Below are 62,646 nucleotides of genomic sequence, written 5' to 3'. Positions count from 1 at the left end.
TTATGAACCTCCATGATATTTACGTGATCAAAAGCAAAAAATCTATGGTTTAAATTTGGAGTTATCTCTAAGAAAACATAACCATTTATGGCAATATACTCTGGAGATATTTAATTTGCACCGTAAGTTGAGGTTTTATCAGTTGGCATATTTTTAGCTGAGAATATTATTCTAACTGATCCAGTTATGGCAATTTGGTTTATTCGGTTTAATTGTTTATGCAAGGTTACTATTGGGTTATTCCATTGCTACTATTGTAAATCTGGTTTACTCTTTTTCATTTTATGGTTTTGGATGTTTATTTTTTGGTTTGATTTGTAATAGACGTTTTGTACGACTACATTATTATCATTGGACAAACCCAAAAAATGTCTTCAGATATAACTAAATCACAGGCCCATTCGATATGGATTTATGTTTTTTATTTAGGCCCACGACGTAGAAGAGTTATAGTTACGATTTGTCCAAACTTTTTTATAAAACATAAGCTGATGATAGATGCTATTTTTGTGTCCAAACAATTTTTTTTTTTAACTTGCAATTGCCGAACAAAATGAAAAGGTATTTCTGCTTTAGTAACATAGATGGTTTGATCTGGTTATAATAATAGCCTAGTGATTTGACTACTTTATCATATTTGACTAATATGGTTTGTTGTCTAAGAAAATGGGTTAGATTTAGTAGTATTTTATTTATTTATTTTTAAATCAAAGCTTTGTTTAATAACATGTCATGTCAGCGAGGTTATAGAGGCTTAATGTCATGTTTCTATTGAGAATTAGCTGAGCCGCAATGGGAAATTAATGCAGTCAATCAAATTAAAAGGTTTTCACTTAAGCGTGTTATTAATTAATAGTATGACTAGATGATAATCTGCAAACATGCGCGGGATAAATTTTTTATATTAATATTTGTTCATTAAATGGTTTTAACATTTTACAACACCGCAATCTTTATCTATTGTAAAACGACGAATACAAATGTTGGTCTCTTAAATGTATCATCGTTTTGAAGAGTTAACGTATTATAGTTTATTTTAATTATTCTTAAGAGTTCATATGCACAAAAGAAATTAAGTTTTGGCAAGAGGTCAATGATTGCGTGAGTTACTGAAACAATCTCAATCAGCCCGTCTCACAGTGGACTTAATCGAGAAATATTGTTTTTTTAGGTAGGGGGTGTGATGTAACTCTGTCGTTAGTGACCAATTAAAATTGGATGACACAAATCACCAAAACCAAATAAGCAACATCGATTGTAAAATGACGAAAGGGGATTACTATTGACTCTACATAAGTGATTTCATTTTCTACCTCTATAAAATTATGCTTTCGTTCTCGTTTTTGTTTCACTGACATGAGTTTTGTTTCTTTTTTTAACTTCTTCTGTGAATTCAGTGAATTCATAAGTGTCAATTTAAAAAGATAGACATCTGTAAAAATTAGTTCCACTCCAGATATATATCCAAGAATCAAATTTTTGAAAAAAATCACCGGCAAATTCTATTCACAGGTTATTGTTCAAATCAATTATATCAAGCTGTTATAGAATATAAGTGAAGACTCGAAATATAAATGTTTGTCTTGTATATATTCACCATTTCGATCTAAAAATCATCTAATTCTAGAACAACAAAACAAATTACTTATTTTATTAACCTACACTTTTTAGTTACTTAAGAGTATACTGGTAAACAATATATATAATACTTACCATTCTAGTATATGTAAACTTTGTATAAACTAAAAATTGTTTGATTTATTAAATAATAAACAAGAAACCTTATAATAAATAGTTCAAATCTCTCATTTTTACAATTATAATAGTTATATAGAGTATTAGAAAAAAAAAATATTAGACGAATGACCAAATCTCTCATTCTTCGAACAAACTCAAAATGAGGTAATTGGAATCTTGTCATGATATTTCATTAAAAGCTTTTTAGGAATAAAAATTAATACTAAATGATTTATTCTGAATGAAATAATACATATATAGTGCTTCCAATATTAAAAATCACTTCGATCTGAAGAAATGTATTTCTGGAATTGTCAGGATCAAATAGCTTATTATAAACCATTTATTTTAAAAATAATTTGTATACATAAAAGTATATACATTAGAGTAAGCACATAAATCAACCAATACCTTTTCTTTATTTACAATCATATTTTTGGTACATAAATCAAAACCTTCATTTTATTTACTTTATATGGTATATAATTAAACTTTAGTGATATTAACATAGATATATATATATATAGTATATTTTAATATAAATATTTATTATTGACTATTCCTACTCATATGATTTTATTAACATTTGTAAATTTTTTGTAACAAAAATTTAAACCGTTAGTCATAAAAATTTAATGTGAATTTTTTCAATACAAATTTCAAAATTAAAATATTAAGATCTCAATAACTTTTCAGTGTAAATTTTGAAATTAACATATTTATATATTTTTTTTATAGTATATAATTTTATTTAAATGATATTAATATATATATATATATATATATAATATGAATATTTATTAATGAGACTTCATATTCATATGATTTATGATCATTTGTATCTTGTTTGAACAAAAAAAAAGTTAAACCACTGATCACAAAATTTTCAATGTGTGACTTTTACCAATTTTAGTAATTTATAGTCGTTTTAAAATATTCAAAATATAACATGTTAGAAAAATCTATGTTTTTATTATATGATTAATGTGATTGTTTAATTTTTTAATAATATAAAATTAAAAAAAAATAGGATACAAAAATTGTGATATAATTTGTATTATTCATAATCATTAATTGTCATATATATGTTAATCATATTAATTAATTATGTAGTTTTTATTTAAGGAAAAAATTGAGAATATTCTTTTGTACACTAATAATCAATTTAATATTTAATTTATTAAAATGTATAATATATATTTATATGAGCCAATTTATTTTTCTAAAGATTTTAAGAATCATCGTAGTGATACACGTAGCTACGAAAATTTGTTATAATGATTTATTATTAATACTAGTATACTACCCCGTACTACGTACGGAAAAATAATAATTAATTTATTATGTTAAAAATAGTATGATTCGTAGCAAAATTGATTGTTAGACGTTAATTCCCATGTATTGTAATATTTGTAGATAATACTTGAGTTCTATAATAATCAAATTTGAGAATTTTCTTCTCCATTTAAGAGCTAGTTTTATTTTATCTATAAATTAATAACAAAGCCCTTCATTTAGTTCAACTTAATTGCGTAACCATAAAAATAAAATTTGATTTTACATGAAATTTAATTTGAACAATTAATTCAAGGATTGTTTGGATGAAAATATGATATTTTAACTATGCTGTAAAATAAATACTAAGAAAAATATTAAATAATTTAGGTATTATAATTAATTGACCAATATCTAATATAATATTATAGATGTAAACAGAATAGCCTCAACCAATACATGCTTATATATATATATATTACCCATGATATTTGTCATTATATAAAATACTATTGAAAATTTGTCAATCTTAAGAGTTTTCAGTATTATTTGATAGTTAAAGAGCAAAGAAAGAAAAGAAGAAGAAAACATATTAATCAAGTTTTTGCATCTGACCTATTAATCAAATCACGAGCAGCACGTGGGTTGAGATCTCTTGGTAAATTGGAGTCCATCTTCTCATCCATTCTTCATGAACTCTTGTCAACTTTAATCAGAACATAACTCTAAAACAAAAAAGAGATGAAATGGTGTTGCCAGCTTCTTCACCTTCGGTTGTAGTGGAGCCATTTTGGTTTGAGGAAGAACCATTCCTCTCCGTGGAAAGTAAAAATATAGAAAAAATTAAAATTACACAACAAAAAATAATCTAATGTTGAGAATAAAAGAAAGATTCGGTACTGACTCATTTTCTAAACAAAAATAAAATGGTTGGCACCACCAACCAATGGATACCAAGGTATTTCTCAAAGCCATCTATAACTTTCACTTATTTTTTTTTAGATGATCGTTTCTACCGCTTCAAAACCTTTACATAAGATTGAAGATTCATCTTTCTCAGAGAAAACAAACATGAACATTTTTTCTCAGAGAAAACAAATATGAACATCAGCTGCTATGTTTTCGTTGAATAAATTAAACTATTTGTAGAAGTTGACGTAGTGTATGAGAAGAAGGTGGAGATAGTGGCTGAAACATTTGATAGTCTTGAGACAACTAAAACGATTTTTGCTTTCTTTTTGTTTTTATCATCACTTTATTTTTGATCTAACCGCAAATAAACTGCTTGTATCAGAATTCTTTTTTTTTTTAATTTAGTATTTTTTTTTAAAAGAAATTGAACAATAAACATGTGGCAGAATTTAATTGGCCATTCAACTTGCGCTTTAATATACAGGGGATTAGATTATTATTCAGATTATCGCAACACCACAATAGGAAACCAACATAATCACAACCGTATAATAAAATATAAAAAAAATGTTTCTTTCATAGTGGGGCGGAGAAAGTAATTTAAACAAGCAAATAAGCTTTGCAATTTATTTAATGGCACCACCACCACCACTGTGGAGCACCTTTTTTTTCTTAACACTTAAATTCTCCATTTCATCAGATGTTTGTTGTAATTTTATTTTTTTGTCAAATATATCTCCAATTCCAAACAAAGAAATGGTGGTACTTGATTTAGCTCCTAATCCATATTAGTACTTAGCCCTCCCATACTAATAGAATAAAATGGTAAGATAAATAAAGGAATACGACCCTTTATCATTGGCGTGGCACGGCATTAATTTAAATGCATGATAATAACATGACATCATAAAATACTCTCTTCTTTACATATTATAAAATAGCTTATCCATTATTTTCTTAGCATTGTTTAAACTTTAAAATAGTTATTAGTTGTCCTTTAATCATTTTTGATGTCACTAACCCTCAAATACAAACTGAATAGTCTAAATAATTGCCGGTTTGGGCGGCACCCAATGGTGACCAGCCTTGTAGAGCAAGACTAACAACTTCATTACCACTTTGCTATATAAACCTGATCGATCATAAGCCACAAATACACATAAAGAGCTTGTAATCATCAAACAAACTCAAAAGAATCGTATTAACTATTTCCAGGTCAAAATGGTGAAGATTGCAATTGGAAGCTTGGGTGATTCCTTCAGCGTTGCGTCTCTAAAGGCTTACTTATCTGAGTTTATCGCAACTCTTCTCTTCGTGTTTGCCGGCGTTGGCTCTGCTATTGCTTTTGGCAAACTAACATCCAATGCGGCCTTGGACCCAGCTGGTCTTGTCGCTGTGGCTGTGGCTCACGCCTTTGCCCTTTTCGTCGGTGTGTCCATAGCCGCCAACATCTCCGGCGGACACCTTAACCCCGCCGTGACTCTCGGCCTCGCAGTCGGTGGTAACATCACTGTCATCACCAGTTTCTTCTACTGGATAGCTCAGTGCCTTGGGTCAATCGTCGCTTGTCTCCTCCTAGTCTTTGTTACTATTGGCGAGGTACACAAATAAATTTGTTTAAACGACCGTGACTAAAAAATGTTGTGACGGTTTCAAAATCTGGTTTGATTTATAACCTATGGTTTATTAACCAAGTAACTTATTTTTGTCTTAACGGTTATGTAGAGCGTACCGACCCATGGAGTAGCAGCCGGTTTAGGAGCGGTTGAAGGAATAGTGATGGAGATTGTGGTGACTTTTGCTCTGGTCTACACAGTTTACGCCACCGCAGCTGATCCGAAGAAGGGATCGCTTGGAACCATTGCTCCTATTGCCATCGGTTTCATCGTTGGTGCCAACATCCTTGCCGCCGGTCCATTCAGCGGAGGCTCTATGAACCCGGCCAGGTCATTTGGACCAGCTGTTGTTAGTGGTGATTTCTCTCAGATATGGATATACTGGGTAGGCCCACTTGTAGGTGGTGCACTAGCTGGACTCATCTATGGTGACGTCTTCATCGGATCCTACGCACCGGCTCCGACCACAGAAAGCTACCCTTGATCCTCTACGGTTTTTATTTGTTTGGCTTCTTAAGCCACAGTATTGGCTTTTTTGTTGTTGTTGTTGTGCGGAATGGTCCAGTTTCTTTCCAATATCATATGAATGATTGAATGTGGTTGTCAGTTAATAACAAAATATGTATATTTTCAGTTTCTTTAAAAGTGATCACCAATCGTAAGTTATTGAAAAACTTTATTTGATATGCTCTATGTTAATCCCAAAAGTATTTTATTAAAAACATCTTCAATGTAAAATTCAATTTTCTTACGAAACAAAACAGAATAATGAACAAAAAATAATTATTTTATTTGTGGAGTAAATTCATGTTATGCCATTGTAAAGCAGAAAACAGAGTGACACTAGAGCATCTCTTACTTCAATTTTCATTTTGGAATATGAAATAGGGTTATGGCTGAAAAGTTCGTGAGTTTCCAAATATGCATCACTTCAAAGTTTAACCAATTATACGCATAGGACTTGATCATTTTAACCTACTTAACTAGTTAATTGTCAAACACATAAGTTTTTTGTCAAAACATTGAATGGGTTGAAAGTTAAACAAACTACAATAATGTATTGTGGAAGCTTTTGAAGAAATAAAGATTCAATATATTCAAATTCATCAAAAAGATGTTTATACAAAGACAAATATTTCTCTATATCCGGCATTTACTTTAGAGGCCAATTTGAAGCCCAGATACATCACCAGACTCAAACTAAAGGATTACTGATTACTCTAATTGGCTGAAGAAACTTTTGTTTAACTGATAGCCTGATAGGGTACTCAAATGATAAACAAATTAGTAATGCCTAGATACAAGGACATAAAAGATTGTTAATCCGTGAAACTACTCAGACGATAAGAGTACATTAATAGAAAAATAAAGTGGTCTCTTTTACGTATGATTATTATTCGATGGAGCTGGTCAGCGTAGAGAGCCGTCCGCTGAAAAGACAAAATGCTCTGAAACCGATGCATTTGTCGCCTCTTTCTGGTTTCACAAACCGTCCTACCAGATTAAGATATTACCTGAAAATCATGGACAATGTTCTCTTTTTTTTTTTGATCAAAAGGACAATGTTCTCTAAACCACAATAATATCCTCTCTTTATCCAGACATATATATACAAGAACATGGAGACGAGTTGCTAAATTTTCCAAGAACTCGATTCAGATATTATTGTAATCTCTATCTCAGTTGTTAGGCCCCACGTACTTTTAAAATTTGAGTGGTTTGAATAATTCTCTCGCTCATAAAAAAAGAAAAGATTCTATTATTTGTGTACTTTGTGTTTATGCTCTTCCTCTAATTCTCTTCCACCTAAGTCAACATCATCCTTTTTCATCTCCAAAAGTTGTTCCTTTTCAGTTTTATTATTATCATTCAAAGTTTTTTAAAAAGTTGACAGTTCATTTCCAAGTTTTATTTCTGAAACTGAAAGCTGGTTCTCTGTTTTGGTCACATGGTTTTTGATCAGAAACATAACTCTTTACTCCCAACATAATAAATTGTCCCACGTCAGTTTTTCATATTCAAGAAAGCTTCATTTTGGATCAGAGTTTTAAATCATAGGAAAAAGAAAATGGAACGTGGTGGGTTTTATCCAGATTGGAAGGATACTTCTTCTTCCTTGTTTGGATCAGAGAACATGGAGGAAGAGCTGGAAGAAGAGCTTTTCTCATCTATTCCACAGCCTCAGACACCAAAAGAGCCTATGGAGTTTCTGTCAAGATCTTGGAGTCTCTCTACCTCTGAAATCGCAAAAGCACTTGCACTGAAACATAGACAACAACAAGAACAGCGTTGTGTTGCACAAAACAACACTCATGTTCTGTTCCCTGATGCTGCTGCTGCTGCTGCACATCCACTCATGGTACGACACTTTTCTTATCTCTTTTCCACAATACCGATCAAACCCACTTTTCACATGATCATGGAGAGCCTTAAGTCAGAGACTTTTTTTTTTTATTAATTGTATTATGACATTTATTTCACTAAAGTTCTTGGGAACTGGAATGGATAAAGAAAACATTATCAACTCTTTTCATGTCTTTTGATTTCAGACTGGGAAGATTATGAACTCGTTTGGCACACGTAGAGCAGGGACACTATCCAAATGGTTTCACCACCACAGGGAACATAGCAGCAGTAGCAACACCACCAACTATCTCAAGAAGAAAGACAAGGCGCGTGTTGAGAACGCTCACGTGCACTCTGCAGTATCTATAGCAGCTCTAGCTGCAGGTGTAGCCTCGGTGACATCCGCAAGCAATTGCAAAGGGTCAAGCTCCAAGATGACTCTGGCTTTAGGCTCAGCCACAGAACTGTTGGCTTCACACTGTGTTGAGATGGCTGAGCGAGCCGGTGCTGACCATGCACGTGTTGCTTCCACGGTTAGGTCATCTGTTGACATCCACAGCCCCGGTGATCTCATGACTCTTACAGCCGCTGCTGCAACGGGTAAAGTCTCTTGTTTGGAAACTAGTTCACAAGCCTTTGGCTTCTTTGGTTCATACTTGGATCTGATTTTGTTTTGAATGAAAACTAGCTTTAAGAGGAGAAGCGGCTCTGAAGGCGAGACAGCCAAAGGAAGCAAGGAAAAACGCAGCTATTACACCTTTCGAGAGAAGCTTCTCCAACTCTCATTGGCCTGCAAACTTTCAGTTTAGATTGGAAGAACCAAATCTTCCACTTGAAGGCGAACTGATGCAATGCGCGCGAAATGGTAAGTATCTTCTGTCTTTGAGACTCTGATCAAATGAAGAGTTCACTGAGATAAGACAGAGAGCTTAACTCTTCTTTCTTGTACTTTTTAACTTTCAGGAGTGCAGAGAACTAAGCGTGTATGTGTCTATATCAACAAGAAGTCTCAGGTACAGCAGATTCAATTAGAATCCTCCTAAACACACAACACATCTCACTTCACTTCCGATCCAAATGCTTATTATGCTGCTACTCATGATTTTCTTTCCAGGTTATAATCAAGCTCAAAAGCAAACATGTTGGAGGTGCATTCTCAAAGAAGATCAAATGTAAGCATTTTCCTAATCTTTCAGTTAAGATGAATAACCTGAAAACACAGACACTCTGAACTTGCTGGTCCTTTTTTTGAAGGCATTGTCTATGGAGTCTGCGACGAGAAATCAGCTTGGCCTTACAGGAAAGAGAGGGAAAACTCAGAGGAAGTCTACTTTGGTCTGAAAACCGGACAAGGCCTTTTGGAGTTCAAGTGCAAGAGCAAAGTTCACAAGCAGAGATGGGTTGATGGGGTAGAGTCTCTTCTCCGCCAAGTAAACTGCTTTGAGGCTGCCAAGTGCTCGCTGGGATCTCTAAGTCTCACCAATCACAGATGATGCAGGATCCTGTATATATCTTATTATATATATATATATATCCACATTTTTGCTGTTGTGATGTATTTGCAAAAATACTGGCAATGTACAATCTCAGTCATAAGAATTTTGGATAAAGCACCAACATGTTATTCAGATGATCACATTAAGTGGTAGGAACCATTGCTATGTACAGAAAGACATTGATCTGAGTTAAAACCTTTTATTTCCAGTGAAATAGTTTCTGATATGCTAAGACAAGACAATGGACGTGTAATCTATGAAAAATCAGAAATCTTAAGAGTGGTATGGTATGTATGACCTTGCTTGTATGTGGTTCATATGAAGAAATCATGTGAGAGCTTTTGATGTTGAGCGTATCAGAATACTACAGTCTTATATGTACCATAAGGCAATATTCGCAGTTCGCAGTAAGATTTTATAGCTTTCATTAGGCACTTCTTCTCGAGGTCCTCTGATTTTTGGACAAAGCTCCTCAAGTTGTCTCTGTGGGAAACTCTCTCAACCTGCAAAAAAACTCAAATTGTGACGCTGCTGAAGAAACAATGCAACCCTCATAAAATAAATAAACAAGTTGGGGAGATTGAATCACCATTTGTTCAATGATAGGACCTGAATCAAGTTCCTCTGTAACAAAGTGAGTCGTTGCACCGATTAGCTTCACACCTGCATCAAATGCCTACCAACAGAATCTAAAATATGAATAACACAACTCATGCAAAGGTAAGAGCAATCAGGGAAATCAGAGAAACCTGTTTTGCGGGGCTTCTCCCCTTGAATGATGGTAAGAGGCCATGATGTATGTTGATAACATCTTTTCCATAACCTTTCAAGAAGTTACCAGACAGTACCTGTCAAAAGGAAAATGTTCCAATCAGTACAAAGCTGTTCCCGCAGAGAGACGCAAACAAACTGAAGGAGATACATTCATCAAACTGAGGTTACCTGCATGTATCTAGCGAGAACTATAAAATCAGTATCCTTGACCAACTCCAAAATCTCCTCCTCTATCTTGTTCTGATCGGTTGTTGGCAAATAATGATAAGAGATGCCATGCCTCTGGAGAAAGCGCATAATGTGTGTGTTTGGAGCTCTTTCATGATTACTGAAACACACACACAAAAGTATTGCTGAATCACTAATTGCGCATCTAATATTTACACATTCAAGATTCAATGAGAAAAGAGTTACAAGTAAAACCTAATGACACATGTTATATCGACGGGAAGTTTCCCGTCCTGCCATTTATGTAACATTTCAACCAGACAATGATCCTACAAAGACAGAGCAATCAATCACACAACTTCAGGAAAGGACAACAAGAAAGAAAAGGATGTTTGTGATATCAAATATTATTTACCTGTTTTGAGAGTAAAAGAGCAATCTTGTACTTGGGGTCTAAAGAGGGCACTCGTACAACCGAGCTCATAGCATTGAATTTTCTGGCAATAGTTTCGAAATCTTCACCCATCTGACTCCTTGGCCATTTAACTGGATCAAAAATAAACTCGCTGCCCAAAGAAATTACCTTTTCAATCCCAAAAATAGAAACCTTTCAATCTCTAAGAACACTCCAAACTTACTTGTATAGTTTTGAAAAATGTTCACTTTGAATACATCTGGGTCATGAAACTATATCAAAGGATAGGTTTTTGTACCTTCGAGAGTAGAAGACGTTCTTGTTCTCAGGAACAAACACATCGTAACCAAGAATGTTGCCTCCTTTTGCAGCAATACAATCTGATAGTTTCGCTACAATCCCGACCACATCCTAAAGAACAAAGAAGGAGTCACTAGCTGTGGTGTTAATTGGTCGTGGGACAAATCAAATGAATACGCGTACCGGACAATGGAAGACGTGGACGCCCGGGATGAGAAGGGGAGATACGGAGGAATCGAGGGACTCGCCGTGAAAATGAGAAGATTTGAAGGACCATTTCATAAATGATCCGAATGCTGTGGCCGAGGGAGATGAGGTTGTTGAGACCCTTCGTATCATCATCATCATCATCATCACCTTTATATTCAGTTATATCGGAGCTCCTTCGCACTAGCCACTGTTTTACTATATCTCATCACCTTTCCTTTTCATGGCGTTTGCTCTTCACATTTTCGCCAAAGATATAAATATTTTTATTTTTTAATATTAACGGATTTGTGTAAAGCACAAACAATAGTTCTGTCAGCATCTAAATAAATTCATTTGGATAATGTTTCTTGAATTTTTCGAAATTAATTTCTCTTCTCAAATTATCCATTGCCATTTCTCTCACATATTAGTAGCTTGTAATTCTTATGTAACAATTCTGTTAATGTATAGTATAATGAAAAAAGAAGACAAAGTGGGGGTTCTTGTGCTAGGCCAAAGGATACTAACGTTGTACGTTCTATATATAGAATTTGGTCGTTACAAATGGAAAATCTCAACAACCTAACATTGATTGTGAAGAACCTATTCAATACTTTTGTCGAAAAGGCAACCATTTCCTTGGTTTTTCATATGGCTCTCACTAGCTTCAAGTTAATAACTCTTTCCTCTATGATGATGTTTGCGACATAGTCTATATTCATCATCTTATGTATTTTGTTGATAAGACACCAAATTATAGATCCTTTGTTTCTGCTTAAATGTTTTCTCTATGATTTGAAGCAAGCTTTCCATGGGTGGAAGTTCCACATGTTTTGCTGCTGCCTATGCTCGACATCTTGGATTCAAGCAAATAATCTTTGACAACTCTTTGTTTGTTATCTCTAATGGATCTAACCTTGTTTATCCTATTCCTTGTTGATCAAAATCCTCTTCACCAATTTCTTGCGTCATGGTCAAGCGTGCAACTACTCTTCTCCTTTCATCAACAAAATAACGCAGTTGATATCTTTCATCAGGATTATATGTCAAATTCCAACTTGTGCCTTACACGGCCAACATATGTGTCTCTTTATGGGTGACTGTCAATTATGGCAAACTTCTACTTTGTGTTGGCCGGGTAAGGCACATAATGGAATTCGAAAGACTCTAGCTAGACACACGAGGAAGACTCAATTCGCCAATCCCTTCAGAATCTGAAGGCCAGATTCATTGAAGAAAGGCTCTAACCAGAAAAATATAAGGTACTAGCAATTCTCCATAATAACTAAAGCAAAATCACCATCAAAATTATCTAAGAAAATTAGCTTTATGGTCAGATGCAAAGTTTAAGGAAATTCAAAACTTGAAAAAGCAAAACAAAACATAAAGATGTACAACATAAACAAAAAATAAAGGTTGATCACCGGTAACGACGTAGGGAGATGGAGTTGTTTCTCCTCCAGGTAGACTGGCGGGAAGGTCTGTTCTTGTGGTTGTTGTGACCCTTTCCACGAAGACCACGATTCTTCTTTCCCTCTGAGGTGAGCCCTCTGAGTTCTCTGTGCTTGTGCACTGGGTTGCAGATCCAGATGATCCTTGGATCATTTCGGACGGCATTGTGTGCAGGGTCCACAAGTATAATCTCGTAGTACTTGTATGTAGAGTCCTAAGCAAATGAAAAACAAATCCATCATTAATCTATCATCATATCAGTAACACTATAAGCTACACATATAAACATTCCAATGTCGAAAAGGGTTTGATATCTTACCTCATTGAGCCGGTAGGAGTTGATGACCCTAAGGCCACCAAGTTTGCGACCAGCAAGTTCCTCACAACAGATCTCTTACTGCGCTGGAACTTGAGCTGAGTCACTCCCTGGTTAGTGGGTTTACCATAAGACAATATCCTTGGGAACAGGCCTCTTGCGACCTCCACGACTCACACGCACCCGGTAGACAACAAAGCCCTAGGCCCTAACAAAAAAAAGTATTAAGACACATCAGCAAACACAGTAGACTAAATGTATAAAAACATTACCCAAATTTTTAATTTGGGTCCATAAATGTAACAATCCTAGACAATAATAGAGTCCACAGTAGATAAAGAGCAGTTCGGTCAGAAGATTGAATCGATATCGCTGGTCTCAGGAAGTATTCTATCATGTTAACGCAGACATAGAATGGCTACGTGTCAAGACACCGCTTGACCAGCTTATTCACCTAAACCTACCTACAGACAAGAGAAGAATTAAGACCTGCTTGTGCACCAAAAAAAAAAAAAAAGACCTGCTTGGGCTTGTAGCCGAGACGACGGGCTTTGTCAGGACGAGTGGGACGAACAAGACGAACAATGGAAGGCTGCTGGCGATACTCCCAGCACCTTATCCTCTGCGTAAACCTCATCACATCCGATTGCTTCTTCCTCCATAGTTCCGACACGTACTTGTAGGCACCTATCGTTAACCAAAGAATCATATTTCATTCTTCATACACACATATATATCACCAAAACTCAATGAACATCACATAGCCATTGCTGATTCCCAGCGTCGCAGTCACTATTAGACCAACATTATCGGCGTCCTTAGCCTGATTTCTAAGGAATATTCGGCCGAGGTTGAGTTTGGATTCCCGAAGATATGCTACTGTGGTGGTTACCCTCTTGTAGCAACCTTTTACACCAGAAATGATCTAGGCCAAAGGTATTACACGTGTGAGAATGTTGACGGCGGAGAGTGCCATGTTTGGAAGTGGTGGGATGTGACGGTTATGGAGGAGATGAGAGCCATGGATAGACAGTATGGGCAGCTGTCTGAAAAAGTAGATTATCTTAACTTTATGAGTGATTATGAGACACACCTTAGGCAGGTTAAGAATCTCCATAATGACACTAAGCAAAAACTGGTTAGGCTTGAGAAGATAGTATGTGACTTAGCTAAGAAGAAATCAAGGGTTAGAAATGGCTTAGAATTCGTTGTTGGTGTAATGGTTTTCGTTGTAGTTGTTGCTGGAATGGTCCTCATGTTTAAGTAAAGGGTTACGAGTGGTGTACAACTCGTTGTTGCTGTCTAATGTTTTCAACGAATCGTTGTTGCTGTCTAATGTTTTCTAATGAATCGGATTGGTTTATGTGGGAATGTTTTTATTGTAATATGTGTGTAATGTATGGAACAGAACAAGTCCAATGTTTCGACCATGTAATATGTCCTTGTAATGTTTTCGATGTTTATTTTGCACTAAACTGAACAACCATGTAATATGTCTTTGTAATGTTTTCGATTGTCCAATGTTTGTAATCTGTATTCTGTTGTGGTAAAGTGACAAGAACGACTTTTTGTGGTAATGAACAAGTCAAATGTTTTCAGCTAAAAGACCATTAAAATTCATAACTGGAAGACCAACAAGAAGGACAGCAATTGTAGATTTTTTTTTTTGGTAAAAAGCAACAATGCTAGATTACTTGAAGATATTTCAAGGAGGTTCACATGTATTTGTTTCTTTTGACATTTGTAACCAAAAGACCACATGTATTTGTTTGTTTCTTCCACAAGAAAATAACTAAGTATCACAAGATGGATACTTCTAAAAAATCAGCATCACGGGAGTTTCACACATGATGCTATAAGTATGGTACTTCTAGTGTCATTACACATACACAATTCCTCTCTCTTCTACTCATTTCGTAAACAATTTCTTCCTTTTTTCCATTTAAATGACATCTTCTTCCCATTATCATTACCACAAAGATGATGATGCTGATTTTGAATCCCCATTTGAAGAATTTTTTAACAACTATGCTCCTATTCCAGAACCGAAAGAGCGAAAAAACGTATTTTTATCGAGAGAAACTGGAAAGAAGGCCACTAGAAGCTCTGGAATGATTACTTTAGCGATACTCCAACATATCCTCCCAAGTTATTCCGGCGACGGTTTCGAATGAACAAATTACTGTTCCTGCGTATTCTGCATCGTCTCTCCACAGAAGTACCGTATTTTCAACCAACAGAAGATGCAACCGGACGGTCTAGTCTATCACCCCTACAAAAATGTACTGCAGCAATTCGACAATTGGTATATGGTGGTGGGGCTGATACAGTTGACGAATATGTCCGACTTGCTGAAACAACAGCTCGAAAATGTTTGCACAATTTTACCGCCGGAATAATCAGCTTGTTTGGCGATGAATACGTAAGACGTCCCACACCGGAGGATCTGGAAAGACTACTCCATATTGGAGACCAACGTGGATTTCCAGGGATGATTGGAAACATCGACTGTATGCATTGGGAGTGGAAGAATTTCCCCACCGCTTGGAAAGGAATGCATTCACGAGGAACCGGAAAACCAACAATTGTGTTGGAGGCGGTAGCTTCATATGACCTCTGGATATGGCACGCGTTTTTTGGAGCTCTAGGTACTATGAACGATCTTAATATTCTTGATCGATCACCTGTTTTTGATGACATTATTAACGAAATTGCGCCACAAGTAAACTTCTATGTCAACGGAACGGAGTACCATTTGGCTTATCATCTCACGGATGGTATTTATCCGAAATGAGTGACTTTTATTCAATCTATCCGACTACCACAAGGTGAGAAGAATTCATTATTTGCTAAAACCCAAGAAGCTGTTCGAAAAGATGTTGAGCGTGCCTTTGGAGTCTTGCAAGCTAGATTTGCCGTTGTCAAAAATACATCTAAGTTATGGGATAAAGACAAAATAGCAAATATTATGAGAGCATGTATCATACTCTATAATATGATTGTCAAAGATGAACGAGATTCATACACTCAGTATAACATTTTAGAATTTCAACAAAGAGAAGATGTCGATCAGACATTTTCCGTCAAAAAGACTACAAAACATGGCAATACAATTGGTCGTCGAACAGAAGTTCGGGATAAAGAAGCCCATCAACAATTAAAAGAATATTTGATTGAAAATATATGAGATAAATTTGGACATCTTCCAAATAACGTATAATGTTTAAGTTTCTATGAATTCAATAAAATGTTTGTTTGCTTTTATTTATGATGTTTGTAATTTTTTTTTCTTGTTTTTTTTGGCAATTTTGTAATTTTCTTATGTTTTCAATTTTAATGTTATATGTTTATTTTAAACTTATCTTTTATATGTCATTACTTATTAAAATAAATAATTAATTTACTAAGAGACAACGCAAAAAATCCTACCTGTAATCTATATTTTTGGGATTGTCTCTTACCTTTGTCTCTTAACATAAAACTAATAATAAAATAAGCTAAGGACTTAAAAATTAGTCCTACCAATAACGTTACTCTTAGTCTTCCAACTAGGTTCTTGGTTTTATATAAAAGATGATTATTTCTTGAAGGATCAGTGTTAAAAAAAAAAAGAAGGAAAAATTATTTCATTCAGGAAGGAGCTACGGCTTGCCTCACATAAGGCCCAATAGTAAGGCCCAATAGTAAGGCCCATTAGATAAGAGAAAATAAAATAGAAACAGAAACTAGCTATATATTGGGCCTTACGGTTACGGTTTTCAACTAACAAAAAGCAGCAGTACGATAAGATAAATTAGGGGAAGGTCTCTCTGGACACGACAGATCCCCACCCATTGCACAAACCCTAGTGCCCTCACGATTTCCATCGGTTACAATCTTCGATTTCTGAACCCTCGAGATCCGTCTTCTCAAAATCTCATCTGAGGATCTTTCGGTGCTTGGAGCTTCAGGATTTGCTGATTTGAAGCCACTCGTTCGATCGATCGGTTGTCTCCGCAGTTTCGTGAAGATTTTAATTGGAGATATCTTTAGCTGAGCTTTGTCCCTGCCATCTAAGCTGTTCGATCTAACACGGACGTTCTACCCAATCTGGATCCGGAGCTTGTCGGAAAATTCTCCCTTGATCTGTTGCTGCTGTCTTGGCGCGCGTGAGAGGTTTCGTCTTTGTGAAGTCGAAACGAACAAGTACAGAACCATATGAGTTTTTTCTTGTAGTTACTTTTTTTTTTTGTTGGCCTCCTCCTATATAATTTTTTTTTATTTGCGGAAGGGCCTAGATTCTTAAGAGTCTTTGTGTGTTTGTGTCATAATGGTTTAATTAAGTTAGTAATAATAATATCATATATATGTATTTTTTATTCCATTATTCAGATAAATCGAATGGCAATTTATTACAAGTTTAAGAGTGCCAAGGCTTATGATACCATCTCCATGGATGGTCCTTTTATATCAGTTGGTTTTCTCAAAGAGAAAATTTACGAAACTAAGCATTTGGGCAGTGGTAAAGACCTTGACATTGTCATCTCTAATGCCCAAACTAACGAAGGTTTGTTTTCCTCTCATCTTAGTCATGTGTTTTGTAGTTTATCAAACGTATGTACATTGAGAGCATGTGTTTTTTACTTCCCTGCATTGAGCTGTGGTGTCGTTTAGTTGTCTTGCTTAAGTAAAAAAGTGAGTTACTTTCCTTGTTAATTGAATCAGTTGAATTAAATTGGTTGAACCTATGGTGATGACGACACCATCAGTTAAATGTTGGATACTGAGTTTTCTTTTAGTTGAATATTATTCCTTCTGAGGTTAAATTGTTCTTGATTGATTCTGGTTGTGAATCACTAGAATTATATATTTGGCCTTTATATATTTTCTTCTCTACTATTGTTCTTTCAGAATATCTGGATGAAGCAATGTTAATCCCAAAGAATACTTCTGTCCTAATTCGCCGGGTCCCTGGACGCCCTCGCATCAGGGTTATCAACCAACAAGAGTATTCTCCGATACCCCATTATTTTAGTCTCTTGTCTCTTTTTCCTTTTGACTCATGTGTAATGATGTAAATATCTACTACGCTTTGCAGGCCGAGAGTGGAGGAGAAAGTGGAAAATGTTCAGACTGAAATGAACAATCATATTGCTGCCGATGCATCTGCTGTGAGTTGTTTACGGCAATCTTTTTTTATTAGCACTGTCTTCGACTATCTTGGTATTAACCCACTCGTTAAATCTACGTTATAGGCTGAAGATGAGTTTGACGAGTTTGGGAATGATTTTTATTCAGTTCCTGCTGCCACAGCTGTCAATTATAGTAACCCAGGTCCTGATCCTGCACCAGCCGATGAGAAAGTAGATGAAGAAACCAAACTCAAGGCGTTGATAGACACTCCAGCATTAGACTGGCAGCAGTAAGTAGTCTTCTTTAACTGATAGGCACGGTCATGCTAACTAAATCTTGGCCAAACAGTTTGTTTATTTTTCTTTCGTGTGACAGACAAAGTGCAGATGGTTATGGCCCGGGCAGAGGTTACGGGAGGGGTATGTCTGGAAGGACGGGTGGACGCGGTTTTGGGAATGGTAAGTTCATCAATTATTGTCCAAAATTTGAGTTTAATTTTGCAGTAGAATTCAAGATACTGAAGCTGAGTTTACTTTTATTGAGCAGGAATGGAAAGGAAAACGCCGCCACCAGGATATATATGCCATCGTTGCAATGTTCCTGGTATGTCTGTTTTGGAGAATATTTTGTTATTATTGATGGTTACGGTTCTAGTGTTGTCACAAGTGTGTATGGTTTTATAGCCTCGGGAAAAAAAAACTGTGTACTAAGCGTCTGTTGTCTGACTCAGGACATTTTATTCAGCACTGCCCTACAAATGGCGATCCTACATATGATGTTAAGAGAGTTAAACCACCTACTGGTATTCCCAAGTCTATGCTTGTGGCGACCCCAGATGGCTCTTATTCTTTGCCAAGTGGCGCAGTTGCAGTTTTGAAACCAAACGAGTACGTTTTATTGTCGCATATTTACATTTAAGATGTTGTTGTCATATGCTACTTTTTCACATGAATTCAGTCTGAATGTTTTTGTGTCAATTTAACAAAATTCAGGGATGCGTTTGAGAAGGAAATGGAGGGGTTGCGGTCAGTAACACGTTCTGTGGGGGAGCTTCCTCCTGAGCTAAAATGCCCCTTATGCAAAGAAGTGATGAGAGATGCTGCCCTGACGAGTAAATGCTGTTACCAGAGCTTCTGTGACAAGTGTAAGTTCTTTTTTGTCAAATTTGCCAGTTCTTCTTTAATCATTATCTATTTCAGATCACGGCTTTTTGACTTAATTAATCTACAAATTCAGGTATCAGAGATCACATAATTGCAAAGTCAATGTGTGTTTGTGGAGCCACCAATGTACTAGCTGATGATCTTCTACCAAACAAGACCCTCAGGGATGCTATAAACCGTATCATGGAGTCTGGTAACAGTAGTGCTGAGAACGCTGGCGGCATGTGTCAAGTCCAAGGTAACTCATCCTCTCATTCGTAGTATGTTCTGATGTGTTTGTACCATCATCGCTAAACTAATGCATATTAAAACTAGATATGGAGTCTGCACGTTGCCTAGCTCCAAAGGTTCTGTCTCCTACTACATCTGCTGCATCTAAAGGGGAAAAGAAACCAGCTCCTAGTAACAACATTGAGACTTCACCTCTAAAGCCGCCAGTAGAAGTAGCGGAGATCACAAGTGCTCCTAAGGTGTCTGAAGAAATAGTTAAAGCGGATAAACCAGTTGATGCATCCGAAAGCTTGAATGGCAAGGAAGCAGTAGTTTCACAGGTGAATACGCAAGCTCCCAAGGAAGAAACACAGCAGCAGGCTGTTCCCGGGGATCAAGGTAGTAACTGGCTATCATTCATTTATGATATTTGGTGACTAATATCTTCAATAATTAACGTATACTCTTGCTCTTAACCAGGAAAAAAGAAGAAAAAGAAACCTCGGATGCCTGGACCCGGTAGCTATTACTCATCTTCTTTCTTCCCAGTCTATGTTAATTAATTGTATGGAGATGCTTAACAGATTGTGATATGTTTGCAGACATGCAATGGAACCCCATGCAGCATCCAGCAGGCCCCGACTATATGATGCCGCCACCGATGGGTCCAGGTCCAAGTAATCATTTTTTCAATGGTGTGCAACCGGGCTTTAACGGCTTTCAACCAGGGTTCAATGGCTTTCATCCTGGTCTCAATGGCTTTACAGGCCCTTATCCTGGCGGTATGCCTCCTTATGTCGGTTATGGATTAGGCCCCATGGACATGTATGGGGGTATGTTGCATCCAGATCCTTTTGCTGCACAGGGCTTTGGGTTCCCTAACATACCACCACCTCATAGGTACTCATAAATTGTTTCTAGTGTTTTATCTTACTTGGAGCTATTAAGTTTAGATATATATATAGATAATGGTGGTATTTGACTTGAGAAGGGACCTTGCGGAGATGGGGAATCGTATGAATGTCCAACGTCCTATGATGCCTGGGAGAGAGGAATTCGAAGCTAGGAAAGCTGAGATGAAACGAAAGCGTGAAAACGAGAGACGGTCGGAAGGGTAATCGCACTTTGCTTTCACTGCTCTCATTCTCTCACACGTCTGCTCCATCATGTTAGCTGATTCTTTGTTTTGTGTGGTGCAGAGGGAATGTCTTGAGGGAAGGTGAGAAGAGCAGAATGATGAATAACAACTCGGCAGACTCTTCCTCACCCATGAAGCCAAAATCTGTATGTATCATTTTGTTGTCTCAGTTATCTCTCGCTACTCTATATCTCTCAGCCAACTGGTTTGGCTTGAAAGAGACTGTAGGTTTTCAACACACTTCCATTCTCTCTTCGAAATCTAATCCCTTATCGCTCCCTGCATTTATCTATCATCATTACGTAAAAGGAAAATGGAATGATTCCTCAATTGCTGAAAGTGCATCGGTTATTGATTTTATTTTTGCATTTTGTTTATTAAAATGTAGATATCTGGTATATTTCATATTTTTTTTTAAAGATATATTGATTAAAGTGATACTAAATCACGTTACCTATTTTTAATATGCATATCGCTATTTTTATAAAAACATTTTTGTAACCTTCACGTCAGGTTAAAACAAAGGCTTTATAGTGATTAGATGGGCCATTTGTTGGGCCTAGTGCATTTATCATGGGCTTAAGACAAATTTTTGGCGCTATTACAAATCAATTTGTAGTGCACTAGTTACGACCATTTGTTGATGCCTTGTTGTACAATGAATAGGGACATGGACCTCCGCCTCCGATCCCTGATTACGACCGTCGTCGGCGATCGGAGAGATTATCATCAGAGCGTCAGTCATCTCGGCCAAGGGTCAGCTCGCCCTCTCGAGTATCTAGCAAGAAATCTGAGCATGATCATCACCGCAGCCGCCGGGATGATGATCGAAGTCGCGAACGCCACCGGGACGATGATCAAAGCCGGGAACGCCACCGGGATGATGATAAAAGCCGAGAGCGTCACAGGGAATCTGATCGTAAACACCGTAAGAGATCGGACATGCCATCATCGGAGCCAACTTCAGAGTTCGTTGATAACCACAAGTCCGGCGTATTCTCTAGGATAAGCTTTCCAGAGGGGGCATCTTCAGGCAAACAACGTAAAACGTCAAAGTCTTCTCCCGCGCCGCCAGAGACCTCGACGGCTGCCGCCGTTTCATCGACTCGTTGTCATAGTGGTGGGGAAAGAGAGTCGGCAGAATACGAATCCAGTGATGATGAAGACAGGCATTTCAAGAGGAAGCCGTCAAGGTACTACGAGCGGTCTCCATCGGTGGCAGATTCCGATGTCGGTGACGAGCATTTCCGTCGTTCGAAGCGATCAAAAGGAGAAAGGTGGCGCGCTTGATTCATTCAAAATTGAAACTCCTTTCATAGAGAGTCATGTGCATGGTACAATGAAAGAGGATGCCTTGTGACACTGAGGTCGCAGATATGTTTAATCGACTTTTTTTTTTCTTCTGTAAATATAAATGGATTTTTGTTTCTCACTAAATGATGATGCTCTTCATTATGACTTTTTATCTTATAAAAAGCTTCTTTTATTGGAGGTTATCAATTCTCAAACCATATATAATTACATCTTGAGTAGTCTTCAGAATGACCCATTTTTGTCTTTGATTAACTGAAATATAGTCTTTCACAAATATTTTTTCAAAAAAAGAATGAATTAACATATAGTACAATTTTCACGTGCGTCGTTCAAATTGGAATATAATAAATTACATGGTAAATGTGAGATACATCTTTGTTTTTGCGTATACTAACACATATTCTAGGAAATGACAGGACTGGCAACAACAGAAGTGCCAACCAGTAACTATGGATTTCCAGTGCGCCTATCGAAGACGGATTTGTTAGGTTTAGTAATATTGAGGGTATGAATGAACAAAAGCGAAGAGCATCCCATTGACATTTGCCAATTTGTGATTTAAAATTCAAAACGACGCGCTAATGAGTTTTTATGTGATGATGCATGTATTTATTTCGGTAGGACTAAATCTATACTATATAAAAATTGAGGCTATAAGCCATCGAGAGCGTCCACGTAGGATTTAAACGACCAATCGTAGTATGACAAATTATTATTTAAGTTTACTATTTTTAAAAATGTTAATATTAAAATTAATCTTTAAAAACGAAATTAATATTACATGAATATACTAAACTAACAAAATAGATATTAACTTTTCATAACTTACTAAAAAATGCTAACTATTAAAGTAAAATGGAAATTCAATAGAAAATAGTAATATTAACAAAAAATATGTCTTCTTAGGTATATTTTAATGTTAAAATAGTTAAAATAACAAAAACAATTAAAACTTTTTTGACTATTATATAAAATAAGAAACTTTCTAATTTCTAATATATGAAGTATTGCGTGACTATAAATAATTGTCTAAGTTTCACATGGATCAAGATCTTCCGGTTTGGTTCACAGAGTCAGTATGAATCTGTATAAGTTGATGACAAAAAAAAAGTTTTCAAGAGAGTCTAAACTATGGTTGCTTCTACTTACTTTGAGAAAGTGATAGATAGTGAAAAAAAGAGAAATCTAAACTATGGTTGCTTCTGTTTTTTCCTTGGTATTCCACGACCTCGAGCATGATTTTAATAAGAAGTTGTTTATTATGGGTTTTGCAGAGTGGTTATTTTTTTGGAGTTTACTTATGGGTTCATTGTTTAACTGTCCATATAAAAAATATACGATTTTATCATAATGTTCTAATGATATACCTATTTTATATAGATGCCCTAGGAAAGTTGGTTCTCATCAACAATGAGAATTTTAACTATCCAACTGGTGATGCATTTTAATTTGTTATTTTTAAATATGTCAATATTTCCAAAAAACCTGTTTATTTCATAATAAAAAGAAATCAATATCGAATATGGCAAACTAAAAAAGTAAAAACATTATACATATATTAACTTAATATATATATATATATTAATAATTTTGAAATTTAACATAAATTAACTAAAAATAATAATTCATTTTAAAATGCAATAATTCAAACAATTATAACAATTATAACTATAAATTTAACACATGATTTTCAAAATTTAGGCTATAAGCTATTGAAAATTTTCATAAATAAAATACATTATATATAATCTAAGACTATAAATCAGTGAAAAACAATTCATTATACTTTGATTAGGATTTAAAAAGTTCCATAAAATCATTTAAAATAAAATAGAAACCAATAGCAAACAAGGTGAGTTAACAAAAGTAAAACATTATATGCTATTAAAATATTCAAAATAACATATATTATATATGAGGCTATAATTCATTGAGAGTGTAGACATAGGATTAAAAAAAAACAGTCAAAATATGAAAAATCATAATTATAGTTTATTATTTTTAAAATGTTAAAATTTTCAAAATTGATAACACAAAATGGAATTCAACATCAAATAAGGTAAACTATTAAATAAAAATTAAGGATATAAGTCATTGAAAGCGTCCACGTATGATTTAAAATAACCAACCATATTATGACAAATAAACATTTTAATTTGTTATTTTTTAAATATGTCAATGTTTTCCAAAAACTGTTTATTTCATAATAAAAAAGAAATCAATATCGAATAAGGCAGACTAACAAAAGTAAACACATTTTACATATATTAACTTAATATATATATATTTCAAAATTTAACATAAATTAACTAAAAATAATAATTAATTTTAAAATGCAATAATTCAAATAATTATAACTATAAATTTAACTCATGATTTTCAAAATTTAGGCTATATGCTATTGAAGATATTCATGAATAACATGCATTATATATAACCTAAGACTATAAATCAGTGAGAAACAATTCATTATATTTTGATTAGGATTTAAAAAATTCCATAAGATCATTTAAAATAAAATAGAAACCAATATTAAACAAGGTAAGTTAACAAAAGTAAAACATTATAAATAAATTTACTTAATATATAATATTTCTCAAGATGTAACATTAAAATAAAATACAAAATAAGAATTAATATTAAGAATACAAAACTTTCAAACAATTATAAATAAACTAATTTAACTCATGGTTTTCAAAGTTTAGGCTATATACTATTGAAAATATTCAAAAATAACATATACCATGTATGAGGCTATAAGTCAAGTCATTGAGAGTATACACATAGGATTAGAAAAAAAAAACAATCAAAATATGAAAAATCATAATTATAGTTTACTATTTTTAAAATGTTAAAATTTCCAAAATTGATAATACAAAATGGAATTCAACATCAAATAAGGTATACTAAGAAATAAATCATCAAAATTAAATTGATTCATAGATATAGATACAATATTTTTCCTTCCAGGAACACAAAATAAAAATATACTCTTCAAAATAAAATTTCAAAAGTGTATTTTCAAAATAAATTATAAATCAATATCCAATGTGTTTTCTTTAATAATATCCAAATCGAAAACCCAAACATAATCTTCATGAACAAGGAACGCGTCAAGAATATAGGATTTAAAGTGAATGAACAATAATAGTGAATGAGAATTAGTACAAAGAAAAATGTAAAACATCCGCGAGAGAAAGTAGACATACAAAACCGAAGACAAAATCCAATAGACAAAAAATGTATCACACCAAAAAATTGGATATAGTAGAGAATAATTCCAATATAAGAAAAATATTTGAAATTTGCATTCGCTCTCTCTGAAAGATGTTAATTAAGAGAACAAAGATAGAGAGAGAGAATCGCAAGCCATAATTTATTTATGAGTTTCAAATTATTTTTAATCAATAAAAAAAAAACTAACGAATTTATTCATCCATTAAAATTTTAAATATTAATCAACATTATTATTTTATGTTTGTACAAATATTGTTTTAGTGAGTTACAGTCAAAATCTTCATAGAAACTAAACAAATAAGCTATACTGAAATAAATCTAACATGATGTGATCTACAAGATTTTTAAAAACAATTGTTATTAAAGCAAACTAAATGATGAATTCTTATAATCATTAGTCTGATTCACCTCATGTAACATATAAAGTTTAAGATGCTCTCTGTTGAGTTATGTTGAAGAAAATATTTAAAGAACAATGTTTAAAAGTTAGATAAAAATAATAAAGAGTTTAAGAAAGCATGTCAAATAACTTGGTTAAGATTTTTAATAAAATTATAAAGACGGCAAGCAATAAATTAGCATGAAAAATAATCAATATGAATTTATCATCAACAAACTCAAAACATAGGATGTTAAACGGCCAATCGTATTATGACAAATCAGTTTTTTAAATTATTATTTTTTAAAATGTCAGTATTTCCAAAAACTGTTTATTTCATAATAAAATAGAAATTCATATCAAATAAGGCAAACTAAAAATTTGTTTAAAAAAATATAGATATATTAACATAATATATATTATAATATTTCGTATTTAACATAAGTAGTTATGAAATATAACAATTAATTTAAAAATGACTATTTTAAAACATTTATAACCAAATAAATTTAAAACATTTTCCTTTCGGGTTTATACCATATGCTATTGAAAATATTCATAAATAACATATACTATATATAAGTTGAGACTATAAATCATTGGGAGTATCTATATATTATTTAAAAGCATTAAAAATATATAAAATAACCATATAATTTATTATTTTCGAAACTTTTAATATTTCCAAAACAATAATAATTTCAAAATAAAATCGAAATTGACATTAAATAAGGTAAGTTAACAAAAGTAAAAAAAAAACAGATTAACTTTATATTTATAATATTTTTAGAAATTTAAGAGAAATAAAGTAAAAAAAAAGAATTAATTTTGAAATGTAATACTTTCAGACAAATATATGTAAATAAATTTAACTCATTATTTTCAAATATTATGATATATATGCTACTGAAATTATTTACAAATAATATATATTATATATAAGTTAAGGTTTTAAATTTTTTGGAATGTTTAAATATTTACTTATATTGAACAGGTAGAAATTGTAAACAATTTCAGATATACAAATTGAGGCTCCATAGAGCGTACACATCAGCGAAAAATACAGTTTCCGAAAGATGCCACGTGTAAGTCATCTAGAAAAAAAAATAAAATAAATAAATATGCAATGTAAGAAATAGAAATATTACATTAAACAATAATAAGTAAATATACAATATAAGAAAAAATAAACAATAAGTAAATATACAATAAAAAAAATAAAAATATTACATTAAACATCTATCATAATATTATCATTTGATATAAAAACAAGAAAATTAGAATAAGTAAATATACAATTAACAAAATAAAAAACTAAATTAAACATCTATCTGAAAAATGTATAGTAAAATTAATAATAACTAAATACACAATATAATAAAAAAAAATTATATTATACATTTATCGAAATATTAGAATAAGTAAATATAAAATATAAGAAAAAATAAATAATAAGTAAATATAGTATATAAAAAATTAAAATATTACATTAAATATATATCGTAATATTATCATTGATATAAAAGCAAGAAATTTAGAATAAATAAATATACAAAAAAGATAAACAGTAAGTAAATACAATATAAAAAGTGAAAAACTAAATTAAACATATATCTGAAAAATGTATAGTTAAATAAATAATAAGTAAATATAAAATATAAAAATATAACATTAAATATCTATTTTAATATTAGAATAATTAAATATAAAATATAAGAAAAAATAAATAATAAGTAAATGTAGTATATAAAAAATTAAAATATTACATCAAATATAAGGGAATTTGCCAAATATGACTCACACCTTGATTTTAACCACAAATCTATACCCAAACTTGAATCAAATGCAAAACTAACCTAAAAGCCTTGTGAAATTACCACCAGTCCTTTGTCACCAAACAAAAAAGCAGAAGCCTTTTTTACAAATATAGCCCCAATAAGTCGTCTGAGTCGTCTAAGATGCTAGAAGTCTTCTAGACGACTTCTATTAGATGAATCAAGTAAGTCGTCTGGTGTAGTTGATCTTAAAAATAATTTATACATTTTTTAAAAAATATTTTGACAAATGAAAAATTAAAATCATGTAATTATAAATAGTTTTAGATAATGTAAATTAAGATATAATAAAAATGAATAATTTTCAGCATAGATGAGTGAAAGTAGTTAATCATGATATTCTTTGATTTTAGGGTTTGACAACATATGTTGTAGTATTGTATGTATTCTTAGGGTTAGATTTTGGAAAGCTTGAATGTTTTTTTTGAAAAATTAAATTTTTACCTATAAGTGTTTATTTTTGTGTATAGTAAACATTTTTGAAGTTTAATTTGATTTTATGAAGTTTTTAGTTAGTTAATTAAGTTTAGTGGTTATGTTTAGGGTCTAGACAACTAACTTACAAGTCGTCTGGTGAATATTTTAAAACAGACGACTTACATGTAAGTCGTCCAAATATTCCCGCCTAAAATTTTTTAAAAAATTATTTTCCCGATTAAATAATTTAAACCAGTTACAAGTCGTCTGTGAAGTCTTCTATTTTAGTTTCCGGCTTAAATATTTTAATTTTCCGCTAAAAGTATTAAAGTCTTCTGAGCGACTTACAAGTAAGTCGTCTGAATCAAGAATATTTAACCTAATTGGATTTTTTTGTCTCCCTATATAAAGAAAAATTTACACATTCTCTCTCTTCCTTTCAAATGGCTGCAACAAAAATGTAATGTTCGTCATTCTAAAACTCTTCCACCTCTCTCTAATCTCTTAGAACTTATAAACACTAAGCTTTATATCAATTTATTGTTTTTGTCTCATGTCTTTCTCACTAATTTATCTTGTTTTTGCAGGTTTGTCATCACATGATTCTCATCTTCCACTCATTTAAAAGTAGATCTACTAATTTTATATATGTATTTTTGTGTGTTCTATAAATGTATATTTATCTAATCTTCCACTCATTTTCTCTGTTTTTAAGCCATTTGAACGTTTTTGGACATGCAGATTTTCAGATCTGGATTTAGATACGCATGTTTTTCAGATCTGGAAGACTTCTGGGACAACTTACCTGTTAGTCGTCTAAAATATAATACGCTAGACGACTTCCAGGAAGTCGTCTGGACTTCCTGGAAGTCTTCTGACGAAGTCTCCCTTTCATAACAGATCTGAGCGTTTTGGTAAAATTTTATGTCTGATTTTTTTTCATTTGGTAACTTCCTGTTGTATAAAGTTCTTACTTTTTTCACAAACTAAAACTCTCCAAACCCACTCTAATCTCTTTGACTTGAAAACACCAAACTTTATATGAATTTTTCAGTTTTGTCTTATATCTCTCTCACTAATTTATGTTGTTTTTGGAGGTTTTTCATCACATGATTCTCATTTTCCACTCATTTAAAGGTAGATCTATCAATTTTAGATATGTATTTTTGTGTGTTCTATAAAGGTAGATTTATCTAATCTTCCACTCATTTTCTCTGTTTTTAAGTCATTTGAACGTTTTTGGATATGCAGATTTTTCAGATCTTGAAGACTTCTGGGACAACTTACCTGTTAGTCGTCTAAAATATAATGCGCTAGACGACTTCCAGGAAGTCTTTCGACGAAGTTTCCCTTTCATAACAGATCTGAGCGTTTTGGTAAGTTTTTATGTCTGATTTTTCTTCATTTGGTAACTTCCTGTTGTATAAAGTTCTTACTTTTTTCCCAAACTAAAACTCTCCAAACCCACTTTAATCTCTTTGACTTGAAAACACCAAATTTTATATGAATTTTTCAGTTTTGTCTCATGTCTTTCTCACTAATGTATCTTTTTTTTGCAAGTTTTTAATCAGATGGTTCTCATATTCCACTCATTTAAATGTAGATCTATTAATTTTAGATATGTATTTTTATGTGTTCTATAAATGTAGATTTACCAAATCTTCCACTCATTTTCTCTGTTTTTAACCATTTGAACGGTTTTGATATGCAGGTTTTTCAGATCTGGATTTGATATGCAGATTTTTCAGATCTGGAAGAATTCTTGGACGACTTACCTGTTAGTCGTCTGGACTTCCTGGAAGTCTTCTTCCATATCAAGTGGAGTCTAACCTTGTCTTTGTAGAGGAATGATCTATAATAGTTTTGTTTGTGGTATGTTTTGTGATTTGCATGTCTACTCTTTTAGTTGTGAATTTTTTGTAAAATCAGTAATAATGTTTCCCAAGATGTAATACATGTGCTAACAATGTGTTTACACATTTACAAATCAATGAAATAATAGACTTCAATAGCCTTTTTCTTATCTTTGGATCTCCCATATGCAATAATAAACTCCAATGGCTTTCTTCTCATCTTAAGAAACAAGAATGTCGGTAGCTTCATATTAATACAACATTTTAAGAAACATTTTAACCCTTCTTCCAACTCATAACAATAATCATCATTAGTGTTTATAATATAATACTTAAGAGATGGAAACAAACAATAATAACTAGTCAAAGCATATCACATTTTTTATAAGTTTGTGTTGAAAAACTTAGTCAAATTTAGTAAAACTAAGAGAGAAAATATATTTTGAAAATATGAGTTTTACATATCTTGAAGTTACTTAATACTCTTAAAAATACAACTTATTCAAAAACTAGCGTAGAAAACTTCCACGGAAGTTTTCTCGGATCAGCTAGAAACTTTAATAAACATGAATGTTGGTAACCTCATAAATATCACGAATTAAGTTATAAATTTCATTCAGTAGCTAAAATATTGATTAATAGACATGAATTAACAAGAAAATGTTAAAAATTCTTTATAGTTTTAGATAAAATGAAAGTTTATTAAACATTAACGCAGACGACTTCCACGGAGGTCGTCTGACAGACTTCTAGGAAGTCGTCCATTTAGGTTAGTTTTGCAATTGATTTTTAACCTAGACGACTTACATGGAAGTCGTTCATCTTTGTTTGTTAAAAAACAATCCGAGACGACTTCCATGTAAGTCGTCTAGAGAAAACATGTTAGTTTTGCATTTGACCGAATTGTGTCAGAAATTTTGACTTTTCCTGGACGACTTACATGTAAGTCGTCCAATAGAAAATTAAAAAATCAATATTTTGTTATACCTAGGACTTCAGGTTAGTTTTGCGATTGAAAAATACAACAAAAAAAATATTTTTTTCTAGACGACTTACACGGAAGTCGTCCGTTCAACGACTTACACGGAAGTAGAAAATAACTCCAATATAAGAAAAATATTTGAAATTTACATTCACTCTCTCTGAAAGATGTTAAGTAAGAGAACATAGATAGAGAGAGAGAGAGAATCGCAAGGCATAATTTATTTATGAGTTTCAAATTATTTTTAATCAGTCAAAAACTAACGAATTTTTATCCATTAAAATTTTAAATATTAATCAACATTATTATTTTATGTGTGTACAAATATTTGTTTAGTTAGTTACAGTTAAAATCTTCATAGAAACTAACCAAATAAGCTATAATGAAATAAATCTAACATGATGTGATCTACAAGATTTTTAAAAACAATTATTATCAAAGGAAACTAAATGATGAATTCTTATAATCATTAGTCTGATTCACCTCATGTAAAATATAAAGTTTAAGATGCTCCCTGTTGAATTATGTTGAAGAAAATATTTAGAAAAAAATGTTTACAAGTTAGATAAAAAAATAAAGAGTCGATGTAAGCATGTCAAATAAATTAGTTATGATTTTTAATAAAATTATAAAGATGACGAGCAATAAATTAGCATGAAGAATAACATAAAAGAATGATAGAAAAATAATCAATATGAATTTATCATCAAAAAACTAAAAACATACAAATTTACAAACTTATAACATTTAAAAAAATCTCAAGATTACAATGAGTAAGCTCTAAGACTTTCGTTATCTTATCACCAGCATTTAGCAACTAGAAATAATTTTTTATCAAATTATATAATAGTTTATGAATGATCTAAAAAATATTCATGGAAACTTTGAAACAAACATACATTATCTATCGTACCAAAATAATATTTGTCATATAAAACAAGTAAATTATGATATATTGTAAAGCATTATACAATCATACAAGCTTAAATACTATACAGCTAAATAATTAGATCATGTAATAGATAAATATTATACTTTAGGTTCTCTATATTATTGATTCAATAAATAAAATATTATTTAACATTTTTTTAATTCATTATATTTACTTAAATTTATATTATTTTACAAAGATTATTTAATATTATACTAAATACTATACTGTTACATATCTATATATATATATATATGTATAACAATCGCACATTAATTATAAAGTTTTTCTGAATATAAAGCAAAATTAGAATATTATACAAATAGTTTAATCGCTTATGTTATTCAAATAAAATATTTATAAATTTTTGATAAAAATATTATAATTTATTAGCAGTTTACATACATTGAGTAATCTACATAATATGTTAAAATATAATTTAATATTTCAAAAACTATGAATGTTTTTATAAACATAATTATTGCATCTATAAATACAAATAACTAAATAGCTAATAACATGATATAATTATAACTAAACATGAATATTAAAATCAACAAATCATATTTCAAATAAGAAAATTGTATAAATCAGTTAAATTGTTAGCTTCAAAGTTATTATAAACCTAAACTAAATTATTAATACAGAGCGCGAATATAAAATCCAGTTACTAAAATGATTCACCACCATTTGCTGCTAGCATTATTCATTCCTCTTTAGACTGCAAGAATAAAAAAATATATGGAGTGTAAATAATTATTTTTTTTTTCATATGAAAAATAATAAAGTACAAATAATAGGATAAACCCTAGATCATGTATGAAACCACGTTGGTAAATTGTACGTATCGATATGACTATTTGTCCACATATAGTATATGAATCTGTGCCTAACATACATGAATCATAAACGAAAATTTTGTTTCTCTTAGGATTTAAACAATTGATAAGAATAGTTTTTACCGATCACTTCCTTTAGGAAAACAACATGCATATACGTTTTACATATATGTCTATATATGATCTATTTAAAACTGTTACTGGTAGATAAAAGCCAGATGAGGAATCCATATGGAGAGTGCTGATGATATAAAAGTAACCAAACAATACACTGAATACAACTAGACATGGAACATACTCGTCAAAATGTTCATAAAAACAGAAGTGTATTGTTTCAGCCGACGATGTTCCCATGACTTCAAATTTTTTTATTTATAGTTTGTGTTACATAACATTCACAAAAATATGTAATTTTTTTGATTTTATGATAAAAAATTGTTGGTAATAATGAAATAATCATCGCTTTCCCCACATGAATTTCATAAACAAATTTTTTTTTTTTGCTTGTGGCTAAAGTAATCATCAGTGTAGCACTTTGTTCATTTTCACTAATCTTGGGACCTAAATAAAAAATAAGCAAACAAATTTCTTAAAATAATAGGAAGTTGCCAAAGAATCTGGAACATTTCTTATGCTCAACACATCACCACCTTAAAATAAACAACTTAAGCACGTCGTCTAAATGTGTTGGAAGTGCCACACACGAACCCAAGTGGGGAGAATAATATAAACTTTACACACAAAGCGACTATATATCAATGGACTTCACGTTGAACTATATCATAACAAAGAAGAGAAACTAAAAAGAGCAGCTACGGGTAGAATGAGATCCCCAAAAATTATGGGATTAGGGCATTGCATGGTTTATGTTGTGGTCTTTAGCGCCATCGTAGCTGCAGCTTACCCTTATGAATCTCCCCCAACAACACAGAAATATCCCCCAGTCCATAAAACCAAATCACCATATCAACCCAAAAAGAATTCCCCATATTACTCGGCACCACCATCTCCTCCACCACAATATAGAAGACAAGGCCCTAAATATACACCACATCCAAAACCATATATCTACAGTTCCCCACCACCTCCGTCGTACTACTCTCCTTCCCCGAAGGTCGAATACAAATCTCCACCACCGCCTTACATCTACAGCTCTCTACCACCGCCACCATACTACTCTCCTTCCCCGGAGGTAGACTACAAGTCTCCACCACCACCCCCACCATACTACTCTCCTTCTCCGAAGGTAGAGTACAAGTCTCCACCACCTCCATACGTTTACAACTCCCCACCACCTCCACCATACTACTCTCCTTCACCAAAAGTAGAGTACAAATCTCCACCACCTCCATACGTCTACAGCTCCCCACCACTTCCACCATACTACTCTCCTTCCCCAAAAGTTGACTACAAGTCTCCACCACCACCATACGTCTACAGCTCTCCACCACCTCCACCATACTACTCTCCTTCCCCGAAGGTAGACTACAAGTCTCCACCACCGCCATACGTATACAGCTCTCTACCACCGCCACCATACTACTCTCCTTCCCCGGAGGTAGACTACAAGTCTCCACCACCACCCCCACCATACTACTCTCCTTCTCCTAAGGTCGAATACAATTCTCCACCACCACCATACGTGTACAGCTCCCCACCACCTCCGCCATACTACTCTCCTTCTCCGAAGGTAGAGTACAAGTCTCCACCACCTCCATACGTCTACAACTCCCCACCACCTCCACCATACTACTTTCCTTCCCCAAAAGTTGACTACAAGTCTCCACCGCCACCATACGTCTACAGCTCACCACCACCACCACCATACTACTCTCCTTCCCCGAAGGTATACTACAAGTCTCCGCCACCGCCATACGTATACAGCTCCCCACCACCTCCACCATACTACTCTCCTTCGCCAAAGATGGTCTACAAGTCTCCACCACCGCCATACGTCTACAGCTCCCCACCACCTCCACCATACTATTCTCCTTCCCCGAAGGTAAACTACAAATATCCACCACCACCATACGTCTACAGCTCCCCACCACCTCCACCATACTATTCTCCTTCCCCGAAGGTAAACTACAAGTCTCCACCACCGCCATACGTCTACAGCTCACCACCTCCTCCACAATTCTACTCTCCTTCCCCGAAGGCCGAATACAAGTCTCCACCTCCGCCATACGTGTACAGCTCCCCACCACCTCCACCATACTATTCTCCGTCGCCAAAGGTTGACTACAAGTCTCCACCACCGCCATATGTCTACAGCTCCCCACCACCTCCACCATACTACTCGCCTTCCCCAAAAGTTTACTACAAGTCTCCACCACCTCCACCATATGTCTACAAAATGCCCTACTACTAATTTTTAAATTGTTTCTTTAACAAGCAACATGATTCATTTCTATTGTTTTTTTGATGAAATTGTCTTTTGATTTTCTGTTGTTGTGGTTGCTTCCTCTATTTTATGGTTTTATTATACCAATAAAATTTGGCTACTTTTTGGATGCACCTATTTATTGGTTGATGTTGTTCAAACTCACTCTAAATTTGAAATAATTACATTTTCCTATCCAATAATTTCCATTTAAATTAAATTTAGTCATTTTTATATGGAATTCAGTTCATTAGTTTCATATTGGTGAAACATTGAAAAATTGTTGATGTATGTTTGTAGTTTTCTTTTTAGTGAAATAGTTTGAGTAATTAAGCTGAATTGAAATAAAACATTCTTGACATAATTCTATTGTAGTGCATATTAAATCCAAAACCCATATATGTGTATTAGAATTTTATAGATCTTTTTTACTCCTCACTAACTGATGTTGTTGTTTATTCTGAATGCTTTTTATCTAACCAAAATATATAGCCTCAATTACACAATTAAATATGGTCGGATTGGTAGCCGACTACCCAATAAATTTCAAGGACGGTAGATATTGGAGGAAATATTAACAATACTAATATTTGGAATCCCTTGGTTTATAAATTATTCGTTGAAAATGTAACAATTGCCTGAAATTTAACTTTGTCGATAAAAATCGACTTTATTTTTATATTTAGCTAGGACAGTTTTGTAACTAGGTGAATCGTTGGAAAGAGAGGAATGAGAGAATACACCAAACGGGGTTTCGGACAGTAGAACATGCGGTTCGGATCATTGATAAGGCTATGCGAAATAGGATTACTTCTCTTCGATATAAGGCTGACCACAATTTTACAGGCTTGATGTGTCGGCGGTTCGAAGTTACGGCTTAGCTCACAGGATCTTGAAATTCATTTTTTACATGTATTGTATAGTTTTTCTTTTATAGCTCTTATAGTCTCTCACAACCTTTTGTAAATTCCTAATATTATTCATTGATCAATAAATTTCACATTTTATCAACAAAAAAAAACTAGGTGAATCTTTTTTTTTCACAAAAAAAGACATCGTGATAAAATAGAATTTGTTGATTTCAATATATTTTGATGATCTTTAGTAAATTTATATCTAAAACGAAAATTAAAGTCTTTGAAACATATTTTATATACGTAAAAGCTATGCAAAAATACCATTTCAAAAATTTAATAAATGTATATACGGTAGAATCAAATATTTTCTTATTTTATAAAAAATATTTTATTATAAAAAAATCTGAAAAACGGATTTTTTCTAAATTAATAAGTCTGCAAATTAATAAAAAGTTATAGCCCCACCGTTATTAATTTATAGACTTTTTACCGTAGTACAATTTCAGGATCATCGCTCAAATTAGAATATAATTAATTACATGGTAAATGTGATATGTTACATCTTTGTTTTGTGTCTATAGTAACTATGGATTTCCAGTGGGCCTATTGAAGATGGATTTGTTAGGTTTAGTAATATTGAGGGTATGAGAACACAAGCGAAGAGCATCCCATAGACAATGCCAATTTGTGATATAAAATTTTAAAGGACGCGCTGATGAGTTTTTATGAGATGATGCATGTATTTATTTTGGTCGGACTTATTTTTGGGTTCACACCACCAACCAATAGGATTGTATAATCTTATATTCGATATCTTTTAAAAAATGAAACAAAATATTGTCAAATTATATTATGTTTTTAAAATTAAAAAGTAAAAAGAAATTAAAAATAGTAGTAATTACAAAAAAAATATTTTTAACGCCGTGAGTAAAACATTAAACCCTAAATCCTAATTCTTAAACCGTAAACCCTTTGGTAAACCCTGAACTCTAGGATAAATCCTAAACTTTAAATCAAAATCACTAAATCCTGAACTCTAGGATAAATCTTAAACCCTTTAGTGTTTAGTGTTTTTTTATTTAAAGTTTATGATTTATCCAAGGGTTTAGGGTTTAGGATTTATGGTTTAGGGATTAGGATTTATGGTTTAGTGTTTTGCTGACGACGTTAAAAATATTTTTTCTTAATTTTTTTTTCTGTAACTACTTTTTTTTTTTAAACATAATATAACTTGACAATATTTTGTTTTTTTTTTTAAAGATATCGAATTTTAAATAATGAAATCCAATTGGTTGGTGAATCAAAAATAACTCTTTTGGTCGGTCTAAATTACTAAAATGATTAACCACCATTTGGTGCTAGCGTTATTCATTCATCTTTAGACTGCAAGAATAAAAAAATTATATGGAGTGTAAATAATTATTTTTTTCATCTGAAAATAATAAAGTACAAAAAATAGGATAAACCCTAGATCATGTATGAAACCACGTTGGTAAATTGTATGTATCGATATGACTATTTGTCCACATATAGTATATGAATTTGTGCCTAATATACATGAATGATAAACGAAAATTTTGTTGTTTTTTTTTTTTTGGTAATTCTGGTATCTGGGCAGCCACATTCCCAACTATCCCCCGTAGGGGGTCCAGTACCCTAACGGAAGAGATGTTAAATCCGCTGAGGCCGGAGCTCGAACTCGTATGGCGGGCACCTCAGCCGAGGTTCCTATACCACCAGACCACGAGGCCCGGTTACGAAAATTTTGTTTCTCTTAGGATTTAAACAATTGATAAGAATAGTTTTTATCGATCACTTCCTTTAGGAAAACAACATGTATATACATTTTACATATATGTGTATATATGATCTATTTAAAACTGTTACTGGTAGATAAAAGCCAGATGAAGAATCCATATGGAGAGTGCTGATGATATAAAAGCAACCAAACAATACACTGAATACAACTAGACATGGAATGTACTCGTCAAAATGTTCATAGAAACAGAAGTGTATTGTTTCAGCCGACGATGTTCTCATGACTTCAAATTCTTTATTCAAAGTTTGTGTTACATAACATTCACAAAAATATGTAATTTTTTTTGATTTTATGATAAAAAGGTACCGGTAATAATGAAATAATCTTCGCTTTCCCCACATGAATTTCATAAAACAATTATTATTTTTTCCTTGTGGCTAAAATAATCATCAGTTTAGCACTTTGTTCATTTTTCACTAATCTTGGGACCTAAATAAAAAATGAGCAAACAAAATTTCTTAAAATAATAGGAAGTTGCCAAAGAATCTGGAACATTTCTTATGCTCAACACATCACCATCTTAAAATAAACAACTTAAGCACGTCGTCTAAATGTGTTGGACACACACGAACCAAAGTGGGGAGAATAATATAAACTTTACACAAAAAGCGACTATATATCAAGGGACTTCACGTTGAACTATATCATAACAAAGAAGAGAAACTAAAAGAACAGCTACGGGTAGAATGAGATCCCCAAAAATTAGTGGATTAGCGCATTGCATGGTTTATGTTGTGGTCTTTAGCGCCATCGTAGCTGCAGCTTACCCTTATGAATCTCCCCCAACAACACAGAAATATCCCCCAGTCCATAAAACCAAATCACCATATCCACCCAAAAAGAATTCCCCATATTACTCGGCACCACCATCTCCTCCACCACAATATAGAAGACAAGGCCCTAAATATACACCACATCCAAAACCATATATCTACAGTTCCCCACCGCCTCCGTCATACTACTCTCCTTCCCCGAAGGTCGAATACAAATCTCCACCACCGCCTTTACGTCTACAGCTCCCCACCACTTCCACCATACTACTCTCCTTCCCCGAAGGTAGACTACAAGTCTCCACCACCGCCATATGTATACAGCTCTCCACCACCGCCACCATACTACTCTCCTTCCCTAAAGGTAGAGTACAAGTCTCCGCCACCACCATACCTTTACAACTCTCCACCACCTCCACCATACTACTCTCCTTCTCCTAAGGCCGAGTACAAATCTCCACCACCACCATACGTGTACAGCTACCCACCACCTCCGCCATACTACTCTCCTTCTCCGAAGGTAGAGTACAAGTCTCCACCACCTCCATATGTCTACAGCTCCCCACCACCTCCGCCATACTACTCTCCTTCTCCGAAGGTAGAGTACAAGTCTCAACCTCCTCCATACGTTTACAACTCCCCACCACCTCCACCATACTACTCTCCTTTACCAAAAGTAGAGTACAAATCTCCACCACCTCCATACGTCTACAGCTCCCCACCACCTCCACCATACTACTCTCCTTCCCCAAAAGTTGACTACAAGTCTCCACCACCGCCATACGTCTACAGCTCTCCACCACCTCCACCATACTACTCTCCTTCCCCGAAGGTAGACTACAAGTCTCCACCTCCGCCATACGTGTACAGCTCCCCACCACCTCCACCATACTATTCTCCGTCGCCAAAGGTTGACTACAAGTCTCCACCACCGCCATATGTCTACAGCTCCCCACCACCTCCACCATACTACTCGCCTTCCCCAAAAGTTTACTACAAGTCTCCACCACCTCCACCATATGTCTACAAAAAGCCCTACTACTAATTTTTAAATTGTTTCTTTAACAAGCAACATGATTCATTGCTATTGTTTTTTGATGAAATTGTCTTTTGAATTTCTGTTGTTGTTGTTGCTTCCTCTATTTTATGGTTTTATAATACCAATAAAATTTGGCTACTTTTTGGATGCACCTATTTGTTGGTTGATGTTGTTCAAACTCACTCTAAATTTGAAATAATTACATTTTCCTATCCAATAATTTGCATTTAAATTAAATTTTGTCATTTTTATATGGAATTCGGTTCATTAGTTTCATATTGGTGAAACATTGAAAAATTGTTGATGTATGTTTGTAGTTTTCTTTTTAGTGAAATAGTCTGTACACCAACAAGATAATTTTGAGTAATTAAGCTGAATTGAAATAAAACATTCTTGACATAATTCTATTGTAGTGCATATTAAATCCAAAACCCATATATGTGTATTATAATTTTATAGATCTTTTTTACTCCTCACTAACTGATGTTGTTGTTTATTCTGAATGCTTTTTATCTAACCAAAATATATAGCCTCAATTACACAATTAAATATGGTCGGATTGGTAGCCGACTACCCAATAAATTTCAAGGACGGTAGATATTGGAGGAAATATTAACAATACTAATATTTGGAATCCCTTGGTTTATAAATTATTTGTTCAAAATGTAACAATTGCCTGAAATTTAACTTTGTCGATAAAAATCGAATTTATTTTTATATTTAGCTACGACAGTTTTGTAACTAGGTGAATCTTTGGAAAGAGAGGAATGAGAGAATACACCAAACGGGGTTTCGGACAGTGGAACATGTGGTTCAGATCATTGATAAGGCTATGCGAAATAGGATTACTTCTCTACGATATAAGGCTGACCACAAGTTTACAGACTTGATGTGTCGGTGGTTCGAAGTTACGGCTTAGCTCACAGGATCTTGAAATTCATTTTTACATGTATTGTATAGTTTTTCTTTTATATCTCTTATAGTCTCTCACAACCTTTTGTAAATTTTTACTATTATTCATTGATCAATAAATTTCACATTTTATCAACAAAAAAACTAGGTGAATCTTTTTTTTCACAATAAAAAGACATCGTGATAAAATGGAATTTGTTGATTTCAATATATTTTGATGATTTTTAGTAAATTTATATCTAAAACGAAAATTAAAGTCTTTGAAACATATTTTATATACGTAAAAGCTATACGAAAATACCATTTCAAAAATTTAGAATCAAATATTTTCTTGTTTTATAAAAAATATTTTATCATAAAAAAATCAGAAAAACTGATTTTTTCTAAATTAATAATTCTGCAAATTAATAAAAAAATATAGACCCACCATAATTAATTTATAGACTTTTTACCGTAGTACAATTTCAGGATCATCGCTCAAATTAGAATATAATTAATTACATGATAAATGTGATATGTTACATCTTTGTTTTTGTGTCTAGGAGTAACTATGGATTTCCAGTGGGCCTATTGAAGATGGATTTGTTAGGTTTAGTAATATTGAGGGTAGGCCTGGGCATTTCGGGTATCGGTTCGGTTCGGTTCGGGTATTTCGGGTTTCGGGTAGTTCGGATAGGGGCTAGAGGATCCATTTAGTACTTGACCTATTTTCGGTTCGGTTCGGTTCGGATAGTTTCGGGTTCGGCTCGGTTCGGATAGTAAATTTAGGAACCGGAAAATATCCGGAAAAAGTTCGGTTCTCATTTGGATCCGGTTCGGGTTCGGATAGTTCGGATAGTTCGGATAATTTGGATAAAATATCGGTTATTTAGGGTAAAATATTAAATAATTAGGATGATTTACATAAAAATTTTGGATATTTCGGATTACTTTGGACATTTCGGATAAAACTATCCGGATAGTTTCGGATACTTTCGGGTAGTTTGGATACTTTATAATAATTTAGTTATCCTCAACTATTTTCAGATACTTTTAAAAGAATTTTAAATTAAAAATATATATTTAGTGATGTTATATGTATATATAATTAATATTTTTATATATTCGGGTATCCGTTCGGTTCTCGGTTCGGTTCCGGTTCGGTTCGGTTATTTCGGATATAAAAATATAAGAACCGTTCGGATATTTGAGGGTATTGGTCCGGTTCCGGTTTCGGGTATTTCGGTTCGGTTCCGGTTCGGTTCTTCGGTTCCGGTTATTTTGCCCAGGCCTAATTGAGGGTATGAGAACACAAGCGAAGAGCATCCCATAGACAATGCCAATTTGTGATATAAAATTTTAAAGGACGCGCTAATGAGTTTTTATGAGATGATGCATGTATTTATTTTGGTCGGAATTATTCTTGGGTTCGCTCTAGGAGGGGAACCTGTGGGTTCACCAACCAATAAGATTGTATAATTTTGTATTTGATATCTTTTAAAAAATAAAACAAAATATTGTTAAATTATATTATATTTTTAAAATTAAAAGGTAAAAAGAAATTTAAATAGTAGTAATTACAAAAAAATATTTTTAACATCGTGAGTAAAATATTAAACCCTAAAACCTAATTCTTAAACCCTAAATCCTAAACCGTAAACCCTTTGGTAAACCTTGAACTCTAGGATAAATCCTAAACTCTAAATCAAAATCACTAAACATTAAAACACTCAAGGGTTTAGGGTTTTAGTGTTTAGTGTTTTTTTATTTAAAGTTTATGATTTATCCAAGGGTTTAGGATTTAACAAAGGGTTTAGGGTTTATGATTTAGGGTTTAGGGATTAGGATTTAGGGTTTAGTGTTTTGCTCACGACGTTAAAAATATTTTTTTTAATTTTTTTTTATAACTACTTTTTTTTTAAAACATAATATAACTTTACAATATTTTGTTTTCTTTTTTAAAAGTTATAAAATTTTAAATAATGAAATCCTATTGGTTGGTGAACCCAAAAATAACTCTTTTGGTTGGTCTAAATTACTAAAATGATTAACCACCATTTGGTGCTAGCATTATTCATTCATCTTTAGACTGCAAGAATAAAAAATTATATGGAGTGTAAATAATTATTCTTTTCATCTGAAAATAATAAAGTACAAATAGTAGGATAAACCCTAGATCATGTATGAAACCACGTTGGTAAATTGTATGTATCGATATGACTATTTGTCCACATATAGTATATGAATTTGTGCCTAACATACATGAATGATAAACGAAAATTTTGTTTCTCTTAGGATTTAAATAATTGATAAGAATAGTTTTTATGGATCACTTCCTTTAGGAAAACAACATGCATATACGTTTTACATATATGTGTATATATGATCTAGTTAAAACTGTTACTGGTAGATAAAAGCCAGATGAGGAATCCATATGGAGAGTGCTGATGATATAAAAGCAACCAAACAATACACTGAATACAACTAGACATGGAACATACTCGTCAAAATGTTCATAAAAACAGAAATGTATTGTTTCAGCCGACGATGTTCCTATGACTTCAAATTTTTTATTTATAGTTTGTCTTACATAACATTCACAAAAATATGTAATTTTTTTTGTTTTTTTGATAAAAAGGTACCGGTAATAATGAAATAATCTTCGCTTTCCCCACATGAATTTCATAAACAATTTTTTTTTTTTTGCTTGTGGCTAAAGTAATCATCAGTTTAGCACTTTGTTCATTTTCACTAATCTTGGGACCTGAATAAAAAATAAGCAAACAAATTTCTTAAAATCATAGGAAGTTGCCAAAGAATCTGGAACATTTCTTATGCTCAACACATCACCATCTTAAAATAAACAACTTAAGCACGTCGTCAAAATGTGTTGGAAGTGCCACACACGAACCCAAGTGGGGAGAATAATATAAACTTTACACAAAAAGCGACTATATATCAAGGGACTTCACGTTGAACTATATCATAACAAAGAAGAGAAACTAAAAGAGCAGCTACGGGTAGAATGAGATCCCCAAAAATTATGGGATTAGGGCATTGCATGGTTTATGTTGTGGTCTTTAGCGCCATCGTAGCTGCAGCTTACCCTTATGAATCTCCCCCAACAACACAGAAATATCCCCCAGTCCATAAAACCAAATCACCATATCCCCCCAAAATGAATTCCCCATATTACTCGGCACCACCATCTCCTCCACCACAATATAGAAGACAAGGCCCTAAATATACCCCACATCCAAAACCATATATCTACAGTTCTCCACCACCTTCGTCATACTACTCTCCTTCCCCGAAGGTCGAATACAAATCTCCACCACCGCCTTACGTCTACAGCTCCCCACCACCTCCACCATACTACTCTCCTTCCCCGAAGGTAGACTACAAGTCTCCACCACCGCCATATGTATACAGCTCTCCACCACCGCCACCATACTATTCTCCTTCCCCGAAGGTAGAGTACAAGTCTCCGCCACCACCATACGTTTACAACTCTCCACCACCTCCACCATACTACTCTCCTTCTCCTAAGGCCGAGTACAAATCTCCACCACCACCATATGTCTACAGCTCCCCACCACCTCCGCCATACTACTCTCCTTCACCAAAAGTAGAGTACAAATCTCCACAACCTCCATACGTCTACAGCTCCCCACCACCTCCACCATACTACTCTCCTTCCCCAAAAGTCGACTACAAGTCTCCACCACCGCCATACGTCTACAGCTCTCCACCACCTCCACCATACTACTCTCCTTCCCCGAAGGTAGACTACAAGTCTCCACCACCGCCATACGTATGCAGCTCTCCACCACCGCCACCATACTACTCTCCTTCCCCGAAGGTAGACTACAAGTCCCCACCACCACCCCCACCATACTACTCTCCTTCTCCTAAGTTCGAATACAAATCTCCACCACCACCATACGTGTACAGCTCCCCACCACCTCCGCCATACTACTCTCCTTCTCCGAAGGTAGAGTACAAGTCTCCACCACCTCCATACGTCTACAACTCCCCACCACCTCCACCATACTACTCTCCTTCCCCAAAAGTTGACTACAAGTCTCCACCGCCACCATACGTCTACAGCTCACCACCACCACCACCATACTACTCTCCTTCCCCGAAGGTATACTACAAGTCTCCGCCACCGCCATACGTATACAGCTCCCCACCACCTCCACCATACTACTCTCCTTCGCCAAAGATGGTCTACAAGTCTCCACCACCGCCATACGTCTACAGCTCCCCACCACCTCCACCATACTATTCTCCTTCCCCGAAGGTAAACTACAAATCTCCACCACCACCATACGTCTACAGCTCCCCACCACCTCCACCATACTATTCTCCATCCCCGAAGGTAAACTACAAGTCTCCACCACCGCCATACGTCCACAGCTCACCACCTCCTCCACCATTCTACTCTCCTTCCCCGAAGGCCGAATACAAGTCTCCACCTCCGCCATACGTGTACAGCTCCCCACCACCTCCACCATACTATTCTCCGTCGCCAAAGGTTGACTACAAGTCTCCACCACCGCCATATGTCTACAGCTCCCCACCACCTCCACCATACTACTCGCCTTCCCCAAAAGTTTACTACAAGTCTCCACCACCTCCACCATATGTCTACAAAATGCCCTACTACTAATTTTTAAATTGTTTCTTTAACAAGCAACATGATTCATTGCTATTGTTTTTTTGATGAAATTGTCTTTTGATTTTCTGTTGTTGTTGTTGCTTCCTCTATTTTATGGTTTTATAATACCAATAAAATTTGGCTACTTTTTGGATGCACCTATTTATTGGCTGATTTTGTTCAAACTCACTTTTTTTTTTGTCAACAACATTACAGACTCATATAGACTCTGTAAACCACCCCGGGGGATATTGATCCATGTGGACGACGAAAGACGGCTGTGTTCTGGCACTGCGTGCTAGTTTATCCGCCTTTGTATTTTGCGTCCTTGGTACGTGTATAATTTCTGAACGTGTAAAACTTTCTTTCAGATTCGTGATATCTTCCAAATAACTTGCAAAAGCTGGCCATTCTTCTGGTTCTGAAACCATCTTCACCAATTGAGAACAATTCGTTGCAAACGTAACTTGGAATTGTCTTAAGTTCCTCATACATTCAATTGCCCATAGTAACGCCTCGAACTCTGCATGTAAAGGAGAGAGAGACGCTCTTACGTTCTTAGCTCCCATTAGGCCCTCAAATCCAGGTAAGGTACTGAACCAGCCCTGTCCAGAGAACATATCCTCCTATTTCCATGATCCATCTGTAAAACACCATCTGCCTGTGATTGACTGAGGAAGCGTATCCTGAGTCTCTGTTCCCATCTTCTGATTCTTCATCAACTGTGCCTCAGCCCATATGATTGATTCCATCTCAGCCAAATTAAGAGTATCCCTAGGATCTATATCCAGATTACTAAAAACTTTATTATTTCTTCCTTTCCAAATGTACCAAAGTATCCAAGCAAATTGATGATCCTCCATCGGTGGAGCGACTCTACAGAATAGATGATCCATATTTGTAAATAAAGAGTCTGTCGGGAAAATAGCTGGATTTGTTGTAATCTTGGACAGAGCCCACACCTGAATAGCTGGAGGACACTCAATAAACACATGGTTAATCGATTCCTCGTCCGCTCCACATCTTGCACAGCTTATATCCCCTTGCATCCCTCGTGCCTGCAAATTTTTCTTAACTGCTACACATCCTGAGATCAGTTGCCAAAGAAAATGTTTTATCTTTGGTGGACACCTTATTTTCCAGCAAAAAGCCTTTATAACATCAACTGTAGGGCCAATGAATAACGGTAATCTATCCCTATCCGGGTAAATAATCTCCACTTGATAACCTGATTTTACCGTGAATTTTCCATTATTTGTAAAATGCCATTCATCCCTATCTGCCATCTGGTTTCTGCTCAATGGAATACTTTCTATGATTTTCACATCCTGTGGATCCACCAAAGTTCGAAGAACCTGCGAGTTCCATCTTCGCGAAGTGGAGTCAATAAGGGAGTCCACTGTAAGGTCGGGAAACAAATTGTGTTGATTTTTATTGGCTGGTCTCGGGCGAGTGGTTGGGAGCCAAGGATCGTTCCATACTGATATAGAAGATCCTGTTCCCACCCTTTTGATTAGTCCTTTGCTTACCAGAGATCTAGCAGAGACAATACTTCTCCAACCGTATGACGGAGAGTATGATCGAATCGGTTCAAGAGGTGAGGCATTCCTAAAATACCTACCCTTAAAGACCCGGGAAAATAACGTGTGTGGCTTTTCTATTAGCCTCCATAACTGCTTACCAAGCATTGCTGTATTGAAATCAGTTATATCCTTAAAACCTAATCCCCCTTCTTCCTTACTGACACATACCTTGTCCCAGGATTTCCAATGTAGTCCTCTTGTACTACCTCCAGGACTCCACCAAAATTGTGCTACTGCACTCGTCAATTTTTTCGCTGTGGCCTTAGGTAAGCGATAATAAGACATCGTGTGATTCGGCAATGCCGTAATCACTGATTTGATGATCACCTCCTTTCCTCCTTTTGTGAAGAATTTAAAAGTCCATCCATTTACCCTATTATTTAAACGATCCTGAACAAAACCAAACACTTGAACCTTAGAGCCTTCAAGATTTTCCGGTAATCCTAAGTCCCATTCCTCCCAAATTCTGTATACCCAAAATATCTCTTAACTCCTGTCTCCGCGCTTCTTCAATTTTATGTCCATATTGAATTGAAGATTTTTCAAAAATTATCAGCTCTAAATTTGAAATAATTACATTTTCCTATACAATAATTTGCATTTAAATTAAATTTTGTAATTTTTGTATGGAATTCGGTTCATTAGTTTCATATTGGTGAAACATTGAAAAATTGTTGATGTATGTTTGTAGTTTTCTTTTTAGTGAAACAGTCTGTACACCAACAAGATAATTTTGAGTAATTAAGCTGAATTGAAATAAAACATTCTTGACATAATTCTATTGTAGTGCATATTAAATCCAAAACCCATATATGTGTATTAGAATTTTATAGATCTTTTTTACTCCTCACTAACTGATGTTGTTGTTTATTCTGAATGCTTTTTATCTAACCAAAATATATAGCCTCAATTACACAATTAAATATGGTCGGATTGGTAGCCGACTACCCAATAAATTTCAAGGACGGTAGATATTGGAGGAAATATTAACAATACTAATATTTGGAATCCCTTGGTTTATAAATTATTTGTTGAAAATGTAACAATTTCCTGAAATTTAATTTGTCGATAAAAATCAACTTTATTTTTATATTTAGCTACGATAGTTTTGTAACTAGGTGAATCTTTGGAAAGAGAGGACTGAGAAAAGACACCAAACAGGGTTTCGGACATTGGAATATGTGGTTCAGATCATTGATAAGGCTATGCAAAATAGGATTACTTCTCTTCGATATAAGGCTGACCACAAGTTTAAAAGCTTGATGTGTCGGTGTTTCGAAGTTACGGCTTAGCTCACAGGATCTTGAAATTCATTTTTTACATGTATTGTATAGTTTTTCTTTTATATCTCTTATAGTCTCTCACAACCTTTTGTAAATTCCTAATATTATTCATTGATCAATAAATTTCACATTTTATCAACAACAAAAATTAGGCGAATCTTTTTTTCACAATAAAAAGACATCGTGATAAAATAGAATTTGTTGATTTCAATATATTTTGATGATCTTTAGTAAATTTATATCTAAAACGAAAATTAAAGTCTTTGAAACATATTTTATTATAAAAAAATCTGAAAAACAGATTTTTTTCTAAATTAATAAGTCTGCAAATTAATAAAATGTTATAGCCCCACCATTATTAATTTATTGACTTTTTACAGTAGTACAATTTCAGGTGCATAGCTCAAATTAGAATATAATTAATTACATGGTAAATGTGATATGTTACATCTTTGCTTTTGCGTCTAGGAGTAACTATAGATTTCCAGTGCGTGTTTGGGTCTAAATCGGTCACGACGAAATCAATGTCTGAAAGTCCCCGTAAAAATCAGCATGAACGTTTTTACGAAAATTATTCTTCGTAAAAAGAATCTTCACAAAGAGCCTTGCGGTAAAATCTTGTTCTAATCTCAATCTAACCACTAAATACCGATTGTCCGGAGGCAACGGACACATATTCAAATCGACCACGGACAAGCTCAAGTATGGCCATCGGACCACGCACAAGCCAAGCTTGGTCGCTACGTAGACCGAGCTCCAGCCAAGCTCGGTCACTACGTAGCAACCGAGCATGTACACGGCTCGGTCGCTACGTAGCGACTGAACTTTTCTAAAACGTCGATACGACACGAATCCATGCATTCTCTTCTACTCTTTAATGCTATCTCCCGTAGGCCATGGCTAAACCTTTCTTTGTTTCTCATCACTCGAAGTCATCAGTCAAACTTTATGATAAAAACCGCGAGAAGTTTGTTTTTATCAAAGAAACCGTAATAAACGTTTCAAGTCAAAGACGGCCCAAAGAGACCTAAAACATAACTCGAAGCCCACTTACAATTCTTAACCAAAAACCCATAAGCCTTATGACGGTTTATGCTTGGTTCGTAAGGCAAGATAAATGTCAAGTTTCCACGGATAAATGTGAAGTTTCCGAAGATAATCACGAAGATCGAGAAAATTGGAATATCTCAATTTTTAAGCTATGACGGCTTAAGGGCAGAAGGGGAAAGGCGCAAACCGACCAAGGAGCAAGTATATAAGGAGTCATAGGTGAGAGGCAAAGAAAAAGGCTGGGCACTCAGAAACTTGGAGGCATTATTCTCGACATGACTGACACCCGATTACCAGACGAACGCGCACAAGCAGTTCGATCTCTTTGTTCACTCTTGAACTACGTTCGGCTTGATCCTCGAAAGGGGTACGTAGGCAGCTTTTCATAAGGTTCAGTCTGAAATCAATTAAAACCATTTTCGTATCTTTTCTGTCTTCTGTTATCGAGCTGCGACTCAACTAGGTTTAAGGTTTTAGGTTGCTAGAACTAGGTAATTCACTGATAGCTCTTGCGGCCGAAGCTTTTATAATCTCTTGTAATGATCGCAATGCTCCTACGCGGATTCGAAATAAGATCTACCTTTTCTATAAATTCGTTTTTTTATCTTTTCATATTTTCCGCATTTATCTGGTCACTTATCGTTGGCTTTCGCATAGAATCCGGGACCTCAGGGAAAGTTAGGGTTTCCTGACTTTCCTCCGGTTACAGAAATCGACGGTGTGAATTTTGGTTCCCACAGTTTGGCGCTAGAAGGAGGGGGGGGGGTACGGATTACTCTAACTCATAGCCGCAAAACGCTTGATCAAAACGTTGTCTGGAAATACGAAAGAAAAAATCGCAGTTCGCAACAATGCTGGTAAAACAACTCTAGCCGCCACTGCGCCTATGGCCAATGCTTACGCAAACGCCACAGTTCTTGAGAAAATCGAAAACTTTGCCGCGACTTTTTGCCGCAGGAAGTGCAATAAACGATAAATCTTATCAAACCCCATAAGTTTGGCTCATTACCAAACTAAAGAAATCTCAATGCGTAAGGGTTTTACCAAAACACGTTTTCTGAAAACATTTCGAAAAAGTAAAACTTCCTCTCCCCAGAACCGCAGAAAAACCCTAGGTTAATCGCGGAAAAAGGAAGCACATAAAATCGGGTACATAACTCGCCGCTGTACTTCTTCCGGATATCTTTCGGGGAAACCCTAGATTAATCGTAGAAAAGGAAGCATAGCAAATTGGTTACGAAACCCCCGCGGTTGTACTTCTTCCAAATAACTTTCAGAGAAACGAAGTTGATTTCTATAGAATCACTCGAAACCTAAAACGGCTAACGAAGACTAAATAAAGCAAAACGGGAGATAGTATCCCCACCGCTAATACGTTTTCTAAAGCCTAAGATTTCGTAAGAATTCAAGTATCGCTTCCATAGTAACAAATTCCGCGAGTTGTCGATGTTTGTCGCATAAATCTTACTTCGGAAAAAACTACTCGAAACTTCCCCGGATCAATCCTACGGATAATAGAAGAACTTATGATTAAGTTTGGTTGCAATAATTAACCTCGTCACGGCTCTCGTACAGCCAAAACTTGAAACCTTCTTTACGGAACAAATCTCGTAAAAATTTACGTTCGACAATATCTTGCGAAATAACCTTTGCAAAAAATAAACCCGACAACATTCTACAAAACAACTTTCGTAAAATTAAAATTGATAACATTTTGCGGAATAACTGTCGTAAAATTAAACTCGATATTATTTTTCGGAAAAACTTTCGTAAAACTAAAATTGGCAACATATGACAATCTTCGAAAATCTAACAACGATCCTAGAAAAAGACTCTCAGATAAGAAAAGAGATGGATCGAAATCCGAGAATAAAAATTTGCCCATCCGCCTCTCTCCACGGTCTCACCATCCTTCCTCTCGCGCCTTGATCTGTGGCCAAAACCTCATCACCTGGCGAGTCTTCCTGATCATCCTTGGCATGTCTCGATCATCCCTGGCTATTCCTAAACGCTAAAAAGTTTTCGACGAGATGCTTATTCATTTTCGTAAATCCAATAATACTAAGATTGAAACATGGATCACGAAAACCGCAATATTGGCAGCAGCCAAAAACGCGGCAAGGAAAGCAGAGAAGTACAAGAATAATCAATATTCTTGCTATTCGAAGTGGGCAGACAGACACGAAAAGAGTGAAGGCAAATGAGCAAGCAAAACGAAGAAGAGGCTAACCCGAATCTTCGAGAGAACTAAGGTATTTCTGACTTAAAATTTTTCAGACTTGGAATTTTCGTAGGAAACTACTAAGAAATAAAAACGCCTTTGAGACTGCCATAGAACTTTAGGGAACTTAAAACCTAGGTGGATAGTATAGCGAACTAAGTCTTAGGCAATTTTTCCTATCTCGATATATCGTTCCATAACTGTTCAGCCAAATCTTGCAAACTGATATAAACTCTCTGAAAATCGAGAAACGATCGCCACGCATATCCAGCTCGCTTCCTAATGAGAGAAAAAACTAGAGACACGAACGTCGTCTTAAAACCGATTCATTTATAGGGATTTTCTTAAACCGACATATTTCAAGTCTTCAACCTGGAAACAACCAAATCATAGTTCAAGCGTCGTCTTTAAATCGACCTGGATTATCGATTATTCCAAACCTCGGAAGAAGAAACATACACGACCCTTCAAAGTATCGGTTCAACCGTTTTCTTTCGTAAAAAAAAAGGGGGAGTAGGTACGTATTACTATACTCGTATACTCCCAAACTTCAAAAACTTTTGCAAATCATCAAGAAAACGCTTTCGTCAAAGAAAATCGTGCCAAGTGGGCAAACGACAATCTAAAATTCGTCTAAATGCTAGCAACATATCCAGACGATCATGAACATAATCTCAAAGACTATACAGCATTTCTTGTCGCAATCATGCGTATAGAAAACCTGTACCAATATCAAACTGAAACTCGACGATTAGCCAAAGTCTTGAAGCCCTTTCCGGCTTTATAAAGCCAGTTTTGTTTAAAAATTTCTACGAGAAATCTTCAAGCACCAAAGCATTTCTTTCAGTTTCCGTTGTACCAAGTGAGTCACAGAAAAGCATCAAAAACATTTGCGACGAAGAAAACTCGAGAATAGATGTAGCATCGTGCACCTTAAAAGGAACACTTTCTTCCCGATCGTTGGCTAGGTCTACCTCTGGTTGACCAATTCGTTCCAGAAAGGAATGTGTCATGAGAATCCTCTAAAAAAACGTATGAAAAACGTTCTGCGACTAGATCGTAATGAAATAAACTTCGGTAACACTCCATGAGTAACTCCAAGCAACTTTCACCTAAGATCGAAATCACAGCAAAACGTTTCTCGTAAAACCCGCAGAAACAACGCTACTTTGACATTTGTATACATATCACCGATTTACAACCTTCGTAAAACCGGTCCCCATTACTTACGCGAAAAATCATTCGTACAATCAGATCAAGTCTTACTAAGAAAATTTCGAAAGTAAAACATGTTTTACGAAAAAGTATATTTTGTATAGCAAACACAAAGCTATAAGATCTGATTTTCGATGATCAGTCTAAACTTTACCTCTTCGCATTATGATCTAATAGATCTCATTTTTTAGCCCTGCGGCTCGTTGGCTTCTTCCTTTCTTTTCCCTCGGTCACATCCGAGAAGGCGGTCATCCCGCAGCTGATTCTACAATGGTTATGTAGCAAACCTCTTAGGCTACGTCTTCCTCAGACAAAAATGAATCAATTTTCGTGAGACTATAGGTAACATTATACGAAACATTCATCGTATAACTGAAACCTAAAGCATATAATCGTTTTCTATGACTATCAGCCATCTTAGTACGGATAACTCTGGCAAACTTGGCCTATCAATCTCGACAAGCGCTCTTTGGCCCTCGGTCAATTACGCCTTCCAGTAAAGGTCCAAACCAGAATTTGCCATCCCCTTTAAGGACGATCGTAAACTAACATGACCTTAAATGTTAAAGTACCATGGTCTAATCCTTGACCTACAACATCCTTGGCTATCTGAGTGAACACATCCTTCACCCCAAGCCAAACCATTTGAGAACCATCGCTCCATTACTTAACGGCTAAACGACAATCTACGATTTGTCTAAAAACATTGTGTGACTATTAAGAGGATAATTATCGTATAGCCCACAGTCAGAAATCATATGATAAATTCTTCGTAACGAAACTCAGTCCTAACAACCAAACGGTTAACGGAAAACGAAAACTTGTCGACAATCGACCAAGTCCGATACATTCCACAATTCACTTTAAGCCCGCTATGTTTTACCCATAATACGCGGCATGTAAGGAAAAATTCGTAATAAAGCTTCTAGAGCTATACGAAACATCCTCAAAAATGCACGAAATAGATCTCGGAAGACCAACACTTCACAAAGCACTATGAAGGAAAACGCTTCTTCCCATGGACAAATTTACGCGACCCCTCAGTCCTAATCCCTCGATCGCAAATCAAATTATTAGCATCCAAACAGGAACAACAATTTTGGCTGCGAACATCCGTAGACAAACCATAATGTTTCTCAAACGCAGGGCTAAGACTAGACCCTTGCAATATCGCGAAACATCTTCAAGCCCGCAGACATTTCAAGCACGAAACACGGTATACGAAAGAAAAAAATCAATCTTCAGCATTCCGAAGATAATCACGAAGATTGAGAAAATTGGAATATCTCAATTTTTAAGCTATGACGGCTTAAGGGCAGAAGGGGAAAGGCACAAACCGACCTAGGAGCAAGTATATAAGGAGTCCTAGGTGAGAGGCAAAGAAAAAGGCTGGGCACTTAGAAACTTGGAGGTATTATTGTCGACATGCTATGTTTCTATGACTGACACCCGATTACCAGACGAACGCGCACAAGCAGTTCGATCTCTTGGTTCACTCTTGAACTACGTTCGGTTTGATCCTCGAAAGGGGTACGTATGCAGCCTTTCATAAGGTTCAGTCCGAAATCAATCAAAACCATTTTCGTATCTTTTCTGTCTTCTGTTATTGAGCTGCGACTCAACTAGGTTTAAGGTTTTAGGTTGCTAGAACTAGGTTATTCTCTGACAGCTTTTACGGCCGAAGCTTTTATAATCTCTTGTAATGATCGCAACGCTCTTACCCGGATTCGAAATAAGATCTAACTTTTCTATAAATTTGTTTTGTTATCTTTTCATATTTTCCGCATTTATTTGGTCACTTGTCGTTGGCTCTCGCAGAAAATCCGGGACCTCAGGGAAAGTTAGGATTTTCTGACTTTCCTCCGAGTACGGAAATCGACGGTGTAAATTTCAGTTCCCACAGTGCGCCTATTGAAGATGAATTTGTTAGGTTTAGTAATATTGAGGGTATGAATGAACACAAGCGAAGAGCATCCCATAGACATTGCAATTTGTGATATAAAATTCTAAAGGAGGCGGTAATTTGTTTTTTATGAGATGATGCATGTATTTATTTTGGTCGGTCTAATTACTAAAATGATTCACCACCATTTGCTGCTAGCATTATTCATTCATCTTTAGACTGCAAGAATAACAAATTATATGGAGTGTAAATAATTTTTTTTTTTCATCTGAAAATAATAAAGTAAAAATAATAGGATAAACCCTAGATCATGTATGAAACCACGTTGGTAAGTTGTATGTATCGATATGACTATTTGTCCACATATACTTTATGAATTTGTGTCTAACATACATGAATGATAAACGAAAATTTTGTTTCTCTTAGGATTTAAGCAATTGATCAGAATAGTTTTTATCGATCACCTCCTTTAGGAAAACAACATGCATATACATTTTACATATATGTGTATATATGATCTATTTAAAACTGTTACTGGTAGATAAAAGCCAGATGAGGAATCCATATGGAGAGTGCTGATGATATAAAAGAAACCAAACAATACACTGAATACATCTAGTGTTGGGATTCATCAGCGGCTACATCAGAATCAGAATCCATCTTGGACTGCGTCAGGATTTGGTGATGGAAATCAAACAAGATTAAGTAACATAAACCAAGACAATGACATCATGTTAGGAAAAGAAAATGTCACTTTTATGGAAATATAGAAGTCGGCAGGATCCTGGAAATATTACTTTGATGGAGTTATGGAAGTTGCAAATATTTTGGAATATTTCCTATTAGGTTTATGGAAAGGGGAGAATGCCCTAATCCGATTAGGTTAACCTAATAGACTCCTACTATATAAGAGGAGCTCCTGTGTACTCTTTCTTCTTTGTCCAAGAAAAGACCTAGCTTAGTTTGTGAGCTTTGGCTGTGAGAGAAAGAGAGGTTCTATATTCTTTGTGCTTGAGATTATAGTGGATTGCCTCTTGCCAGGCCTCAGTGGACGTAAACCATTCTAGGTGAACCACTGGGTAAAAAATTTCTTGTGTCCATCTTCTATCTTTTCCGCATTCTTCTTCATATCTCTATTATTCTATAAACTCAACTTTCTTACTTACGTCGTCGAGTTCATCAGAGTGTATCAGCGAGTTTGTGTGTTTGATTCTGGTTTTTGAATCAAACAGTTTCGTCGTTGTGGTTCAACAAAGTGGTATCAGAGCCTTGGTTGGTGTCGTTGTCAATGGCGAAGTCAAGAATTGAGGTGGAGCGTTTTGATGGGAAGGGTGACTTCTCATTGTGGAAGAAGAAGATGCTTGCGCATCTGTCTGTCCTTGGTTTAAAGGATGTGTTAGAAGAGTCTACGTCATCTTCTGCGTCAGTGATAAGGAAGGATGAAGACGAAGATGTATTTAGGGAGAGGTTGGTGAAAGAAGAAGCCGAAAGGCTTGAAAGATCAGAGAAGGCGATGAATCTGATCATTCTCAATGTTGGAGATCATGTGCTAAGGAAGATCGAGTTGTGTACGTCAGCTGCTTCTACATGGTCTACACTGAAGAGGTTATATCTTTCGAAGACTCTACCGAATAGAATTCACTTGCAGCACAAATTCTATACCTTCAAGATGGTCGATACTCGGAGTATGGATGAGAATATCGATGACTTCTTGAAGATTATCTCTTACCTGTCAAGCGTGAATGTAACTGTGTCAGAGGAGGTACAAGCGATTCTGCTCCAGAATTCGCTTCCTTCACGGTTCAACTCTCTCAAGGAAACGCTTAAGTACGGCAAGGTTATATTGTCGTTGGAAGAGGTGACAAGTGCAGCAAGGTCTAAAGATCAGGATCTGAAGTCCTCTACGGCTTCACATGATAGTGGTGAAGGATATTATGCTAGAGAAAGGACTGAGAAGAGGGATTGTAACAACCCCGAACTGTTTTAGAGATCGGTCAGTCAGCCGGGCAATAATCAAACAAGAACATGCCCGAACGACCTTCCTCTGCCAAGTCCGGAAGTGTTACGACGGGTTGAGAATAGACTTTCCAAGTCACAAAACATAATTCTGTAACCCAGAATATCCATTCAAAACTCGTTTCCTCTAATCTTCGGCCTGAGGCTTTGCAACCCGTACCGAATCATAGAGTTGTGTTAGGTTGGACTAACCTAATATCAGATTCATAACGTCACGAATATAAAACATACTTTATTTCATTTATATAAAACATGAAGTTCACAAGCCCAAAATATTATACATATGGTCCATGGACGCAGTCGAAGGTAAAACATACATTCATATATCTTGAAAACGAGTCTTTAGCAAAAGATGTCCAATCTACACCAGCTCCTACAGTTCCGCGAGCGCTATGGTCCTTTCTACTGGTCACCTGCAAAAGGTTGTGAGGAGTGAGTGAACTAGTTTCACTCAGTGAGCCAGGGTTCCCTATCTAGCATATACAACTACCCGTCATTCTAAACCCAACCCCAAACACAAGCAAGACGGGTAGTTCGACAATCAATATTCAAGATAAAGTATGACCGATTTAGGCAATAAACCATTAAACCATAGTGAATCAAAACACTCTTTATGAGTGTCACATCAATCAACCATATATACATATACTCCTAGGGCCCAACAGAATCATTCTTCCTCCACATAAGGGACACCGGCAATCCATTCACTATTACACCACACAGGTGTAGGCGCTCGGGAATCGCCCGGTCACGGTCCTCAATCGGAATCGCCGTGCCCCGGTCCCCTATCAGACTCACCAGGGGCTGTCACATCCACATATGACACTCGGCCTTGGTGATCAAGCCAAGTTAAACCGAGTCCACCACTTTCCGGACCACGACCGGTTTAGTGGTACCATTTGAGGAAGCAATGACCTGCAAACTACTACTAGAACCACCACAAGGTTCTCACACAATAGTACCAACACAAAGTACAAACCATAACAACATATAATAATCACACAATCACAATAACCCGGGTGCTTAGACTAGTCTTGCTATCCACTTAGCCCAAACATCGTCTCAAGCCTCGGATCCAAAAACTGACATCTAGACCGGTCCAGCTATCCTAGCTCGGAAGCCGTCTCCGATGTCAGAAACCTGCATTAAAAATTCGTCAACAAACAATTAACCGTGACTCACAGTGATTAAGCGATGTGGCTCGACTCTTTGATTCCGGATGTTGACCAAACCCTTATTCTCCCCTCCAAATCTTCGTCTTGGTACCGTGATGTCAAATCCCAAAATCCAACGTCGATGTCTTTAATGGACTGGTCTGGACTGATCAGAACTCGGAAAGAACCTTCTTTCACTTCTCGACAGTCTTTCGGAACTTCCCGGCAGTTTATCGGTCTTCGGAAATGTCTATGCTTCTAAAGCACCTCACTTCTTTTTCTCTCTCTCTCTAGCCACGTTTTGCTTTGGTTTCTATGGAATGAGATGAGTAAAAATGGTGAAGGGTGGCTCGGTATATATAGAAGTTTCCAGCCAATAAGAATGAGCCACCCGATCGCCTGTGTGTCATCCTGCATGCTTCCGGTCGCATGCGTGGCGACACATGGGCGTCCACATGCCCTTTTGCATGCCTCCTTTACATGCCAGGGGACACCACCACGTCCACATAGCTCTCAGAATGTCTGGTGTTCATGTGTCGCGACACACGACACCTCGTGCTTCTGTGTGTCGAGCTGCATGGAACTGCTTCATGCACGTCTACACCTCCTTCTTGTGTTGACACTCAGCAGGTTAAATGGTTGACACCACATCCTGATCCCTTAGATCAAGCCACCTCGAGCTTCTCGGTCGATTTGCGCGATTTCGGCCCTTCTGGTGAATTTTCGTTCCGCGATCAATCCTGAATATTTTTCCGTTCCCAATCTGATGAGCTGAATATTTTTAATAGACTCCAGACTAACCTTAACCTTGAGGATAGAAATTTCTCGAGCCTTCGGCTTCCTCGAGAATTTCCATAAAACCGAAATTAGGTTTTTTTTGTCTTTTTTGTTTTTTTAAGACTGGGTATTACATCCTCCTCCCCTTATTAGAATTCGTCCCCGAATTCTCTAAGGATCCAGTGATCCCCCTTCTTCCATTACTACATCTTCGTGGAAGAACTCTGGATGCAACGCTTTGAATCTTGATTCATCCTCCCAGGTCACAACTACACGGTTCCGCTTACCCCTGAAAACTTGGACTTGAGGAATTTCTCGATTCTTCAATCTTCGTATCCAACTTTCACCTATTCGAATTGGTCCCTTTGGATAAGTGAGGTTTGTTTGCAGGTTTTTGATTTGCTCTGTCTCAATAGTGTTGGGATCATGAACATGTTTCCACAGCATTGATACGTGAAATACCGGATGTATTTGCATCTCTCCAGGTAGGTTTAGACGATAAGCTACCTCTCCGATACGTTCTTCAATCTGGTAAGGCCCAATGAATCTAACAGCTAGCTTCCCGACCTTCCTGAATCTCTCCTTTCCTTTCTGAGCTGACACTTTCAGATAAATCCAATCACCAATACTGAACACCACTTCTCGCCTTGATTGATCGGCGTACTTCTTTTGTCTATCCTGCGCTTTCTTCATATTGGTTTGAATGATCTCTAACTTTTTCATCGTCTCTTCTACAATTTTGGGTCCAAACTCTCTTCTTTCTCCAACTTCGGTCCAGCATAAAGGTGTTTTGCATGGCCTCCCATAAAGAGCCGCATATCGTGCCATACCTATGCTAGAATGAAAGCTGTTGTTGTAGGAGAATTCGACTAATGGTAAATGTTTTTCTCAGCTTCCCGCCCAATCCAATATACACATCCGCATCATATCCTCTATGGTGCGAATGGTTCTTTCGGGTTGGCCGTCCGTCTCGGGATGATACGCGGTGCTTATGAATAACTTAGATCCCACTGCTTCTTGTAACACCTTCCAAAAATTTGAGGCGAATCTAGGATCTCGATCGGAGAATATATCTGTTGGCACACCATGCAACCTCACAATTTGGTCCACATACATCTCTTCCAATACTTCTACCTTATTGGTTTCCTTGTGCGCCACCTTCGTCAGTCTTTCGACAATCACTCATATTGCGTTATTTGATCTACCTCGAGCCGGGGGTAACACAGTGATGAAATCCATGGATATGGAATCCCATTTCCACTGAGGTACTGGTAAGCTTTGTAACAACCCTCCTGGAGTCTGATGCTCGACTTTGACTTGTTGACAAGTTTGACATTGAGCCACCCATCGCGCCACTGATTTCTTCATTCCTAGCCAATGATAATACCTTCGGATATCTCGATACATTTTTGTACTCCCGAGGTGGATACTGAGTAATGAATGATGCGCCAACTTCAAAATCTCATCTCGTAGCCCTTCTACTTGTGGTACTGAAATCCTCCCATTAAGTAATAGTGTACCATCTGGCGCCATATGATAGCCACTTGGGTTTGGACCTTCTTGGCTCTTGACTCTTGACTTCCTCAATAATTCTCTTTAACTTTTCATCACGTTGTTGCTCCTGTATAATCCGTGCGAGTAAACCCGCCTGGTTTACTGCATGCATGCCTATTGGCTCACTTGGCTCTCCTTCAATTGCCATAAAGTCATCAACTTAAGTTCATTCGATAACGCTTCCACTTCCTTTCCAACATCGGACACCAAATTTCTACGACTTAGTGCATCTGCGACTACATTAGCTTTGCCTGGATGATATTGAATCTTCAGGTCGTAATCCACCACAAACTCCATCCATCGCCTTTGTCGGAGGTTCAGATCAGGCTGCGTGAACAAATAATTGAGACTCTTATGATCTATGAATACTTCCACGATGTTGGGGTCGAAAACGGTTGCGACGAAGTTAACGTCCAAATCCCCGCAAAATGCAAGTATGTCTTTTCGCAACAAATCATGCTCGGTCAAGGAAACGTCACAACATATGTTCCTGAGATAAAGCTTCGTTCGAATTCTATTTAGATCAAGCATAAGCCATCGGAAACATGCCCAGACCGGTTACGGATAGGTCCGAGTATGACGATCGGAACACGGACGAACCAAGCTCGGTCATTACGCTACTACCGCACATGCACGCTGTCCGTTCGCTACGTAGCGACCGAGCGTCCATCCCGCTCGGTCGCTACGTAGCGTCCGTCCCGCTCGTTCGTTCTGCTCGATCGCTACGTAGCGACCGAGCATTCGTGTTGCTCGGTCGCGACGTAGCTGTTGAAAAGTAAACTTGATTTGTGTCATATTGGGCTAACAACTCACTAATCATGTTTAGCCTAACCCAAATTCTAGAAAGTGTCTAGAAAAATCTCCACCTCCATAAGATAAAAAAATCTAGATATTTTGGTAGAATTATCTAGATAATTAGGATAAGATTATCTAGATATTTTAGTAGAATTTTCTAGATTTTGGATTAAAATATGTAAGATATTTTGTACTTTGGAGGCTATAAATACCTCCACTCTCTTCTCATTTTGTATCACCAAGAAATAATTCAAGTTTGTAACAAGTAATAAAATCCTCTTCTAAGTTATATAATCTTTCTTCTTCACAAAACTTCTTTCTCTTCAAACACTTAAACACTTTCTCCATCTTTATAAAGTTTTTTCATTCCAACAAAGTGGTATCAGAGCTACAAGTTCCTTTTGAAGATGGCAAACAATGGTGTTCCCTTCCAAGTTCCATTGCTCACTAAGAGCAACTATGACAATTGGAGTCTTAGGATGATGGCTATCTTAGGAGCACATGATGTGTGGGAGATAGTCGAGAAAGGCTTCGTTGAACCGGAGAATGATGGTGGTTTATCTCAAACACAAAAGGATGGTTTGAGAGATTCAAGGAAGAGAGACAAGAAGGCTCTCTGTCTAATCCATCAAGGATTAGATGAAGATACATTTGAGAAGGTTGCTGGAGCAAAGACATCCAAAGAAGCATGGGAGAAGCTTCGGACATCTTACAAGGGCGCGGAACAAGTTAAGAAGGTACGTCTTCAAACTCTAAGAGGAGAATTTGAAGCATTACAAATGAAGGAAGGAGAACTCATCTCAGATTACTTCTCAAGAGTCTTGACGGTTACTAATAACCTAAAAAGAAATGGTGAGAAGTTAGATGAGGTGAGAATCATGGAGAAAGTTCTTAGATCATTGGATTCAAAATTCGAGCATATCGTCACCGTTATTGAAGAGACAAAAGACTTGGAGACTATGACGATGGAGCAACTTCTTGGATCACTACAAGCTTATGAAGAAAAGAAGAAGAAAAAAGAAGATATTGTGGAGCAAGTTCTCAAGATGAGAATTGATCACAAGGAAGAAAGTGGCCGAAATCATCCGAGACGTGGTGGTGGTCATTTTCGAGGACGAGGTCGTGGTGTAAATGGACGAGGTTGGAGACCATATGAAGACAACTTCAACCAAAGAGGAGATAATTCATCAAGAGGTCGTGGAAGAGGAAACCCAAAATCAAGGTATGATAAATCAAGCATCAAATGTTATAGTTGTGGAAAGTTTGGACATTATGCTTCTGAATGCAAAACTCCAAATAACAATAGAGTTGAAGAGAAGTCCAACTATGTTGAAGAAAGGAGTAAAGAAGAAGATATGCTATTGATGGCTTACAAGAAGGATGAACCAAATGAGGTTCACAAGTGGTACCTTGATAGTGGTGCAAGCAACCACATGTGTGGAAATAAAAGCATGTTCGTGGAGCTTGATGAATCGGTGAAAACTGATGTGGCTTTAGGAGATGAATCGAAGATGGAAGTGAAAGGTAAAGGAAATATTCTCATCCGCTTGAAGAATGGAGATCATCAATTCATTTCCAACGTTTACTACATTCCAAGCATGAAGACCAACATCTTGAGCCTAGGACAACTCTTAGAGAAAGGTTATGACATTCGACTAAAAGATAATAGCCTTTCTTTAAGAGATAATGCAAATAATCTCATCACAAAGGTGCCAATGTCAAGCAATAGAATGTTTGTCCTAAACATTCAAAATGACATTGCACGATGTCTCAAGATGTGCTACAAGGAGGAATCTTGGCTTTGGCATCTTCGATTTGGTCATCTCAACTTCGGAGGCTTAGAGCTACTTTCCAAGAAAGAAATGGTGAAAGGATTACCTTGTATCAATCATCCAAATCAAGTGTGTGAAGGTTGCTTACTTGGAAAGCAATTCAAGATGAGTTTTCCAAAGGAGTCGGAGACAAGAGCAAGAAAGCCACTAGAACTCATACATACAGATGTATGTGGGCCAATCAAACCAAGTTCACTTGGTAAGAGTAACTACTTTCTTCTCTTTATTGATGACTTTTCAAGAAAAACATGGGTTTACTTTTTGAATCAAAAATCAGAAGTGTTTGAAAATTTCAAAAAGTTCAAAGCCCATGTTGAGAAGGAAAGTGGTCTTAAGATCAAGTCCATGAGATCAGATCGAGGAGGAGAATTCATGTCCAAGGAGTTTCTGAAGTATTGTGAAGATAATGGCATTCGAAGACAGTTGACGGTGCCA

The 62,646-nt window shown here is 35.5% G+C and overlaps 7 protein-coding genes and 1 pseudogene across 8 annotated transcripts; 6 read left to right on the top strand and 2 right to left on the bottom strand.

Annotated features, from left to right (window-relative positions):
- The first annotated feature begins 5,145 nt into the window (after nucleotides 1–5,145).
- Nucleotides 5,146–6,230, top strand: LOC106374507 (probable aquaporin TIP2-2). Its single transcript, XM_013814516.3, has 2 exons — nucleotides 5,146–5,523; nucleotides 5,650–6,230. The coding sequence occupies exons 1-2, from the start codon at nucleotides 5,146–5,148 to the stop codon at nucleotides 6,022–6,024; spliced, it is 753 nt and encodes a 250-aa protein (XP_013669970.1). The 3' UTR covers nucleotides 6,025–6,230.
- A 1,084-nt stretch (nucleotides 6,231–7,314) lies between these two features.
- LOC106376187 (VAN3-binding protein) lies at nucleotides 7,315–9,590 on the top strand. The gene is made up of 6 exons (XM_013816251.3): nucleotides 7,315–7,899; nucleotides 8,090–8,486; nucleotides 8,575–8,751; nucleotides 8,850–8,899; nucleotides 9,001–9,058; nucleotides 9,141–9,590. The coding sequence occupies exons 1-6, from the start codon at nucleotides 7,609–7,611 to the stop codon at nucleotides 9,377–9,379; spliced, it is 1,212 nt and encodes a 403-aa protein (XP_013671705.1). The 5' UTR covers nucleotides 7,315–7,608; the 3' UTR covers nucleotides 9,380–9,590.
- LOC106376188 (formyltetrahydrofolate deformylase 2, mitochondrial) lies at nucleotides 9,568–11,550 on the bottom strand. The gene is made up of 8 exons (XM_013816252.3): nucleotides 11,223–11,550; nucleotides 11,038–11,150; nucleotides 10,740–10,890; nucleotides 10,580–10,653; nucleotides 10,325–10,484; nucleotides 10,132–10,230; nucleotides 9,972–10,058; nucleotides 9,568–9,885 (listed from the first exon to the last, which is right to left on the bottom strand). The coding sequence occupies exons 1-8, from the start codon at nucleotides 11,391–11,393 to the stop codon at nucleotides 9,739–9,741; spliced, it is 1,002 nt and encodes a 333-aa protein (XP_013671706.1). The 5' UTR covers nucleotides 11,394–11,550; the 3' UTR covers nucleotides 9,568–9,738.
- Nucleotides 11,551–12,648: 1,098 nt separating this feature from the next.
- LOC106373230 (60S ribosomal protein L15-2-like) lies at nucleotides 12,649–13,705 on the bottom strand. The gene is made up of 4 exons (XM_048743722.1): nucleotides 13,517–13,705; nucleotides 13,124–13,197; nucleotides 13,000–13,027; nucleotides 12,649–12,894 (listed from the first exon to the last, which is right to left on the bottom strand). Exons 1-4 carry the CDS (start codon nucleotides 13,703–13,705, stop codon nucleotides 12,649–12,651), a joined length of 537 nt encoding a protein of 178 aa, XP_048599679.1.
- A 3,049-nt stretch (nucleotides 13,706–16,754) lies between these two features.
- LOC106376186 (E3 ubiquitin ligase PARAQUAT TOLERANCE 3-like) lies at nucleotides 16,755–22,115 on the top strand. 2 transcript variants are annotated; one of them, XM_048744327.1, is made up of 16 exons: nucleotides 16,755–17,181; nucleotides 17,368–17,542; nucleotides 17,887–17,983; nucleotides 18,074–18,146; nucleotides 18,231–18,397; nucleotides 18,484–18,566; nucleotides 18,655–18,711; nucleotides 18,839–18,995; nucleotides 19,101–19,252; nucleotides 19,345–19,509; nucleotides 19,587–19,880; nucleotides 19,962–20,000; nucleotides 20,084–20,381; nucleotides 20,473–20,595; nucleotides 20,681–20,765; nucleotides 21,286–22,115. In XM_048744327.1, the coding sequence occupies exons 2-16, from the start codon at nucleotides 17,377–17,379 to the stop codon at nucleotides 21,907–21,909; spliced, it is 2,580 nt and encodes an 859-aa protein (XP_048600284.1). In that variant the 5' UTR covers nucleotides 16,755–17,181; nucleotides 17,368–17,376; the 3' UTR covers nucleotides 21,910–22,115. The 2 variants fall into 2 exon arrangements, with proteins under 2 accessions (XP_048600284.1, XP_048600285.1); XM_048744328.1 differs by having other exon boundaries at nucleotides 16,755–17,542.
- An 11,041-nt stretch (nucleotides 22,116–33,156) lies between these two features.
- On the top strand, nucleotides 33,157–34,931 carry LOC125580183 (extensin-2-like). Its single transcript, XM_048744326.1, has one exon. It carries the CDS (start codon nucleotides 33,230–33,232, stop codon nucleotides 34,775–34,777), a length of 1,548 nt encoding a protein of 515 aa, XP_048600283.1. The 5' UTR covers nucleotides 33,157–33,229; the 3' UTR covers nucleotides 34,778–34,931.
- A 3,175-nt stretch (nucleotides 34,932–38,106) lies between these two features.
- Nucleotides 38,107–40,103, top strand: LOC125575411 (annotated as a pseudogene).
- A 2,949-nt stretch (nucleotides 40,104–43,052) lies between these two features.
- LOC106376184 (extensin-2-like) lies at nucleotides 43,053–44,973 on the top strand. The gene has a single exon (XM_013816247.3). It carries the CDS (start codon nucleotides 43,191–43,193, stop codon nucleotides 44,838–44,840), a length of 1,650 nt encoding a protein of 549 aa, XP_013671701.2. The 5' UTR covers nucleotides 43,053–43,190; the 3' UTR covers nucleotides 44,841–44,973.
- Nucleotides 44,974–62,646: the final 17,673 nt, after the last annotated feature.

Source organism: Brassica napus, chromosome C1 (assembly GCF_020379485.1).
Source record: "Brassica napus cultivar Da-Ae chromosome C1, Da-Ae, whole genome shotgun sequence".
NCBI classification, from domain to species: Eukaryota; Viridiplantae; Streptophyta; class Magnoliopsida; order Brassicales; family Brassicaceae; genus Brassica; species Brassica napus.
The sequence above is the reverse complement of the archived record's forward strand: the minus strand, read 5'-3'. Positions and strand labels throughout refer to the sequence as shown.

Bases quoted from the DNA above. Each gene is read 5' to 3' on its own strand.
- LOC106374507 (XM_013814516.3), top strand. From the start codon at position 5,146: ATGGTGAAGATTGCAATTGGAAGCTTGGGTGATTCCTTCAGCGTTGCG. The intron at 5,524-5,649 runs GTACACAAATAA...ACGGTTATGTAG, and splicing joins TCTTTGTTACTATTGGCGAG to AGCGTACCGACCCATGGAGT.
- LOC106376187 (XM_013816251.3), top strand. From the start codon at position 7,609: ATGGAACGTGGTGGGTTTTATCCAGATTGGAAGGATACTTCTTCTTCC. The intron at 8,752-8,849 runs GTAAGTATCTTC...TTTAACTTTCAG, and splicing joins GATGCAATGCGCGCGAAATG to GAGTGCAGAGAACTAAGCGT. The intron at 8,900-9,000 runs GTACAGCAGATT...TTTTCTTTCCAG, and splicing joins ATATCAACAAGAAGTCTCAG to GTTATAATCAAGCTCAAAAG.
- LOC106376188 (XM_013816252.3), bottom strand. From the start codon at position 11,393: ATGATGATGATGATGATGATACGAAGGGTCTCAACAACCTCATCTCCC. The intron at 11,151-11,222 runs GTACGCGTATTC...TTTGTTCTTTAG, and splicing joins TCCACGTCTTCCATTGTCCG to GATGTGGTCGGGATTGTAGC. The intron at 10,485-10,579 runs GTTTTACTTGTA...TGTGTGTTTCAG, and splicing joins GATATAACATGTGTCATTAG to TAATCATGAAAGAGCTCCAA.
- LOC106373230 (XM_048743722.1), bottom strand. From the start codon at position 13,705: ATGATTCTTTGGTTAACGATAGGTGCCTACAAGTACGTGTCGGAACTA. The intron at 13,198-13,516 runs GTCTTTTTTTTT...GTTAGGGCCTAG, and splicing joins TCGGCTACAAGCCCAAGCAG to GGCTTTGTTGTCTACCGGGT. The intron at 12,895-12,999 runs GTAAGATATCAA...TCATTTGCTTAG, and splicing joins ACTCCTACCGGCTCAATGAG to GACTCTACATACAAGTACTA.
- LOC106376186 (XM_048744327.1), top strand. From the start codon at position 17,377: ATGGCAATTTATTACAAGTTTAAGAGTGCCAAGGCTTATGATACCATC. The intron at 17,543-17,886 runs GTTTGTTTTCCT...TTGTTCTTTCAG, and splicing joins TAATGCCCAAACTAACGAAG to AATATCTGGATGAAGCAATG. The intron at 20,596-20,680 runs GTAATCGCACTT...TGTGTGGTGCAG, and splicing joins AACGAGAGACGGTCGGAAGG to AGGGAATGTCTTGAGGGAAG.
- LOC125580183 (XM_048744326.1), top strand. From the start codon at position 33,230: ATGAGATCCCCAAAAATTATGGGATTAGGGCATTGCATGGTTTATGTT.
- LOC106376184 (XM_013816247.3), top strand. From the start codon at position 43,191: ATGAGATCCCCAAAAATTATGGGATTAGGGCATTGCATGGTTTATGTT.